The sequence below is a fragment of the Mugil cephalus genome, chromosome 21 (assembly GCF_022458985.1).
Source record: "Mugil cephalus isolate CIBA_MC_2020 chromosome 21, CIBA_Mcephalus_1.1, whole genome shotgun sequence".
Lineage (NCBI taxonomy): Eukaryota > Metazoa > Chordata > Actinopteri > Mugiliformes > Mugilidae > Mugil > Mugil cephalus.
The window spans coordinates 15,142,433-15,213,794 of NC_061790.1; the positions used below are offsets into that span (position 1 = coordinate 15,142,433).

The 71,362-nt window shown below is 41.6% G+C and overlaps 3 protein-coding genes and 1 long non-coding RNA gene across 9 annotated transcripts; 2 read left to right on the top strand and 2 right to left on the bottom strand.

Moving 5' to 3' along the window:
- Positions 1–522: 522 nt before the first annotated feature.
- On the bottom strand, positions 523–11,535 carry selenoi (selenoprotein I). The gene is made up of 10 exons (XM_047574193.1): positions 11,357–11,535; positions 9,215–9,283; positions 8,585–8,693; positions 7,900–7,974; positions 5,806–6,068; positions 5,332–5,440; positions 5,205–5,253; positions 4,932–5,112; positions 4,624–4,803; positions 523–3,863 (listed from the first exon to the last, which is right to left on the bottom strand). The coding sequence occupies exons 1-10, from the start codon at positions 11,411–11,413 to the stop codon at positions 3,756–3,758; spliced, it is 1,200 nt and encodes a 399-aa protein (XP_047430149.1). The 5' UTR covers positions 11,414–11,535; the 3' UTR covers positions 523–3,755.
- Positions 11,536–11,669: 134 nt separating this feature from the next.
- LOC124999188 lies at positions 11,670–13,161 on the top strand. Of its 2 annotated transcripts, XR_007111168.1 has the most exons (4): positions 11,670–11,687; positions 11,826–11,948; positions 12,672–12,807; positions 13,149–13,161. It is a non-coding gene; the product is annotated as an uncharacterized LOC124999188 (long non-coding RNA). The 2 variants fall into 2 exon arrangements; XR_007111167.1 differs by lacking the exon at positions 11,670–11,687 and having other exon boundaries at positions 11,808–11,948.
- Positions 13,162–13,614: 453 nt separating this feature from the next.
- Positions 13,615–27,024, bottom strand: agbl5 (AGBL carboxypeptidase 5). 3 transcript variants are annotated; one of them, XM_047573984.1, is made up of 17 exons: positions 26,908–27,024; positions 25,437–25,710; positions 25,009–25,180; positions 24,701–24,867; positions 24,392–24,569; positions 24,071–24,249; positions 22,845–23,403; positions 22,510–22,679; positions 22,151–22,286; positions 21,802–22,019; positions 21,455–21,684; positions 20,711–20,887; positions 16,682–16,824; positions 16,491–16,543; positions 15,800–15,993; positions 14,677–14,807; positions 13,615–14,566 (listed from the first exon to the last, which is right to left on the bottom strand). In XM_047573984.1, the coding sequence occupies exons 2-17, from the start codon at positions 25,649–25,651 to the stop codon at positions 14,489–14,491; spliced, it is 3,000 nt and encodes a 999-aa protein (XP_047429940.1). In that variant the 5' UTR covers positions 25,652–25,710; positions 26,908–27,024; the 3' UTR covers positions 13,615–14,488. The 3 variants fall into 3 exon arrangements, with proteins under 3 accessions (XP_047429940.1, XP_047429941.1, XP_047429942.1); XM_047573985.1 differs by lacking the exon at positions 20,711–20,887; XM_047573986.1 differs by lacking the exons at positions 13,615–14,566; positions 14,677–14,807; positions 15,800–15,993; positions 16,491–16,543 and having other exon boundaries at positions 16,780–16,824; positions 20,533–20,887.
- A 2,750-nt stretch (positions 27,025–29,774) lies between these two features.
- LOC124999178 (poly(A) polymerase beta-like) lies at positions 29,775–39,929 on the top strand. 3 transcript variants are annotated; one of them, XR_007111164.1, is made up of 19 exons: positions 29,775–30,066; positions 30,368–30,529; positions 30,659–30,725; positions 30,830–30,911; positions 31,061–31,170; positions 31,259–31,312; positions 31,395–31,506; positions 31,621–31,710; positions 32,513–32,651; positions 32,750–32,822; positions 32,930–33,050; positions 33,288–33,372; positions 35,032–35,085; positions 35,259–35,378; positions 35,470–35,594; positions 35,696–35,916; positions 36,240–36,539; positions 36,656–36,883; positions 39,813–39,929. XR_007111164.1 is itself a non-coding variant. In XM_047573974.1 (19 exons), exons 1-19 carry the CDS (start codon positions 29,867–29,869, stop codon positions 39,823–39,825), a joined length of 2,211 nt encoding a protein of 736 aa, XP_047429930.1. In that variant the 5' UTR covers positions 29,775–29,866; the 3' UTR covers positions 39,826–39,929. The 3 variants fall into 3 exon arrangements, 1 of the variants encoding a protein (XP_047429930.1); XR_007111165.1 differs by having other exon boundaries at positions 30,371–30,529; XM_047573974.1 differs by having other exon boundaries at positions 36,656–36,738.
- Positions 39,930–71,362: the final 31,433 nt, after the last annotated feature.

Consider the following 71,362-nt stretch of genomic DNA (forward strand, 5'->3'; position numbering starts at 1 on the left):
AGTATAGCTCACTACATCACCCGCATAGAGGTCAGTTCCTGATATAATACTGTATATCGTACATATTAAAATGTGTTTTATGTGAACCAGCTTGTGATCCAACTTGCAAAACCCCTTCTAGAGGCTATCAGGGACATTTTTACCAGGAGCAAGGTAGCCAGCTACAAGGAGGTTAGTTGGTTTGCCAAGGTTACTCTGGTATGAAATAGAAGAACTACTGACTACTTTATTGTACTACTACTCATTGATCCTGAGTAGTTATTTTCTCCAAGACATAAGAGACAAGGAGTAAGGACTACAGGGTTTTACAACCCTGTGCAGAACTGTAAGAAACCAGAGCACAGGTGATATTGACAGGGAAGAAAAAAAAAATGTAAGTGTAATTGTGCTGTAATTGTTTACCAGTTGAAGTGTATCAGAAGGTCCGATGCTGCCCTCTGGTGGCCCCAAGGAGACAAACGGCAGGCTTTAATACACACTCTTCAATGAAGTTCACGCTTCTGGCAACACACTGCAAAACTGTTAAAGAAAACGGACTTTTATTTATTTCTGGGAAGTCCTTTCTTTCAATGGTTAAGTACAACATCACAAGTAGCCACGTCGAAGCCCTGGAGCGTTTGCCAGGGCAGTATTACATACAACAGCTTAGTCCATTGATCCAGATGGGGGTGGGGGGGCTTTTAAGACTGTTATCCTCTGAAAGTGATGAGTGAAGCTGACGAACACGGGACGAAGAATGTCCAGAAAATGAGCATTAAAATATAAAGAAATCCATCTTCAAGCTGAATCACGGTTTGTGAATGGCACAATGTTTCTCTGCCAGCGCTCTTTGACATGAACTCCGTTGTTGCGTTTAGTTTGTAGTGTTTGTCATTTCCCAAAGGAAAAAAAAAACCCACAAAACATGACAAAGCATAGACGAATGAGCCAGTAAAGCAGAAATAAAATTTAAAATACCCACCAAAAAAACAAAAACAACAACAACAAAAAAGAAAACAACTACATTAACGGACTGCTAATATAGACAGCTTTGTAGTTTTCACTGCTGTTTGGAATCGCATCCCAGTCAGGATTTACCAACCAGACAATGACCACATTTGTAGTTTTAAAAAACAACATAAAAATGAGGAAATAACATATTTACACAAATATTCATACATATATAAGCAGACATGTACACGTGGAGCTGTACATAACCTTGACAGTGCATAAACACACCACAGTTCACCGTTACGGTGGCGAAATCTCAGTCACAGTTGTTGCCATGTCAATACAATCTACCGTCTCGAAAAGTCACAAATCGTGGGGCATCATTATTAAAGGGAAAAAAAAAAAGCCTCATGAAATCAACTACTATAATGTGCTAATGACTGCATTCAAGACTTCCCTACGTCCAGGCTGGAGGTACTGCAAACCACACCGGGCCCTTCAGCTGGGAATCGTGGCAGTTACAGATCGTTTTGTTCCTCCCAGAAATACAGGGACATTACAGTTATAATCTAAATGTTCAGTGCTGCATAAAATCTGCTATGTACAAAACTTCAGGTAACAAACAAACAAAAACTTAAGCAAAGTCAAAATGCAAGTAGGTTGTTCGTGCCCAGTCGACTGATTGTTCCCTGTGTACCCTTTATTAACAATGATCTAGTGTATTTGAGATGATTATCACTGACTAGACACTTGTGTTTACCTGGATAACAGGCAGACATCATAACTCCCAGATTAATTTGCCATTCCAAAGACAGGCACAGTGTGTTTTAGCATTGTTCCTTCATTTTCACAGAGACCTGTTTGTGTACAGCAGACCGGGTCAACCTATCAGACATAACTGAGGCATTTAATACATACCAGAACCCTGTCCCATCACAATCTAGACGATTTTTCCCAGGGTTGGTTTCAGTGTGGAGAAAAAAAAAAAAAAAAAAAAAGTCAAATAGAGGTGTCAAACAAGACATCCCATAGTTGTGACAATCTCTGGAATACGAGCCCCCACATAACTGTTTGAATTCTAACAACAAGGATCAAGTTAGGCTCCAAATAAGTCCCCTCCTCCAAACAGTCCATGTTGTTTAGTTACTGACTTGTGAAATAAGAGGTTACACAGTACACCGCTGGTAAATAAGGCCCAAGTCACCTTGTTTGGCCTTGCTTTGAATACCAGGTTGATGAAAAGTCAAGTACAGCAGCCGTTACTGAATGTTCTTCACTGAGGAGAAGTTTGAATCACACACAGGAAGAGTGTTTAACCGACTGGAAAAAATAAAATAAAAATCAACAAGACAAGTCATACAACAAGACAGTATAAAGAGTGTGATTATATCTGTTGGAGCAGGAGAGTGTGATGCCAGGCAGTGTTGTAGCGTTTGTGGTGTCCCGTGCGACGGCTTGTTCCCTCAGAGTGAGTCCGCTCCGCTAACGGCTTTTGGAGTCACTCTTCATTCAAGCCCTGCGCAACTTTACCATACATCATTGCCATGGCAGCAGACAGACAAACCAAACCAAACAAACCCAAAACAAATACGTCTGTATAAAAAGAAATCTACAGTAAAAAAAAAAGAAAAGAAAAAAAGAACGAATCAGCATGAAGACACGACACCTCAGAGGGAAAAAAGAACCGAGAGGCAAGTGCTCACACAGAGGTTAAAGTGGAAGGTTAGCCCAGGTCACCCTGGTCAATTCTTGCCCTGGTTAGTCAACGTTCAGCTCTGTTCATGGCAACGTCCCAACAGATCATTAGAGGGAGATTTATACAATGTTTTACAGGAGAAAATTCTTTCTTAAAGTTTCATTTCAGTTTAGAATAAAAAGTCCCAAACCCCTTAACATATATAGTGTATTAGTGCGTGTGTTTATACATATATATATGTATGTATAGGCACACACAAACACAAACACACATAGCTATTAACATTTATCACGTTGCCGACTACAAAATCAAAATGCTGGACACAGATGTGTGAGCCACATGTGGCCAGAGTTCTCGAGGTTTGGTCAAGTTTGCCATGATACCACTTGACGCGGTCTTGTTAATATAGAAAAACTGAAATGGTGATTCCCCAAGGCATATTATACATTCATAATACTATGTGAGTATATCTGTGTGAGTTTGTGTCTGTGTTAATACACCTGACACCAATTAGAAATTATCTGCATTAAAGCAAAACTCTGTTCGGGGGTGTGTGTGTGTCTGTGTGTGTGTGCAACCGTAAGTGTGTACGTCTATCTTTGTGAGGACCAAAGTGAATTTTTGACTTTAGGGACATTCTGGCCTGTCATCATTTTGGCTTATGACCATACAGGCAGTTTGGGGATTAAAATTTGGTTTTAGGGATTACTTAAATGTTAGGCTAAGGAATAAGGGAACCATTTAGTAAATGAAGTCCTCACAAATATATAAGTACAAACGTTTGTTTTTAAATAGCTTGTCTGGGCTCCCGTTCTCATGACTGAAGCACATTTCCGTAGGAAACAATTGCACCTCATTGGCTCAAACAAACTAGCCAATCACCAATGACGGAAGCCAGAGCCCCTGCACCAACCCCATCATTGAGACCAGTATGGTGGCAGGTTGGGAAATGTGTGTGTATGTGTGTGTGTGTGTGTGACAGAGTGTGAATGTTGCATGTTTGTTGGGAGAAGATGGAAATGAGGGCCATAGTCCATTCCACTTGCAGAGTCCTCATGGATGGAGAAGAGGGGATGCGGTTTCCGTGGTGATGAAAGTGAAGTGTCGTTAAGTCGCACAGGGGAGAGGCCTAAACCTCAGCCCCTTTCAAGCCGATTCGCTCCTCCTCATGTCAGTCGGTGTTGGGCTTCTTGAGGGAGAAGGCGAAGATATTGAAGTGGTTGCTGAGTTGTTGTACCTAACAATGAAAAGGCAAAAATATATTAAACCTCAAAATATCATTTTCATTTCTGCAAAAGAGCATTTACTGGGGTGTGACCAAAATTTATGTTTACTTTGCCTTGATCACTATGCTTTTTGTCTGTTTAGTGTGGTGTGATTTGCTTCTTTTTGCTGCCAGATCTCCCTGGTAGCAGACACACCATCTCTCAACAGGGCATTCCTTCCAATATTAAAGATAAATAAACAAAACTCCTTGTTGCTTGAGTGTATCACCATGATTCTATCTATGACTCCGAATACATAGTCCCACAGGGTTCAATTCTTGGACCATTGCTATTCAACCTGTACATGCTTCTTTCATGTTAGACCTGACATGTCATGGCTAATCACAGTTAAGCACTCAGATTTACTTTGTTCTCTCACTGAGTGACGATGGCCTAGTAGACAGTATTTCTCAGTCAAGGTAAATAAATGAAACTGCATCCTCCTCTGGCGGTCTTTACTGCACATTTCATTTCCTTAAAATGTGCAACTTATGACAAAACTGTAATAACGCCATCCTTTTATTTCAGATTCAGTGGATTTTGCCAAATAACACATCATATCATCACACTTTCATTGCCTTCATGAGCTGCGTGTGACTGCAAGGACATGAATGCTGATACAGCTGATATCCGTCTGCACTGTCATTTTGACTTTCCTGCCTGCATAAGGTCACCTAATAGATTCAAAAGTTTGTATGAAAGGAAAACCACAATGTTTGTGTGTGTTCTTACCACTGATACGCCGTAATGTATGTGTGCTAGTATGACGGCAGCTGTCCAGAAATAAAGCAGCAGAGTCTCATTGGTGACGACCCCCGTCAATACCGACAGTACCACCGCCGTCATGGGCAGCAATAACCAGGTCAGTGCCTGGCAACGTGTGTTACTCATCTGACACACAATTAGCTTACACTGAAAGACAAAAATGTGCAAAAACAAACAAAAAAAAAAAAAAGATTAAACATGCTACTCTACAACACAGTGCAGAAACTGAATGTTAGACGGGAGTCGAAAAGTGCAGAAGAGAAAGAGAGACTCACCGTGACATTGGCGAAGGCTGTCCCCACCATGAGGTAGAAGATCCTGGGCTGGAGCTCAAGGATGTTTGAGGGAGAGAAGACAACCCACGTGGTGGACAAGATAAAGAGGAGGGCGGGGGAAAGGAAAGGCAGGAATGCTTCGTACAAGCTACTGTGCTTGAGAGTATTACTCCGGTGAGCCCTGAAAACCAGACCCAGAAGGTGACAAGTTCAGAAGACTGGGATAAAAACAATTAACACATGACATAAAATGCTGATGCAAGCTACACTTACTTGAAGACATTGTAGAGGCTCATAGGCAAGGTCACAGTGAAGGAGCAGGCTGGAATTTAGCAAATAATAATGTTAGTAGCTGCTTCTCCAAATGAACTAAAGTATTTAGAGTGACCAAACAACTCACCTATGATCATAAAAGTGAAAAGGTCTCTATAGAGAAAGCGCCACAGGACTGGCTGGTACCAGGTTTCCACACCCACCACAGCAGTGACCAAGTAAACAAGGGAGATTGTCTGGAGATGGGGAATAAAACATTACGTAGTTAGAAGGTTAGTATCTTAAGATTGCAACCATTCATCCATATCTTATCTTATAACCAGAGACAGCAGGTCAGCACAGCTTTTTATTTCTCCACATTTTGATAGGCAGCAAGTGGCTGTAGCAAAGATTTGTGTTAAATGTGTTTATAAGCTCTTACCATTAGCAGTTAAAATAAGCTATATAATAAGCCAATGTTTAAAACATACATTACACCACTGGAAATAACTACCTCTACACAGCATTACAGAGAACAACGATATTCCTTTGTATCCATGTCTTCTGTAAGATCAACTGGCCTGAAAAAAAGTGGCAAGAGGTGAGTTGTGCGTGCTCTTACCACTTGGCTGATGTCGTATCCCCAGGGCAGAAACAAGATGCCAGTGTTATATTTCTCCCAATGAGACAGGATGAAGGAGAACAGCACCACCCACAATATGTAATAGAGTGTGCCCACACTCACGCCGCTCTCCCCACGGCCAAATATAGAATATACGGAGGCCACAAAGAAGATGCAGGCCCAGCTGTCCAGGCCGTGGTCAAAAAGCTCCCCTAGTGGTGTGGAGGAGTTGGTGCGCCGTGCCTGTTTACCGTCAACACCGTCTGGGCAAAACACAGACACAGACACGGATCATTAGACACAGTGCATGTTTAAAAATACTTTTTAACATGTCTCACAACTCCACTGAGCTGAAGTTGGTGCCCACACTCACATAACTATTCAAAGTCAGTAACTTTCCTTCTTCCCACCACTGATCTGAACTATGCGCTTTTTATCCTCACATGGAAGTATTCTGGAAGCACATCCCGACAAGAAGCATGAGCACATTGTTCCATTTTAATGACTCACAAGGTACATGTCCACACAAGAGCACACAGTGAAACTGACAGTATATTAAATCTGCATTTTCGGACTGTAGTGAAGATTAACAGCCCATGGCTAAATATGAGGTGATGTGACTAAGTGGCTCATAAAATGTAGTTCCTGTGTGTGGAAGGTGAAGTTCGTAATTGTGACGTTATTCTACACACGGCTGTGTACCAAGTGATGAGCAGCTTTGCTCAGGGGCTTGTGCAAACATTTCACCTTAACATTACACCCTATTGTGCAAGTATGACTCTGTTGACAAGACTAATCCTACTTGAGACACTCAGGTGGATAGTGTTGAGGGTGTGGCACAATCAAAGATGGAACTTATAGGTTACACACACCCTCAGATATATCAGGCGATCAAATGGTAAATATTAAACTGACTGCGTACAGTGTGTCAAAAGTCAACTGAAGGCGTTTCAGAATGTCACAGTGATCAACAGCCCATATTAATAGATAAATACAGAAGCAAATAAATACCAACATTTATTTTTAAAAAGGTGCTCAGATCAACCTAAACAGTTTGACCTGCAACCTCCATGAAGGCTGATCAGATGACACAAGAATGGCATGACAACTTCCCGACGCACACAAAAAATGGCCTCAAGCTCCAGATACGTGGTCTGCTTTGTGATGTCCTGGACGCTGGACCAGAGCAGCAGGAAGCAGGAACCATGGACTGGCTCCTTGCAGGCTGTGTACACTGGCATCAGCAGCCAAGCATCATCACAGATGAACATCTACCTATGAGAGCAGGTCATCCATCAAAGTGGACATTTTTTTTTTTTTTGCTTGCTTTTTGACAGGACAACAAAAGCTGCAATTCTGCCTTGGCCCAAGCGGATAAAGAGTGATGTTTCTGCATGGTGGGTCATACTATGGACGAAAAGACGACTTTTTTCTGTTCTTTCTATCAGCCAACAGGGATTTAATGGAGTAGCTAAATAAGACTGTTGTAATTACTCTTCTAGCCTACTGGAATTTATTGTTGTGGCATCAGTATCATTTTTAAATGTAGCTTTCTGTGCATATTTACTTTTTAGTTTATGTTACTGCACTAGTTCCCTTCCGTTATACTTATTCTACACTTACACTTGCTTACACATACTCTCTCTCTTACCAGGCCTAGCTTAAAACTATTTTCTATCAGATATCTAGGTTTAGTATTCCTGAGAAATTATTAACAAACAATCATCTTTCAGTCCTTATGTAAGTGAGTGAAACCTGCTTGAATAGTATTAGACTTGTTCTTAAAAATCGCCTTCATACACATTCAACAAAGACCGGCTTCAAACATATGATGACAGCCGAGACAGATCTCTGCAGTACACACCTTCAACTCAGATTTAAGCCAACAAACAATCCAACTTAAGCGGGAAGAATTTAAAAGCAGGTTGTCTCATTCAAAAACTGAAGAATACATCCTTCTGTACAGTTAATATCCAAGAAAAGTATCAACGATCAAATGGGAACTTTTAGAGGAAAGGAATCATGCTTCCCCCACTGCCCTTCAACAAGTCAGAGAACAAACAACAGACAGGGGTCACTGAGGTTAGAACTCACCGAGTGTATAGGCTAAGAAGTTGAAGATCCCTGCAGCTACCCAGACCCAACTAGGCACGTGATCATGTCCTGCAGCTGTGACAAAAATAAATAGCACAACATAAGGACACGGTGGAAAACTGAAAGGCATACATTAAGCAAACAGGCTTCCTACTTGATTTAATTCATATGAATCCAATATAAAATGGAAAAGGAATCAACTAATAATAATATTTTAGGTGAACCATTAACATGCGTGTTCAGTCTTGCAAGGACTCTTGTGGGGTTAGTCTGACTGGCCTTGATAGGGACTGCAGAGCTTACAGCTGCTTTAATGTACTTCATGTACCAGTGTGTAACTAACTATCTGGTTAGATGAGACAACAGACATGATAGAGAACAGTATCTTAACACAGGTGTGGACAGTCAATATTTGTTTATATTCCAAAAGATCATGTGGTTAGTGTACATGTTAACAGTGAGACTGTGTGCTGGTGTGTGCGCAAAGGACATAATGGGTAGTGATTAGCCTGCGCAACCATGGAAACATATCAGATTTCAGCAAGTGATGGACTTTGTCTTTCATAAATAAAGTTACACGTGTCTGGTTCCTTCAACCTTTTCTAAAGCACAATGGTGAACACAACCAGCCTATAACATGTTTTAGCACAAGATAAACACAGGATGGATGATGAGAAAGACCTACCAGAGGCAGAGAAGTCAAAGTCAAAGAAGGCCAACATAACAAAGTTCAACACGAGGAACATAAAGCCTGTAAATGTAATGAGGTTTGGAGCCAACCATGTTGGTAGAAACTGTAGACAGAGGGAAAACAGACAGTGAATAATAATTCATTAACATGTCACTCATCCATTACACAGACTATCCTCATTCAGGTTTGAACAAGACAAATTTAAGACTTTTCTAGACATTTTAAGACCCTTACAGGTTCAATTTAAGACCTACATGAAGAGTAAAAAATACGGACAATCAGAGACCTAGAATTACTTTACAGAAACATTCAGGGTAATGTCAGGAAGACACTAACTTGAAAAACAAGCCTTGATACAGATAAGTAGATAAATATATCAGTGGCTATTGCATAAGAGAGGAACTGTCTGTCCATTTTACCAGGGATATGAATGCGTTCAAAACAATAACATTTGTCTAAAGTTGATAACAGACTAGTGCAGTCAGAGACTGAGGTGGTCTGACAGAGATAGAGAAAGTAGTGGTGGTGTGTATGGACGTCTGGTTACTGTATCACAGCAGACGGCTGGAAACCTCATTAATGATGTAGCGCGCACAGACACAGAGCTGAAAAGGTCTTTCTCACCTTCACCACAGAGTTCCAGAAAGGATGCATGACATACACAGACAGGGGATTCGAGTCCACTGCGCTGTACTGCAAAAAGACACAGAATTTCACCTGTGAGGATGTAATTACACCACACACACATTTGATTCATTTCATCGCACTGCAAGTAAACCAATCCCATATGGCCTAATATGCAGCACATTGACTGGATAATATGGAGTTCCTTGTCAACACACAGATCACACAGATCAAAACAAACCTGATTCCAGTGTCCAAGTCTGTAACTTCACCCAGGTATGATGGACATGTATGCCCGATCCAGCATAATGTACTATGCTATCACTACTATCACTATGGTCTTCAAACTATTCTAGAAGATTTTCCTATGAAGAGTACATGCTGCCACTAAGATGTGGCAGTTATAGATTTTCTTTTATTCTTTCTCTTAGTTCAACAGGAAAAGGGTCAAGGTTTTCATTTTCTAGTGACTACGAAAGGCTCGGCTATTGATTTTTAACTGTACTGTTCTCAGAGTTCAATTTAACCAGTGCAGTGTTTACTCTGGATATAATGTAGCAGGCTAACCAAGGCGCCACATTAATACGACATAGCACTCTTTCAAATACTTAATTTAGAATTCTCACTTTGGATGATGGTCATTGTATTTTGTAATAAATAAATAACATAGGATGTTCCCCAAATAAAGAAGAATAACAAAGCAATGTGACTAATCATCACTACATTATGCAAAAATACACTAGAATTTACATCATCTTCCTGCACAAACAGGAACTGAGACAAACACACACTTGACCACCAAATAGGGGTGGCAGCAGAGCAAAGTGTGACAAAAAAATGTGACAATGACAACAAGCCACTCTGTAGAGCAGTCTTCACGCTGCGTTCTACTGTTAAGTGCACTTTAGTCCACATTCTGAGAAACCAACCACTGTGTCACAGGGAGCAACAATCCTTTCCTTCACTGTCATTTGTCCTTCAGACACCAATGCTAAAGGCACAGTGGCTTAGACACAGAGGGTGTCACTTAATAGGCAATTGTTGGGAAATAGGTCTCTCACGATAAACAGAGCAGGGGAGTCGTTTCATGCAATAATGAAAGTGGAAGTTTTTAAACACGTAGCCTGAAATGTCTTCGCTTGAGATTATTAAAGTTATAGGACGTTACTAAAAGTTAAATTCTGGCCTCTTGTGGAAACTGATTATCACACTGATGCTCATCTTCAAGGGAATTAGCTGAACACTGACAGATTCCAATGACATGCAGATTATGTAAATCTGTTTTAAAGCCTTTAACAACACATCTTCATGGTGGCTGGAAGGCCTTTGACAGTGATTACACATGACACTCCCATTTTTTTTTTTTTTTTGTTGGCGTTTCCCATCGCTGCACTGGTTCAAACTGAGTGGTCCCCTCCTCAGTTATTCATTACAGCAGCTCCTCGGCTGCCTTTCTTTCTGTATTTGCGAGATCAAGAAATAAGAACACAAATATCGAACTGGTTATTCGTATAAACTAAAAACATGATACGGGGGATCTGAAATGTGTGAAAATAATGGGCAAAGCACCATTATTTCAAAGCAAACGCTGGCAAATAAAGAGTGATGAGCTAGCTCATGTGCGCCATCGTAAAGCACCGCATAATAAATAATGACACTTCCGACGAGACCTTTCAAAACAATAGTATTCAACATTATATATATGTATGAATCTATATAGTTTAAATAGAACCATTCGTTTCGTGTGTTATAAATAACAAGTCCGTAGGGCTTGTTGTTACCGACGAGTTACTGAAGTAGCTCCAATGTTGTTTTTCTTCAGACAATGACCATGACTCGCGCTCGGGCCAAACAATTGTTGGTTCCTACAACTCAATGTTTAAACGCAACAGCATAAACAATAAATAAGAAGTAGTAACGTTACTAATGTTTAGAGCGTACAGTGGTAATGAGTGACTGATTTTATTTTAAGAAAAAAGATGGTCAACATCCGTTAAGACTGTAGCTAAGTCTGGTTCCCTTCACACATTCTGACTACCAGGGAAGCACCCTGCAGATCGTGACAGCTAGCTGACACACACACACACACTGTGGGTTCAGAGGCTAGCTGCTAGCACGGTATTACGCTCTTTTAATCATTACCTTATACTTGTCGAAACCCGCAAGCTGCTCCTGAGTGACATACTCGTAAAGAGCCATGGTGGTGCGGCCTGGCTCAGCGACGAGATAAACGAATATCCCTTTCCTTTGAAAATGCAAATCCCCAACGTTAGCTGCCGAGTCGAAGCACCATCTAGCTTAGCCACCGCGTTCACGCCGGGTGAGGTGATGTCGAACCACTGAGGCCACGCCTACTCCCGCAGAGTGAAACTCCCTCAGATAACTTCAACCAGGGCTCACTACCGCCACTCAGGCCTGGAGGACAGCCCATAGACACATCTTTAAATTATGTTTGTTTAAGCCACCTTATCGGGTATGGTGTCATCTGTGAAAATAGCTATAACGGCTACTGTCAAATACTTAACAGTCCCGTATAGTGATTAAGAGTAATAATGATTTAATAGCAATGATAATTGATGACCGTGGTGGGATCTATCGTCTCTATCTCTAGAATGGTCTCTGTAACTTGACGTGGCTTTCCGCTTCAACCGGAACCAGCGTTCTTTTTCCTGTTCGTTGATGAGAGCTGGAGTACCACTCGAACCGACACTAAAAGCCCAATTTAAAGAAACATGTAAGTATAAGCAGTAGTTGAAACGTATTGAAATGTGGTTAATGTTGTGATTTTAAGGGTTGTGATTGTTTTTAGGGGAATCATATGTGCGTTTCTTAAAGTGTCGGGTTTAACTGGCTAGCTATGCTAGGCTAACGTTGCACAGATTGGTGGTCTTAAATGAAAAATTGAAATAAAAAAATAACCGTCTGGTGGTGTATATTGTTACTATTACTATAAGTATTTCCTACTAAAATATTAAAATGGCACATCTGCCGGCGTGTTAATGTGGTCAGAAGGTCGGTTTTGTCTGCATATTGGTTAGGTGCGTCAGCATAGCTTCAACTGCACAGAAAATTTCATAAACTATTTCATAAATTATTTGTGGAATGCTTTTTAACACCTCGTATGTAGCTTTTGAAATCAAATGGCATTCAGACACGTGTATCACTATAGATACAAAGCTTGAAATAGTTATTTTATTTAGTGTACAATGTATTTTTGAGATTGTATGCATGTTTAAGGCTTACTGTCGTGGCATACCTGACTAAAGCATGTAAGATAGATAGATAGATAGATAGATAGATAGATAGATAGATAGATAGATAGAAAATGGACAAAGGTCTTGCAACATAACGTAATGATTAAGTCCAAAACAAACAAATCCGTGCTCCCATCATCCATTGACTAATCTTCTCATTTCCCCCACTTGTCCTGTTATATCTACTTCTTCTACCTCTTCAGAATGGTGACAGACGTGCAGCTGGCCATATTTGCCAACATGCTTGGCGTGTCGTTGTTCCTGCTGGTTGTATTGTACCACTATGTGGCTGTCAATAACCCCAAGAAGCAGGATTAGTATGCGAGTATGACTGGCGGGGTGAGTGCATTTTTCAGTTAACTTCAGCCACTATCTTATCGTTTTCTTTGTCAGTCATGCTCCATTGTACCCTCTGGCAAATCAGGTTTGACTCAATGCTACAGTGCTACATTACTGAAGCATATTAATGGGAGGAAGCAGCAGGTGAATTATTTTGATGGAGTGAAGAGTTAAAGGACTTTGAGTTGATACATCATCACTGAGCATGAGAAGAAAATGTGTGGAAAAACTGTATTTAAATGTGTAGTGACATCCCACTTACATATTTTTCATCTATGCAAACAGCATAGACCCGTCTAACCTGTGAACCCACTTTAAGAACTTTTTTCGTCTCCACACAGGTGAGATGGGAGTGTAAGCCATCAACTGGAAACAACATTCCCCCCATCAAGTCCCCTTTCCAGAAGATGAATTTCTGTTTGCACAATGTTTTTTCTAATAAAAATGTTTGACTTCCATGGACACTGATGTTTCAGTGAATTTCTTCAACTGTTCAAATGCATTCGAAAACACCCAAACATAAAACCCTAGCTTATGGAACTGGACACTGTAAAAGCGTTGTATCTTATGCTGCTGTGTCACCCTTTCTTTATTGGGCAGTAAAATGTGCATGTTCTGTGGTTAAATAAATGTCTTAAGTCAAAGTAAGTTTTACAGGTCTTCAGTGCCTTAGTGGGTGTAAATTCCTTCTTTAATTTCAGCGTCTACTTCCAGAAGCCCCTCATGGCCAACTACAGAGGAGCATCTTTATAACCTGATGTTGCTGTTCATTCTTTTTAAAGGTTGTAGGCAGACAGGTGTGTAACCTTTTTTTTTTGTCATTTTTATGAACCTATGTTTAATACCTACTCTGAGTTGGACCTTCTGCACACAATCCTAAAACCACAAAGGTGATCACTAAGTAGTATGAGAGCTCTGCAACAGCCTACAACTGGGATTATTTAGCAACATAATTTTCATACAGCATAAAGCATCACTTTTCTGTTTAATCTGAGCTGTATTTCTTCTCTGGTAATGATCAGTGTCACAAAAACAAAGAGAAAGTCCTCTGGGATGAAAACATTTTTATAAAGCATTATATGCAAAGCACACAGAATCTGGAATAATAGCACACGTAACTCAAACATTTTTTTTTTGAGGTTATAAAGGTGATGTGCTCATCAACAACAATAAAAAAAAAACAGCCCTTTGCTGTAATATTACAAGTGGCTGACTGAAAATATTTACAGTACATAAAAGGATTGGTCAGAGTGTGGAACATATATGTGTTAGGAGGGGACAGCAGAAAGAAGGGAGTAAAAACAATTCACAAAGAGAAATGTAGCTGAAATGTTAAAGGATATTTCAAGTATAGGTTCTTGCTCAACTGGAAAATTTCAAGGGGGTTTATTTTGTGCTACTCCTCCACTCCACTGTTGTAGCATCATGGAGCAAGGCACTTAACCCTGAGCTGTTTCTGGAAAAAATAAGTTACTCAGTGTTTGTAAAGACAAGCTCTTCATTCTGAATGTTGAACAGCGTGGCTGAAACAACATACCTGTCCACGAACAATAAAATTGTTCTATTGCACATTATCAAGCCCCATATAATCCTTCTGTAACTACAAAGTCTACTACTTTATTTTAGGATAATTTTGAATTCACTTCACACAAAGTTAAAATAGTAGCCTTCTTTGCAGTTCCTAGGCTTCTCCACACAGGGTCACTGTATCACACATATTTACAGCCTCAGGTGCAGGTACCACTGGAGTCTCCTCCACCTTCAAGAAGAACATTAAAGCCTGGTCAAGCTTCAGTCATGCCAATCTTTCATGTCGAGAATTCATTTCCATCTGAATATGCATTAATGGGATCTCATATCTGTTTTCACCTGTTGTGTTCCCTCTGTTTCTGCTGCAGATTCTAAGATAGCATTTCCTGTGTGGTGGAAACTCTTGTCCATGCTCTTGATCATTAGAGCTTTAGAGGCCAGCTGTATGGCACCGTCTTTCTCTGATACACCTGTAGAGTGAAGTAAAACAGTGATGTTATGAATATGTGAGGTTCACATTCTGGGAAAAGAAACGTCACGCAGACTTTAATAATGGTAGGGCTCATTTCTGGGAATTAATAGTAAAGTTGAGTGAGCACTGTGTAGCCATGAGGACTAGTAGTTAAGACCTAAATATATGCACAGTGTATTCATGAAATGTCACAGCCAGGGGTGAGAATAAAGAAAAAAAACAAAAAAACAACAACAACCTTAGGTTTAAGTGTCAGGATGTTAACATTTGCTAATTAGATGATAAAGTTCAGGGACCTCCAAAGCAAGTACAGGTGGGACATACACCAAACTACGTCAACAGCTATCAAGTGACTTACTTCTAACTGTCCACCTACACTCTACGCCTGAAGGACAAGGGACACTCTGGACATCGACATTTTAGCCAGAGAAGATGGATGAACAAAGGATGGGTTAATTGGACTGAGATATAGTTTGCCATGTGTTTACAACACAGCCCTAATGCCTGTCCCCAAAAGGAAAGGGAACACAATCAAAAGAGGTTGCCCCAATTAAAAGTGAGAATGTGGTTGTTACAGACACGACTCAGGTGAGTCTCAGGTCAGCACCAAAAACATATAACCCCACTTTCCCACCGCTCAGTTAGAACTGAAAAAGCTACAAATATGAGAGGTGGAACATCAAGTTCTCAAGTTTGTTTCAGCTTAGATTTTTTTAGATTTTGCTTAAACTAAAAAGTCCATACCTTAAGTGGGGATCACTTGTACAACTTGGGCAATCCACCCAAGAGTTTTTAGATATTTCAACCAACATATTCAGCTACAGTACTTTTTGCCATAATGGTTCATACATTATGGGGCATCAAAGCTGTAGTCATGTGTGGTCATAAGTTGCATGTTGCACAAATCTCCCTTTATACTATGTACCAGCTAACCTTTTATTAGTGACCGGTCAGGCCAAAAAGGCCATAACAACATGTGGGTGTACATGCCTGACAGTGACTGCCGTTTGTGGAGACTGGGTCTGAGCAGCTTCCAGACCTTCATGGTGGCTGACACCTCTTTATCTGCAGGTGGAGCTGGGTTAGTGCTGGTGGGAGATGTTTTACTGTTGTGTGTGGGAGGAGTGTCTGTTGACTCCGCCCTCCGGATGGGGATGCGGCTCATATGAGGCTGCAGCTCACACCTGGGAAAGCGTCAGAGAGGTTAATATTTTCATCACAGTAAAAGAAAAAAATAAATAATAATAATAAACAGACACACAGAGGATTGGCTGTGTTGAGGGGAGGGGTCTCTGTGGATCAGGCTTGTTCCAGTGCATCCCACAGGTACTTGATCAGTTGGGCATCTAGTGAATTTGGAGGACAGTTCAACACGTGCTGTTCTTCATGTTTTTTTGTTTTGTTTTTTTAATTGTTCCTAAAGTGTTTTTTTGTGTGTGTCTGCGTCAGGCTACATCCTGCTGGGGCTGCTGCCGTCAAGGCGGGTGGTATGTCCAACATCCACACGAATGCCAGGTCCAAACGTTACCAGTACAACATTGAATTGTCACAGTGCACATGTTTTATCTAAATTTTCCTTTTTCCCCCCTTTTGTTCAGTAACTTTGTTGATTAATTCCATTTTTGAGATGCCAACCCTTAGCATGAGAACACTCCAGATACACAGGTAAGACTGGACTTACTTGCTACATTTCATGGAGGTAAGGATGTGCTCAGGTCCAGAGTCTTTAGTAGTCTGTGACAGATGGAGACATTACAGCGAGACATCATAAAGCAAGTGTACCAAGTGTATACTGCATCTGCTGAAAGCCAGGAAAATAGTTAATTCAAGAAATGAGGAGAAATTGCTCTGTTAATGACCCAGCAAGCTAACCTCTCTAACGGCCTCTGTGGGGCGATGAGTGATTGAAAGAGTCCGACACCCTCTCCCTCCACGCCCAGGACGCGTGGGAAAAGGCAATCTGGACCAGCCTGCAGAACTGGTGCCACCAGCCTGTAAGTCTGGACAGCTGAGGCCTGTCGACCAGATGCAAATACAGGGAATAGAGAGAGGAAAGGACGAAGGGTGGGTGGAAGAAGGAATATTAGGGATGGAAAAAATTCTAAAACTTTAAATGTAACCCATGTACTGTTGGCTGAAAGGTTATACGTCAGTGGTGAGAAGAACTCGTCCCAAGCCGCACGAGTCAACCAGTAATTTAACAAACTCTTAACCAATCTGTTAGATTAGAAGCTATAAAAAAAATTGATTCACGCGTAGTTCAAGGAGAGCAGAGGACCCACACACAGTACTTGCTTCACAAAGGGATAGTTTTTATTCCAGAGGTTAACAGAAAGGTAAAAGACAGAAGCACATACAAGAAAGGTGATAATAACTGTAAAGACATTACAGTGACAAACACATGACTGTAGTCTGGCATAGAAGGTTAGCACCACACTGAAGGAAACTGCACAATTCTCATAAGGGGTATAAAGCCGAAACACCTAGTGAGAATGTGACTATGCATACAGTGTTTCCACCTAAAGCAGATTATGATAGATAGATGAATAATCTCTAAGACTGAAACAACTGGGACACAGGACATCAAAGTTCACAGTGAGACAGCTGAATACTAGAGTACAGCATACTCTCCATTTTGCAGAACGTTGATATAAAATGAGAGCTCATAATACATCCACGTACGCCCACTGTGCTGAGCTCAGTAGGCAGAAGCTACATGCAAATCATCATGGTGATTTTAAAGAGCATGAAGATTTCACTCACAGTAACTTCATATGCTGCGATTTCCCACTTTTCTCAACTTGTCCATTTACGTGAGAAGGGATGTTTCTGCTAGCCTAGCAAAGACAGACTCAGTTCTTAGCAGAATATGAGTCTGTTAAGACGTCATTTGGATTTCATTATGGGGCTTGTTTCAGGTGACAAAGAAGAGAATAAATACCTCTGAACACAAACGGAAAGCCCTACAGCCAATCAGAGCTACCGTGGTGCACACAGATTCGACTTGACACTGGGGGTCGGGGAAGTTTGGGCGTACTTCCAAGCTATGGTTCTGCACAGATTAGCAAGATCTGTACTTTTTTTTTTTTTTTTACAAAAGAAAGAAACATGCCCTTTCAAGTTTTTATGTTTTGTTTAAACATACAGTGTTTCTGATAAAGTTTCCCATTTCCAGTGCAAGTTTCTCCAGATCAACAGCACATGAGAAGGCAAGATGGACACGCTACGAGATCACAACATGACCAGAGGCATGAAAACCTACTGATTACGACAAAGCAAGGCACACTATAACTACAATGTGTCACAGCACTGGTTCAGACGGTAGCTACAGCGAGGCAAGGTCAGATTTTCTCAGAGCTATTTGGATCCAATTAATGAGCTAATTTATTTGCTTTTCATGAACCGTTACCAGGTCAAAGATAATCTACCTCTGCATCTAACAGGGCCGGTCCTACAACGCAGGCCGTCATCAAGTACTTGGATGAAAGCACACAAAACTGAATTACAGACAATAGTACAATAATTCCACAACCTATCACTGAGGTTTATATATAAACCAAGACAACATGGTTATTTCTCATGTCGGCTAATCACGAAACCTACTGTACTAGCTTTCACCAGTCTACTACATATCTGCCAATTGCACAAGAATAAACATCTGTCCGCCTTAATAAATAATGATCAACGTGTTCTTCACCAGGTTCATGAAACATGTAATAAAATAAGATAAAAAACTACACTTTATTTTCACCAAAACCAATATGGAATCTTATTAGAAATGTATAAACAATTAGACATTAGTTTGACTAAGTCAAACGGTTGGAACATTGAGCCGTACAAACTGTATTTTTATCATATTGCTCGTTGGCCAACAGCTCCATAAAGAAACCCTTGATGCAACTCTAAGATTCCACCGCTCATGAGGATTCAATGATCCACACGAGGTGTCTGGCAGTAGGCTACTCTGTGAACATAATAACGTCCCGACCAAAGCTGGTCTGACACTGGAATGGTACAGTTTTCATAGCTATTACAGGATGAATCACTGATGCACATACAAAGATGAAAACAACTTTAAATGTGGTCTAGTCAGTCTAACTCTGAATCGTCTTCGAAGAACTATGATGGAACGGTGCGATCAGTCTGCAACTTGCAATGTTTTACATTGAAATAGCAGCGTGAAATAGACACACAATATAAAGGAACAAAAGATGGTGCTTTGAGTGATTTTACAGAAACGGACTAATTCTGCAAAACCCTCTTTCTCATATATAAAAATAAAACCAATAAATAATTCAAAATGAAAAGTGCAATACTGCAAAGGAATCTAATTTCTACACCAATAATAAAACTATAAGAACAAAAAGAAAATTTAAAAATGTATAATTCTGGCTACTTTCAAAAGGTCAGCACAGTAATATGGTGAGGTGTCTTAGCTTATTACTTGAATACAGAGTGAAAAAGAAGCTTGCTCTGGATGTAATCCATATTATAATATATCCAACATTCATACGTACTGTTAACACTTAGTATATATTCTGCAAGTACTAGGGAACAGTACAGGTTAGATAAATTAGCAATCCCTCTTCACTAGACATATTGACACACTAACCACTCTTCTTAAGTGAAGAATTTTCACAAGAACTACACGAGAGGACAGTGTGATAACCAGTACTTCAAAGTTGGTGGTAAAACCAACATGTTTCAGTCATAGTTACAATTTGAGAAACATTTGCATTCTCTATTGTACTAATGAACTTAGGGCATATTTTGGTTACTTTGAAGTAGGGTTGAGGCGAGGTTACAAGCAAAATGTATTTTATCCAGCTAAATCAGGGTCAATCTAAAGAAATTTTACAGCGCTCACTTTAAAGCCACCGTGGCATCATTTTTTCTCGAACAACAGGAGAGCCTACCGCTGCCGTGATATGTGAGTTTGTGCTATTGTGTGATTTACACACATCAGTTTGGATCACAGTTAATGTATTAAAACACCAAAGCTACACAGCATTAGAACAGCAACTCCTGCGTTCTAAATTTACACATTTTTTTAATGGAGTCTGGTGGCTTGGATGAAAACATACTAGATAGTGGACCTTGTTTCATTTTGTTGCTGATCCTGTTCATTTATTGGCTTTTTGATAGTACTGTAGGAGGCTGACTACAGATATGTATATACAACCCCACTTGAAAGAAATCAACCTATACCTTTAGAGGTAAAGAAAGCCATTTAATCCAATACACGTTTGCCAAATTCAATGAATACCAAACCATTCTGTGTGTGATGAAAAAAAAAGTTGTACACAACCATGTTTCTGTAATTGGGGAAATAAAGTGAAAATAATAACAATAAAGTAAAACTTTTCAAGCCAACCAGCAACAGGGATCATCCACGCTTATGCATAGGAAAGAGGGACAGGGGCCAGTGTGAGTGAGAGGAATGCAACAGAAGAAAAAGGCTTCAGTCTTTCTTGGGAATGGCTTCCTCAGCCTTAAATGTGCTAATACTGTAGGTACACGTGATAACACAAAGTAGAACAGAAATGTTTGAGGGAAAGTAAGGACTAGCACCAATGATGTTTGAGTCGCCCACGCACGCACACATACATCTTGACCTACATGGACTGCCAGGCAGTTGCAAGACAGCGTAACTCAACATAACTTTTGAGGATAGCTTGAATTATTTCAGGACTTACTCTATCTACTCTCTCACACACACATACCCAAGGTCTCACAGCTTAGGTTAGATTCAGTCCGGGGTGGGCCCAGTTGGGGTGTTGGTGGCTGGTGGCAGGCTCTGAAGGAGCAGGGGACTCAGTTTGGAGAGCAGACCAGGGCGGGGCAGAGCCTGCAGGGAGGGAAGCAGGGTGGAGAGGCTGGGGGGCTGGAGGGAGTACAGACCTGTCATACTGACGGAGGCTGGGAGTGGACAGGAGCCGGCTGCACACACAGAGGAAGACGAGGAGGAAGAGGAGGAGGGGGGTGATTGTGGGGGACGGGTGGATGTGTGGCTGTTGCTGGGAGACCGTAGGATGGAGCGGTGGTGAGGGGGGCGTCTCTTCTCCTGAGGCTTAGTGTCTACAGAGAGGGAGACACACACGCACACCGGCTCAGAGACGTGAGGGAGTGTGTGCTCACACAAACATAGAGTGGTGATGGATCTCCTCTTCAACGAGTTAAAAATGAGACAGTTGGTGGGAGAAGTTAAAAAATGGATCTGAATGTTTTAAGATTTTTTTAACCCAAGCAATAACTGGGTCTAGGTGCTCTAGAAGAAAACTAAAAAGTCATGAGTTTCTTTAGGAAACCATGATGGTGAGGTGACAAAAGACATGCACAGCCAGCAGCAGCAGCAGGTGGGGATGAGGTCATGCAGGAGTCATGCTGGGATCTTGCAAAAATCTAACTAATACCAAGTCTGAGACCTGCTTTAATCTAACCATCGCAGTAAACCTGAAGCTTACTGTCACACAGACAATGCCACATCCACCAGCCATGAGCCTTTCTTAGCTCCAACAGCAGAAAGAGAGAGAACACAAGACATAATATGTTATGCTGAAAGAGAAAGATCAGAGGGCCACCCAGGCAGAGGCGATAGAACAGGCCAGCCAGCAAAACAGGCAGATGGTTTAGAGATCAACTTACCCCTGACTGGTCCCAGTGTCTTGTTGCCTCCACGCCCGCTGCTGTGCGTGCCGTTGTGCGTGCTGTTGTGCGTGCTGTTGTGCTGTATGTGAGTCCGCGGTGGTGGGCAGCCGAAGGTAAAGCTCGGGGAGCTATGCATCTTTGGAGAGGGTGTCTGGCTGCTGCTGTAGCTGTGGCTGTTGCAGCGAACGCGGCTGAGGGTGTTCTCTGATGCTGATCCTGACAGACAGCTGTTCCACAAATCAAAGACAAAGACAGAATCCCATGTACCAACAGTTATCCGTTTTAAAGTTATTGACGATAAGTGAGCTCTCTTGGGTTTAATAAATAGGTGTGTTTGAACTCACTTGTTGAAGCTCTTTGGTGGTGACACCTTGCTGCCATTGTGGTGTATTCTTGGGGTTGGGTGAGCATTGATGTGTGTGTTCAGACCTTTGGTGTTGCGCACATGCTTGAGGATCCAGGCTCGGAGATTTGCCAGGCAGGTGTGCTCAGACAGCACCAGTCGTGGCCAGGGGTTACACTCCGCCATATCCAGGGCGGCGATAGCCACAGCACGTCCCACCTGGTGCAAAACATCACTTTACTTAAACTAAACTGAGACCTTCGAAGGTCTTGCAGTTGTCAAGTGTCAAAGAAATATGAAATATAAAAAGCTTGTGCAACAAATTATAGTTTTGAATTGCATCTTCATACCTGCTCAAATATTTCTGGAGTGTATTTTGGAGGGAATGATGGAGGTGGAGGGGGGGTTGCCCGTCCGTTGTCATGGCAGGCAGGCGGAATAGTGTTCATGGATTTTCCTGTGTTATAGTTGCACTCCAATGTGTAACTGGTTAGTACCCAATAGAAACATGACAAAAAAACACATTTATTGACATTCCAGGTAATAAAAAGAGAGAGAAATAATAGTTAAAACACAAAATTCTTGTTTTTGCAAATTCATTTGTAATGGATCCACATGAAGTTGGACTTCAGGGCCATTATACAACTGAGTAAAATCACTTTGAATCCCACTTTTGATCCTGACAAAAACTGATTTGATGATGTCTGACCTGTGAAGCAGCCCTATTGCCTTGTGAACGGCGACCCGACCGCTGCCCTCTTTGGACTGGCCATCTCTCTTGTCTCGCGCATACATGTTTTTTTCCGAGAAGTTACAGCCCAAGAAATCAAAGTGGGCAGAGTTCACGGCTATCAGCCTTGGATACAGCATGTTCTCCACCTTTAAAGAGACAAAGACCGTTTTAATGACACAGCCCAAAAAAAAAAAATTGTGCTGTACTGATGCAAAAACCAATGAATTGAACAAACTTATTTGTATCATATTTTCCAAAACCAGCACAGAAAGGAGACAATTAAAATGCAATATTAATAGCTAATATTTCACCTGCTGGCTCTCATCAGTAAGGCTATTTCCATACATGAAGCATCCACGTTTTGAGGCATGTCCATGTAAGTCCACATAATATGCAACGCCCCCCTCATGGGGTGGCACTAATTCTTGTTCCTCCACCTCTGGTACAGCTACCTCTTCTGTAACAGGAGCAACAGGAGCAACAGGAGCTACAGGAGCTACCGACTCTGGTGAGCTCGATGAAATATTCTGGTCTCCTTTCCCAATCTCTGTGGTGGCCCAGGAGTTTTCCTCCATCGCCATGGGAACATCCGGTTGCGCAGGATCTGCATCTTTCTCTGCATTTCGTTGGTTCAAGCTGACTTCAAGGGCAGAGAGGGGAGGAGTTTGATGCTGATTTGGGGCTTTAATGTTGAAAGGTGTAGTATGTGAGTGTGGAGGGCCGGTGTGGTGAGTGCTGGACTGTGTATTGTACAATCGGTTGTGTGTGTGATGGTAGAGCAACAGCGCTTTGGCTGCATAAATGGAAGGGTGCAGTTCAGGGCTGGGGTTCAAGTATTGTCGGTTCAGGTTCACACCCCTGGAATCGGTTCTTCAAAAAAAAAAAAGAGAAAGATGACAACATTAAAAACCTTTACCTTTTATCATGTCGACTACAACTGCAACAGATGCACAGATGGTGCACTTAGTACAATGAAAGTAAGTAAGTATCATTATTGTTCATTTATACCCCTTATACATCATTATCCTACACACAGCAACACATGCTTAATCTGCCTAGGCTAAAAGGGCCAAAACGTGTCATCTGACCTGACTCTTACAATCTCCTTGTGGCCATTATGTTGAACTTAAGTCATGAAACTGCAGTCAGCTTTCTGTAGTAACTTATTTTCCTAAGGTTTCTACAATAGGCTTGTACAACTTGATCTCACCTCAGCTTGATATTGCCTGAAAAGTTATCCTTAGTTTATTGAAATTATTATTGGCTATCTATACAGCTGCATGGGTTTCTTATATGCTTTTAAATGTATAATATGAAAGACTTCAGAAAGCTAAAATGTAACAATACTAGATGGAACATAATTCCACCTAAATTTCCCAATGAAGTCCTGAGTTCAATTCTACAATATTTACAATGTAGCATGTCATATCCTGCCTTATCACTACATACTGCATATGTGTCTCCTGTGACTCAGGCATAAAGCAGCCAGCCATGCTCACAGCCATGCTTATTTTGAGGATCGGGAGATTTTTTTTACCTGTAGTGTCCGCGGACAACCCCATCTGGGTTGAGCATGGGAATGAGCTTGAACACAAACATGTTTCGCAGCACATGTGCACGTGGGTCATCTTTTCTTAGAATGAAGTTGAGGAAACCGTTAAACACAAAAGATGAGGGGGTTTCTCCAGGATGCACTCTACTGCTTAGGAAAAACACCTGTGAAAACAAGCAGAGTCACAAGTGGCAAGGGTTAGCATCACACTTTTGCCCATTATTAAGCGACTCCGCCACAGATGGAGCCTTATACACTGTCATTACAGGGGAATGACTGTCTGTTTATATATGACTGAGGGATTACCCTTTTGCAGGGGAAGCGATGTGGTCTTGGAGTGGTTGTGTCAGGAAAAAGCTTAGGCAGACGGGCTTCTCTTTCATCCTGCATCCCGTTGCAGTTGGTCACAGTGAGCAGGTCCACCCTATTTCCATCTAGTGAGTGGCACAGCAACTCCCTATGGTAATACACAGTGCCTGGTGCACTAGTAGGAGAAGTAAGTAAAAGAGATTGGTAGAAAAGAATAATGCTGCCAAATACAGTGTTCTGACTAACAAAAAATTCAAACTGTGGGTTTGTTTGGGTGAGGCATTTATGTATCTTTAAACATTTTACCTGCTCGGATTAAGTTGAGCAGCATTGGGATGGTTCTCATCTAACTGCTGCAGCATGTCCTGGCACTCACTGTAAGAGAATGGGTAGCAAAAGGAGAAGTAGGTGGTTGCTCCCCGCACTTCCAACATCCGGTGAGTGAATGAAAGGATGAACTGGTTATCCACAATCTGGAAAGCAGCAGATGACCGGAAGAGGAAACACATTATTAGAGAGATAATAATAGCCTGACTGAAAGTACTCTGCCTCATCGCCCCCTGACGTCTGTATCCTCTCCTTGACAGACTAAGTGCATGTGCATCTGTATCTACCTCAGATGTGGGTCTGTCCCGAATCCTCTCCCATCGGTTTTTGCCAGGTAAAGTGCGTACAAGCGGAGCCATGCCCTGGCTGTAAAGCTTCCTCTGGTTGTTCATGTTCATCACATTGATTTTCAGCAATTTTCCAGGTGCTGCTCCCCGCACACTGAAGTAAAACCATGATCTAAAACCAAAAACATGACAGGGGAGACAGTGAGGATGCAGCAAACAATCACATATTCTAAAAAAAAAAAAAAAAAGCATTTTTCATGACACATGTATTTCCCATATTTCTGTAAGTCATGGTGCTCCCTTTCTTAGCCAGCACATCTTGAAAATTATTTTTTTTCCTGATTCTATAATGATTTTTTAAAAGTACCTGCTACAAAAGGAGATTTCCTTTCTCTCTGTCTTTTATTTAACTTTTTTATTTTTTTTACCTGTTTCCATTCTCATGCGCCGTGCCCGCGCAGTCTGGCTGTGTCCATACATTGAACTCATAGTCAGGGGTAAGGTTTGACCCTGAGGGGGAACTTCCACTAGAAGCTGTATCAGAGGGAGGGCTGGAGTTGCCTTTGTCCACCTTTTCCACACGTGCCAGGTTCCCCGAGTCAAACTTGGAGCTAAACACAATATTACCAAAGCGAGCCTCCATGGCTCTTGACTCTGGCCTCTCTCAGTTTTCTGACCTCAGGCTGTTTGGGAAGTTCCAACCTGTCATGGAATCAGGAAAAACAACACCTTAGTACTCTGAAAAGTAAATGTGTGTCTATGGACGTGCATCTCATAAACAGGTATTTTTAAGCTGCAAGAAAAACTATCTTCAGTCATACTATTTATAAGTCATCTGGAAATTAGGGTACACACTCATTTGCCAATTTATTAGGGACATTAGTGAAAACCAATGCATTGTACTATGAGTAACTTGAGTATCTGTGAGTGTCTTCTCTTACATCTCTTGATCGCTCCAATGTTTAGTTTACATGGAAATGGTATCAGAAAGGTGTCAATTCAACTGTATGCTCGTTTTGAATGATGCCATTAGTGGTACTGTTAAACTGGACTGAATTAAAAAGAAAAGTGTCTAAAAATAGAAAACACTGACTAAAATGGGGTTGTTAAAATAAAAGAATAATGCGTCAGTACAGCACAATGCAGTTCAATAGCAGCACGAATGAAAGCATTGGTCAATCCCTCGGTTATTTTAAATAAATGCTGAATACCATAACCTTAACGAAGCACGGTTTAGAGCAGGACTGTTACATTAGAATGTATTTGGTTATCATTAATGTACCTAATGAAGTGGCAAATCCTTGCCTGTAGACTGCCCATGACAATGCAAATCAACACATAACAGCGACACCCCCTGGGCCGTAAAAGAAACTACAACCATGGCCACAACCAACAACATACATTTTCTATACTTGACAACCCAATGTTAGCTTGGTCCGTGTACACCGTTATCACTGCTGCATGACTGCCAGGTTATCATTTAGAGTCAAAAATGGCCTTGTTTCTAGATTTAGACCAGTAACACAATAACAACCCCAGCTGACCGGAAAAAACGAGCCCAGAGTGAAAGGGGGAGTGAAAGGGGAGTGAACTAATGGCAACACTCGCTATAATAAATGCGTTTCGTTTCACATTACTTAAGCTAAATTAGACTGCGCTGGCTATTATTTACTAATTCGCCAGTCTGCGTGGTCAATGCCACACTGTAAATGTTACACACAGCTAATGACGCTAGCTTACGTCTCTAAGCTACTGAGGCCAACTTAGCAACCGAACGAGCAGTCGTTGCTCGAAACGGACAGACTTTTTGACGAATGCACGGTTTTTTGGCCTTTAAATCACCGCTACATGCAATATACTGCAACGCCTTTGCGAAAAAATAGGTATTAAAAGTCTTACGGGGCTATTTTCGAGAGATGTCCATTTTGTTTTCATCGTCCTTCTCAACCCTCAATTCATCAGTGCTGCGTTCAGGTTTCTCTGGAGAAATGACGCTGCCTGGAAATTTCTATGTCGCTATGTTAAAGTAACAAGAGACAGGATGTTTACTTCAGACCTGGCGACAATTGTGCTATTGAAAAAAAAGCTGTAAAACTAATAATGTGTTTTAGTCTCATTTCCTACAGTTGGCCGCCAAAGATAGTGAAAAAGTAAATTGTAAATGCATAATAGCGCCGTAATTAAGTGACCAAATTAGTCGTTAGAAGCGACTCAAGTAGATTTGAGCGTATTTATGTGGCTATGCAAAATACATCAACCCGATAGCAACTGCAATAAAACAAGAACTAAAACAACTTATTGTAGAAAACGTAGAATAGGAAAAATATAAAGCAGATTGGAAAACTCTAACCCCAAGGTAAAGACACGATGAAAATGAGACCTACTTTCTGACACCGAAGTAAGCAACATCTCTGTCTCCAGTAGTTGACTACGATTATGACAGCAGCAACATGATGCCTAAACAGAAAACACTGAAAAGTCTGACCTACACGGAAGTCCTGCATCCTCATCAAAACCCACAGTCAAAGATCACTTCCTCTGGGCACTGTTCACGAAAACCATTAACAATTTTGAAAATCAGTACTTTCGGTGCTTGCAAAGATGATTAAAATTAGTGCATGTCTCATCAATTTCAAAACCACACAAGTGCGTCATCTCTTTGACACTTTATTTAAAGAAATAACAGTGTTGTTCTATTGAAATTACATTTTTATTTTTTTATTATTATTTTTATATATATATATAAAAGAACAAACTGAAACAACAGCGATTGGGCTTGTTTGGTGTTTTGTAGACATTTCACTACTCGTTTAAGGATCTTCTTCTTCAAAATAAAACTAGATGTTAAACTCAAGCAAACACTCTTAAAACCCACTAGCTAAAAGTATATAAGATAGTTAAAATATATATTTTAAATAAAATATACACAATAAAATAAAATGAATAATGAAATAATAATAATTAAATGTATAAAATACAATAGAAAAAAAATAGAAGATTTGTACAAATCTACAAGAAATGAACTACAAGTAAATACAACAATAAGGCATAACGCCTTCATGAATGGACATGGGCCTTTTGAGGGTGTCCTGTGGTGTCTGGCAAAAGGATGTTGTTAGTGGGACCTTTAGGTCCTAAGGGTTGAGGGGAGGGGCTGGATCAGACTTGTTCCAGTGCATTCCACGAATGTTTGATCAGTTGGGATCTTGTGAATTTGGAGGCCAGGTCAACACCTTGCTGTTTTTCATGTTTTTTAAGTTGTTCCTAAAACGTTTTGTGTGTTTCTGTGTCAGGCTGCATCCTGCTGGGGATGACTGCTGCCATCAAGGAGTGTCATTGCTGTGGGGTGGAGGTGCTTGGTCTGGTCTAGGTGGGTGCTACATGTCTAAGTAACATCCACATGAATGCCAGGCGCAAAAGTTTCCCAGCAGAACATTGTATTGTCACAAGATGGTCAATGTTATTTTATTCTCCTGCCAGTGGTTTTGGATGGCACAGTGGTTCTGTGGTTAGCACTGATGGCTCCCAGCTTTCCAGGTTTGAATCCAGCTTGGGCCTTTCTGGGTGGAGTTTGCATGTTCTCGCTACGTCTGCATGAGTTTTCTCCGGGTACTCCAGTTTCCTCCCACCTCCAAAGACATGGTCATTAGTGGGAGTCTGAGTGCAAATGGTTGTTTTTCTTTTAGCCTCTCATCCAATGACAGTTGTGAGAGGCTCCAGCAACCCTAGTGAGGATAAGCAGTAGTAGAAGATGAGAAGATGAGATGACATGTCAGTGTTTGTGACTGATCAATGTGTACACTATACACAGAGGAAGAATGACTGATAATGTGCAATAAAATGAATGGAAAAGCATTGACATGAATAAGATTGTTACAGAGAGGTATGTTTTTGTACAGCTGGACTGAGTATGGTATGAATTTATGTTCACTGTGGGAGCAGAGCTGGATGAGTCTGTTGGAGAATGGACTCCAGTGCCCCTCTATAGTCCTGTCCATTGTGGAGGAGGGTTTGTCCAGTGTCCTCCAGTGTCCCTCAATGACACAAACGTCTCCAACTTACTGACAGTAGCGTGGCCTGGTTCTCCCTGTGTCTACATGGGTTTTCTCCCAACCCCAAAGACATGCTGATTAGACTAATTGACCATTGACCCTAAATTGACTCTAGGTGTGAGTGTGAATGGTTGTTTGTCTCTGTGTTAGCCCTGCGATAGACTGGCGACCCATCCAGGGTTTACCCCGCCTCTCGCCCGATAACAACTGGGACAGACTCCAGCAACCCCTGCGACCCTAGTGACGATAAGAAGTAGTGAGACAGTGAGATGAGATGAGATGACTGTATTTCCCCTGAGCTCTACAAAGCATTTCATCTCATCTCATCTCATTTCATCTCAGTCAACTAAAAAAAAAAAAAAAAAAAAAAAAAACATTTATGATTGTGGTCATACTGACAGTGTCTCACCTAAGGTACTGAAACACTGGTGCAACTGCTTCCTACTTTGTCTTGTAGAGGTGCAGTGATCCACATGTTTTCATAAAATAACCTCCTCAGTTTGTCAGATCGTTCTAAATCAATTTAATTTGGAATACAAGTTTATTACTAGCAGAAATATTTCACCCTATGGGACCCAGATATGTTGAGCCAGGTTTATTAGTGTCTGTGAGTGGATTTCTGTTTGTATTAACTGCCTCAGTGGCAAATGAGTTAATAAAGCCATTTTTATGAGAAAACTATTCTGTTGGGTAATAATTTTGGTAAAGGAAACGGCGATAATAGGAAATTAAATATTGTGAATTATTTATTTATGCTGTTAAACTGAGGACTGAGCCCTTGGAACTCTGCACCAGGGCCCACTGTGATGTCACCGTTGTCGCCGGGATTCGAACTGACGTTACAACGAGGGCGCCCGTTCCAAATTCGGACAGTTCTCATCTTTCCCCGCAAAGTGTGTGAACTGAACTCCTTTCGTTGTGTTTTACTCAGAGAAAACGAGACATTTCGCGAGAAAACAAAGATGTCAACGTCCAAGCAAACGTGGCTTACGGCAACGGCTACTGGGTGCGTACTTTGGTCGCGTTGTGGCAGCTTTTAGCTTAGCTTAATATACCTTATGTAAGCTAATATATAAGCTAATTCACCAGTACGGGACATGTGAAAATCCTTGTTTAATCTGTTTATTTGTGGCATTGTTTATGTTTTTTATTTGTCTTTTGTTTTTCATCCTGCCTTATGATGGCAGGACATGTCAGTAGTGCATTTAAATACGATTTTATATAATAATAATAATAATAATTATTATTATTATTATTATTATTAGTATTATTATTATTATTTGTATTTTTATTTTCTGGCCAATCAGCAGCCAGGAATTAACATCTTCAGACTTTCCCAAGTGCTATGGGATCACCGGTCCCATCAGCGAAGATTTACCGGAGGAGGATGACTTGATCCAAACCAGAAGACTCATCGAAACCATGAAGTCTTACGATGTGTTTGAGACTGATTTGGACCTTCAGCAAAGGTATGATGCATCTACCCCTCTAATTATGTTTAACACTCCCTTTGGTTATTGTGCTAGACTACAAATCAAAGAGACCACAAAGCATCATTTGCTTCAGAGAAGTTAGAAAATGTCTTTGTGTATTTGCAGAGAGAAGGTCATGAAGAGACTGGAGTCCCTCTATAAGGAGTGGCTGCAAGAAAAGTGCGAAGAAATGGTAAGAAATCGTTGATTATCTTTTGTATAATACTGTTCATATGATACCAAAAAGTGAAGCTGAATAGACAGCACATTTTTATGACTACGCTTTTTGATTTTTAGAATGTACCCGAAGTGGTGAAAGACAAGGTTGGAGGCAAGATCTTCGCATTTGGCTCCTATCATCTGGGAGCACACTCTAAAGGTAATTCCTGGCCTTGCCTCCATGCACTTTATCATTGTTGTCACTTTTTATGTTCATCAGCTATTACTCATAGTCTTCTGTGGTAAATATAGAGCAGTAATAGCAGCAGTTGTTGATTTTCCTTTCATACCTGTGTGGTGTTTCCACAGGTGCTGATATCGACGCTCTCTGCGTCGGCCCAGGATTTCTCGAGAGGAAAGACTTCTTCACTTCCTTCTGTGAGAAGCTGAAAGCTCAGAACGAGGTCAAAGGCATTCACGTGAGTCATATAAGTGATTCAGTTAATATGAGATGAAGTGTAGTTTTCCCCTTGTAGTGCAAGAGACTCACTATATTGTTATCCTTAGGCCATTGAAGAGGCGATAGTTCCTGTCATCAAACTGTCCTATGATGGGATAGAGGTAAAAATAAATGTCTGCAGTATGATGCCCTAAGTTTTGTTTGCATATGTCTAATATTTTTTTGTCTCTCCTTGCTTTCTAGATTGACTTGGTCTTCGCCAAGATTCCACAAAGAAGCGTTCCTGAGAATCTAGACCTTCTGGATAACAACGTGGTGAAGAACATAGATGAGCGCTGCATAAGGAGTCTCAATGGTAAGCATCAAACAAAAAATTGCAGATCTAAAATCCTGCAGTATTCCTATCTACTTGGTTCGTCTTTGTTTCTGTACTCACTTTTTTATCAGTGTTTTTTTTTTTTTTCTGTAGGCTTCAGAGTTACAGAGGAGATCCTCAGACTTGTGCCGAACGTTTTCACCTTCAGGCAGACTTTGAGAGCCATCAAGCTATGGGCTAACCGTGAGTTGAGCACACCGGCCTAGTTAAGAAGACTGTCAGACTGTGAATGAGTGGGAGGAATGTTGCTGCCTTTTGTTGACCTTCATTCAAAACATCTCAAGTGATTCTGTGTCCTTGCTTTACTTATGTGCTTTTCTTTCTGCAATTTTATTTCAGTTTCAGTGCAAGAACATTCTCTCAAAACTCCACGTAGTGTAATTTTAGACACAGTATTTATTTTACCAGGGCTCAGGTTTTTCCAGTGGCTCATGTTCACATCAGCACACAACCACAGCTTAGTTGCTATGCGCCATGTGCAACGTATATGCTTAGTTACCTGTGTAGTTAGTTTAAATAATAGAAAGTACATTTGCTTAAGAACTGTACCTTAGTACTTCTACCATTTATACTTCAGCCCTACACTCCATTATATTTCAGATGCATCATAATTTCTACTCTACTACATTTACTGTATCTTGTCTCCAATTGATTATCTTACATTGCTTTTTACTTAAATAAAGAATGTGGCTATTTATTGCACCACTGGTTAGCAAGTCACATGTGTAGATCTGCAACAGTGCTATCCAATGACCATGCAAAATATGACTTTACAATGACAAATTTGACTAAAGCGTTTCTTGGATGTGTGTTTAGGTCTCCATTTTGACATATGTAGACCAAATCCCCAAAGTTAAAATTGTAAAACCATTAGGAAGCAGTAGTAATGTGACATAAAACAGAGTTATCCAATATTTGAAACCTCTCACTTGGCAGCAGGTTACAGTAATGTCTTTTTTATTTCTATCCCGTTGTTTTTCTTCAGGCCGTAACATTTACTCCAACATGCTGGGCTTCCTGGGCGGCGTATCTTGGGCTATAATGGTTGCCAGAATTTGTCAGGCGTACCCGCACGCTACAGCCTCCACACTTGTGGCCAAGTTCTTCAAGATCTACTCCATGTGGTGAGTCGTCCCTGAACAGAAGGTTTCCTTGTTAAAATGAAAGTAGAAATGTGAATGCTCTGGAAATCTGGTAAAAAAAATCTTGTGTTCCGTGTCAGGATCTGGCCGACGCCGATTCACTTGCAGAAAGTAGAAAACTGCTACTCCAACCCCCGCTTCTGGGATCCAGCGGTAAGGCTTAAGCAGGATTCCCATCAGGATTGTAGCCTAAAAAAACATAGTAGCATGTTGCAGTCAGAAGCAGAATATGAGTCTTAAAAAATAATCTTCTCTTCCAGGTCAATCCAAGTGACCGCTGCCACCTGATGCCCATCATCACGCCAGCATACCCACGCCAGAACACCTCAGTCAACGTGTCTCGCTCCACCTTAGCTGTCATGAAGGAGGAGATCCAGCGGGGTATGTAGAATAGTCTCTTCTTACCTGATAACCAACAAAAGCTGATAGTTCAGTTAAAAAAAGAAAAAAAAAAAGAAAAAGCCGATTCCCCAGTGGCCACATAAAGACACTGAAACTTCAATCAGTATTCTGTAACTGGAATAAGTTTTAGGTCATGTTACATTCATACATACAATTTCACTGATTCTATTCCACTGTTGCACTTACTTTAACAAGTTTTCCCTTCCTCATTCACAGGCCTTACTGTTTATGAGGAAATCCAGCAGAAAAAAGAACAGTGGTCCAAACTCTTTGAGACCCCAGACTTTTCTGAGAAATACGAGTATGTATTAGGTGAAAATCAGCATTACCCTTCATGGATTACGCTTGAATACACACAGTTTTTGCACACTGTGAATAACTGTTTAAATGTACTTATGTACTTTTTATGCTTGTCAAAAGTACCTTGTAGCTTTGTATGTTATGTGGTCATAACGAAAATAACAAATTAATTTATAAAACTGCAGCTAAAATATTCTTCATTGGCCTTTTGCATCCAGTTGAGACCAAATGATTTAGTCTCCTTGATAAATTTATGGCAGTATGTGCTCTTTTGAAGCTTTATTCTGATGTACGTTGCTGTCATTGATTTAACGCACACTGAGAAAAGAAAAGTGGATCTTTTTTTTTCTGTTGCTGTGAAGGATTTAAATGTCAGCTTAACTTCTATTTGTTTCCAAGTGTTGTTATGCACTGAAGTCTGTACAAATCAGTCATGCGTTGGTCTGTGTATGGATTTGCAGATTCTTTTATCAATATGAATGATATTTCCAAACTCTTAATATGTTGCTTTAGATCTTACAGCTTTCATGGCTGAATGCTGGAGGTTTTAACAGCTTTGCAGACCAGGTTTAGCTGGTTTACTTTAATAATTCATATTGTGGACTGAAACTTGCTTAACCCTTTGTGGAACCACATATGGTAACTTCGGCACACCTTTTAAATTGCGTCTCTGTGCCTCTCAGTGAGGTTTAGAAACGTGTGGTTTTTACCCAATCAGAGAACATCAAGGAAACATTCTCAGGTCAAATTAGGGTCACATGCGGTCTGCAAAGCCCACCTCTGCATGAAAGCTGAGTGTAACCGCTTTATTAGGTACCACGAAGAAGACATGTCCTAATGTGATAATGTTGACGAGTGACTGTATCAGCACTTATGTCCTAATGGTCTAAATACATGTTAACTTCTGTTTACCGCTTAAGGGCAAGTGACCATATATGGTATATTCATTCATCTTGATTTTCTTCATGAAAATTAAAACATTTGAAAATTTCACAATTTTTTTTTCACGTAAAACAGTCCTCCGACGTCCTACAAACTGGGGTTGAAATTTAGAATTTCCAAGTATTTCAACGTGTGCCCTGTAAAGATTTAAGTGTTCAAAGAAGTTTCTCATGTTTTCATTCCTTTGTAGGCTGATGAATGTTGAATTATCTTTTGCATATCTGTATCATATTTTTTTTGTTTATTTTTTTTACTATGTCATGGTCATTTTTCTCTGAACTCTTGAGGAGTCAGGACTTCTGGCCATTGTTGCTCCACTTGTCGTGTTGTTCTGTTTGAATAAATCTGCCATGTGACCTGATTTATCTTTATTATTATTATTAATAAATCAGTTTTGTTCTTGGATTGCAAAGTTAAACTGTAGTTTGAAAGTCAGAACAGGGAGTATTTATGCTATGGATAATGACGTAGTCAGTCCTTTAACTGATTAATTTTGGAGGTTATCACATAGTGATAGTATAAGATTACACGTCCTGAATATCTATACTATGTTGTTATTACGTAGAATACCTTGAGTGTCATTCCCCTTAATGCTGGTACTATGGTGTGCTATAGCCTGACTAGTTTTAAATATCGATCAGAAAGTCACTCAACGGAAAATATGATAACATTACAGCATATGTACAAAGATGCATTGTTTTCGTCTTATGTTTCAAAGGCATTTCGTTGTGCTGAGAGCGTCTTGTGCTGCAGAGAGCCAGCATCGGCAATGGTGAGCACACGTTGCAAGGCAAAACTGCAACACATATCTCTGTAGATAATTTCACGAGAGCACTTCTTAACGTATCCCGTGCTTCTCTTTGAGTGAGAAAACTGGTTTAATATTTCATGTCCAGCTACTGCAGCGTTATCCTCTTTCTGAATTATTTTCTGTTATATGCTCAGGATAAGCCTGGTGGAGTCAAAAATCAGACTCCTGGTGGGAACTCTGGAGAAAAATGAACGCATTTCTCTGGTGCATGTCAACACAGTGCCCCTTCCTGGATCCAGGCTGCCTGACGATAAGTAAGGATATGTGTTTTATTTTTATTTTGGCAGTTATATGTTACTTTTGTCCACTCACCGTCCTGTTTTTGTTTTTTTTCATCTGCTTCAGAGGTGGAAAGAGCACAACGTGGCTGATAGGACTTGTCTTCAAAATGAATACACCTTATAAAAAGTCTAACTCATACCAGATGAAACAAAGCCTCTTCTCCAGCCTCAAGTCCTTCACTAAAAATAGTATTTTTTTTTTCTTTTTAAATTTAGTAAAAAAACAAACAAAAAAAGAAAAACGTGATGTTTAAAATTATGAAGCACATCTTTATTTGGTGCTGTTTCAGTCTACAGCATGGCGAAGAGCTGCAAGGTATATGAAGAGGGGATGAACATAACGGCTGTATACACGAGGAAGAAACCAGAACAGAGGGCCGGACCGAGCCGTCCAAGCTATGGAACGCGGCCACATAGTCGCACGCCACCTTTCCGTGCAGGAAACAAAGGCAGAAAAAGAAAAGCCACACCTGCACCAGGCTTGCCCTCCAAGATACTGAAAGCTGACAAGGTTTGCGGTTTATAACAAATAGTTTTCAGTGTGAAAAGGAACTGACACAAAAAACTAAAGTGCTACAATAAAGCTTTTTCTTGTGGACGACGCACTGAACTACTTCAGAAACCTCTCTGTGTTAAGTCTTGAAATTATTTTCTCATTTCTCATCCAGGAAATAATCTGGTTCATGTGTGTGTTCAACTAAAGCATAATGCTTTTAAACTTTTAATTATTAAACATTATAATCTTGATGCTATTACCATTTTCCCATCTAACTTTTCCCAAATTTATAAATACTAATTTGACATGAATATTACTTTTTCTCCTCCTTCCTCCAGCGAACAACGTCTGTGACAAACGTCCCCTTTGCTCAAGCTGCGTTCACTCCCGGCAGACCTGCTTCACACGCCGTGATCCCAAAGGGTACAAAGAGACCTTACTCTGCCTGTTCTCAAGCTTCAGCTAAGAAGTTCAAAGCTGCTGAGGAACCGGCACAAGAGACAAGACCTACCTGCTCTGACGAACCCTCTACAAGTGTCTCGCCCGGCAAGGCAACGCCTCCCAGTTGTAGTCCAAACGGCGCCACGGGTCCCGTTTCTCCTGAGCTTGAGACACCGGCCACATCCAGATGTGACCTGGTATGTTTAATTTTGCTCAAAGGTCTTGCATCACACTAATACATATCTTCTCAGTTTGTACATAGGTAATATTTTGTGTTGATCAACTTTATTTGTTCCTTGCCTCTCAAAACAAGCCTGTTGCTGAGCTGTCTGACTTGCCTTCCCCAACAACCAAGGCTGTTTCATTCGTGAAGCACAGAATCAAACTGAAGCTCAGGTACAGCATACACTTATGAACAGAAATCTCTTCCTGGTTCACTCTGGCTCTTCTTTTACCTTGTCAAGACCTCCATACGACTGGCAACCTCGCATGAGTTGACATTCATGGAAGGCCTGTAGCAAGGTTGACTGGTAAAGCTGCGGTGAGTTACATCTTTTCACCACAAGAGGGCAATGAAGACTTTCTGCTCAATTATAATGAAACCATCGGCACCCAGATACTCTGTTCGAAGCCCAGTCACTGGGTGACAGCGGAAACTGCTGCACATTAGAGTCATGGGAGTATCTGTACATTCAGAAATCGCTTTAAATGTCCTTTGGCTTGTAAGAAGGACATAAGGGTTTTAAGAAATTCTTGCCTTTTTTGCTTTGATACTCTAATTTGGCGACCACACATTAGTTTTGACGTTCTGACTGATACTACTTTTCTGTTTATGAGGATGATCTGTCATGATGTGTTTATTTGCTTATTTATTTATTTTGGTTCTGTTGTTTTTGATGATTTTGCTGGAAGCGCTGCGCCCAGAAGATAATGTTTTGTCAGTTGACCTCTGTGAGCACTTTGCGGAGCGATGCTTTTAAGTCGTCTGTTGTCTTTGATTAACTGTAATTAATGACAGGGAGAAACAAACATCAGTCATTATTGGATGGTAATTGTTTTTTTTAGGATGAAGAAGATTATAGCAACTATGCTTAAGATTTGACTTCGACAAAAAAAAAAAAAAGCAAAAACAAATCACACTGGAGCTACACAGTGATGAACTTTGAAGTGACTACAACCTAGTTTTGCACCATAATAATAATAATGTAAATTATATATTCAGATGAAAGTATAACAGAATAAGTTTGATATTTCCATGTAGATGTGGTTTCATAAATGACACATTTTTGACATTCAGTAATCCCACAGTAATGTACAGTTGTATGCAGGATTCTGATAATTACGCAAAATCTGCATGAGATTTCTTTAATGCACCTGAGCCATCAGAATCTTCTCATCGGCTTGATCATGTAAAAGGGGCTCTGAGTGCTTGAGGGAGAACAAGAATTAGATTGCAAGGCTGACCAATTTATGGCCTTTTAAGTGTATAAAGAACAGCACTTTGTCATGTACAATTAAAACGAAAGCTTAAAAGGGAGTCTTGTGTGAGGGAATAAGACATTTAGTCCTGATGGATATTTGAACATTAATTATTTGATTCGCCGTCGCGCATGTAAAATTCCAGAACCGAACTGCAAAAGCGCTGAGATTTGGTTTAGCAAAACAACACGAGCCGGCTTTTACTCCCTTTATTGTGTTTTGTTGATATGCAGTATGTATCATTAGGGGGAGATTTGTGCCAGGCGAGACACGCGGATACTCAGCCATAGGGAGCAGCCTCATAACATGGCCTAGTTAAAGGTTTTCTGTTGTTTGCGTCCCAATCCGGTCAAAATTTCCCAAGATACAGCTTGTAAGAGTGTGTATGTTGTTGCTAAGGAACAGTTTTTCCTGTGCCCCCAGTAGGTGGTCTCTTTATGAATATCATTACATATCCCCATTCAGGGGAGGCGAGACATCTTTATCCCTTACAGACCATGTTTGTGACTATTTTTACCCCTAAATTTGGGAGGGATGTTTATGCTCACTGTTTAGAGACTCGCTAATAGATTCAGTTGTGATCCAAAGTAACTGCTGATATAGAGAAGATAGAGAGGCATTAGAAAACTTTTTAACTGTTCTACAAGAGGCTAAATGACCAAATCAATAACAAGCCTGTTTTTTTTTTAACAGTAAGAGCTTGCTTACATTTGTCTCTAATTAATCATGGGCAACATTAGGACTTCATCCAGAGGTGTATCCACAGGAGGTCCAGTCTAGGGTACGGGTCTACCCTATAGTGGTGGCCTCTTTTACTCCTGCTGCGTGCACTCTGTGTGGGGCAGAGGCTCAGGGCATGGCCCCCTGTCTTCCTGCTGGGCCTCCATCTGCTGTGGAGGTGGTTAGGTCCCCGGATTGATGGCGATACAATGAGTTTATGACATGTGTCGCAGTGAGTGACAGAGGGTCCCGTCCCAACTGGGCCTCCTGACGACCACGAACCTCACATTTGTAGTCGGCACAATGCCAAGGCTAATGGGAGGAGTGATCCTCCTGCTGTGGAATGGGACTTGTAGTTTACAGCTGGCTGGTAATTCAGGACACAGAGCAAATCTCACTGGCTTCTGTCTTTGCGGAGGACTGGCACCAGCATGCTGTCAAGCCTTACAGCGCGCATCAGAACCCGAAAACAATAATCCGTGGTAAAAGCAGGTATCCTTAGAAACAAGCCTTCAAACTCCTGATTTGTACATGAGTGTTGATAGCTGCTCAGCTGCCTGTGAGTCGATCGCCTTCTTCAGAGAGACTTTATGAAGCCTTCTAAACTGGTCTCTGAAGTTCCCCAGTTGACCCAGCAGTACTCCTTTCACACATCTGTCAGCACGCTGTTTCTTTCCACTTTGGTGGGTCCAAGTTAAAAAGAAATCGCTTCCTTCATCTCCCACTCCTCTCCTCCTTGCCCAAAACAGGATGATAAAAGCCAGAGTTTCACATCTGAGAAACTGCAACAATGCTACTGTACCTTCAAAGGGGAAAGATGCCACATTGCGAGATGACAGGGTATTGATATGAAAGTGTTGTCTCCTTCCTGGGTGAGATCAGAAGAGGCCTGGTAGATGTGTACTGTTATGTTGCTGTGAGTGATCTGACCAGTGTGGTGGAAGAGAAGTGTCATTCTCCGGGATGTGCGCCCGTGTCAGTTTTTCCTTGTAGGAATTCAGTATTTGGCAAAGGCGTCCAACTGCTAGGGTTTATTTTTTCCAGCTAACTTTGTTGATGCCTGTTTTTTTTTTTTTTGGCACAGTGAATAACTTTTAAGTTTCTGTAAATAATTACATAAAAATAATTACATAGTTAATATCACCAATGAAGACTCGCTATCTGGTATCACACATTTTTGTTTTTAGTTCGTAACTATATAAGCCTGAAAACAACTCTTAGTTTGTTAATCCTGCTAGTAGCTGATTAACTGAGCTCTGCTTCTCTTACAGCAAGAACAACTGACTGAGCGCGCCCTGACTGGTTGATGAGCCTGAACAGGCAAAGGAGAAAACTTCCATCACCAGTTATATTTCCATTTCTGCTTATTGTGTGCATTAAAAAAAAAATAAATAAAAATTTGTGTCATGATTGGTAGTTTGCCTGCAGTACAGGCTCTGGCTGCCTCCCTGGATTTGACTAAGTCAGAGTCTTTCAAATAACTAGCACCTATTGCATAGCAGTGGCTCCAAGGTAAATGTCCCTGAACACTGACTGCCTAGTCTGCAAAGCCTTCAGAAGGATGTGAGAAATGTGGCTAGGGCCACGTCTAAAAGCGGGGAAAAAGAGCAAATGGAAAATAAATTTGAGTTGTAATCACAGTTTAGTGAAATATATTTGCAAAACGTAACCTGTGGTGATACTGGAGAAACGCGTTTATTCTTGAGACTGGAAAATCAAGACACTTACACTCACAATGATGGATTAATTATGTGTGGTTGCGTTTTTTTGCTACTCAGTCTCTGTCAGGTGGACACGTTAACCTTAGAGCACCGCTTGCATAGGTGTCTGGACTAATTGAGCTAGTCACAGTCCAACATAGCAAACAAAATAGCCTAGATCAGGGATGCTAAATCAGCATATAGTTGAAAATGTCTATTATGGTGACATATTGTTGTTCACAGCGCTTTAGTTTGATGTTCAGATGTAGATGTTCACAAAGGTGACTTTTTGATCGACAGGTGTCAATCAGCTGCCATGGTTTGTCATTTACTTCCTGATGAAAGTTCTTGTAAATGTTAAACGTACACTCAAACACACAAAACACCGATGCACACAACAAGTATTGCTTTATTCAGTCTCACCCTTTTCCTGTAGACATTTAATAACCTACTTGTAATTCTGTGCTATGCTCTAGTTAAGAATAACTTTTAACCACCACAATCCTTTCAAAATAATTACGCATTTGTAAAAGGAAAAATATGTTAAAGGTCAATACTCACATACACACACACACACACACACATATATATAGTAAAGTCTTTTTAATGCAGCAGGCTCATTTATTTCCTGCTCGCTGTTGCAGCAGTCAGATAAATTTGCCGCAGAGTTAAAACCAATCCTAGCCAAGTTAGCAGCCAGGCAAATGAGCCAGTATCTGGAGCTGAAATCAGGCATTCTGATGTGAACGCAGAAAGAGTTAAGCTCAGAGTGGAGCACTGAAATGATCCCAATTTAAAAGCAACCTAAAGGATGTAATTGAGGCCTACGGACACCATAAGCACAACATGAAGGAGCACCTGTTCCTGGATGGCACCCTGCCACTGCTCTCTGTCTGCCTGCTGTGGAGGCTAGCTACCCACTGATGAGGAATTAGAAAGTCATTAAGGAACACAAATAGCAGGATGGCACAGTCGCAACCAACTCCAGACGAAATTTGTGTCTTCATTTATATACTCATGGGAGAGGGAAAAAAAGAACCTTTTTTTTTTTTGCGTTCCCTATTGATTATATTTACATTTCAGATTCAGGTTTTTCTCTTAAGCGTAGGCTTTTCTTTCATTAAATCTCACCTTTAAGAGCTCAAGCGCTATAATATAAAAAGTTAGATGTAAATTTAATAATTGCTTTGTTTGTTCATTGAAACATTGTTTCAGATATTTTGGTTAGAACAGATTACAGTACTGACAATTTCTTACAGTAATCTCCATTGATTTTGAAAACTCACTGCAAAAAGAACTAATTGAAAACTTTAATTTGTCACAACGCAGCGATGCTTATGCCATTAAGTGCCTTCACGATTTTAAATGAAACTTAGACACCCAATGTGGATAAGAAAAAGACAGGCTGACTTGGCTAAGCAGCACAAATAGCCTAGAAGAAGAGTCGGGGGAACGCAAAAGTGATAGCTGGTCATCCTGTGGGGAACTCGAATGTCTGAATTCAATTTCACGGCCATCAATAATCGCTGTTTATGTAACTACACTGTAAAAAAAAAAAAAAGGTGGACTGTCCAGCCAAAAAAAGTAACTGACATTGCTATCCTTAGAGTATAACTCCTAGAAATAATACTTCCTGTTCTTTAATATGAACTATTTTAGCTGAATATTAATAGGACATGCCTCGCTTGGGTCGTGTGGAAAATGTATTACAGTTTCCCTGGTGCCATCTGTCTGGTGCTCACTGGTCACACTCCCCACTGCACAAGTGCTTGTGGTACCTAATTAAAGGCTTCAAATGAAGTTGCAAATGAAGTTTTTCCCGTTGTCTCTGCAGCTGGAAAGGCTGGCAGCGCTGCCTAGAGGAGTTCAGCCGGAGGGCAACGGGGCCAGAGTTTTCTGGTGACAGGTTAGGAATAAGCGACTTTAATGTGTCTCTAAGTTTTGACAGGAGCTGCAAGGGTCTAGGTTGAAGAGTGGGTGGAGTAGTCTCTGAACTGTTAAAATGTGGCTTTATTCAATTATGAAAACGATTTAAACCGCCGACAGTCACAGTGAGATTTGCACCTTTAACTGTGATATCAACCTCACCCACGAACACAAGCTGTCTGCCCACACTGGAACTCACAACCGGAGTTGGTCCGCTGACGCCGAATTAGTGATTGAGTTCATGGACTCCAGAATGTTTTAGATTTCCCATCCAAATGACTTTTTATTTGTCTGTAGGCTTTACAGCTGTGAATCATAAAAGGTCTACAAATTCCAGTAAAGTCACCATTGGGGTTGTCAAAATGGCCTTGCAGTTGTTCAATTATTCACCATCCATGGAGCAGCTCCAGGACTGGTCTCAGATTGACACCACTGCTGGAATATTGTGTCTCTGCTGTTCAGTAAAAAGGAGCAACATCATAGTTATAAAGGAAACTGAGCTAGGTAGTATTACTGATGCATGCCACTGCATGTGTCATGGGCATTGATGCCAAGTGGGGTTTTCATTTTATATTAAACAAATTTTATTTAAAGATGCATTAATCTTTTTTTTTTTTTTTTTTTTGTTATAACAACACATTTGTACCATAGGGTATTCAAAGTGCATTACAGTGTTTTTCATTCACCCCTTCAGTCACACAACCACGCAGCAGTATCGGTGGAGCAGCCATGCAAGGTGCTCGCCATTGCCACTGGGACTAACTTAGGGTTTAGTGTCTTGCCCAAGAACACTGTTTAGTTTAGTCTCACTGCTCTCATCAAGCTCGTTTAATACCACAGCCAGCTGCTGTTTTCAGTCAAGAGGCTCAGACAAAACCAGTGTAATCTGCCGAAAACATGCCAGGGACACGGCGGGAAGCGAATCTTATTGTGGGCTGCTACCTGCATACATTTGCAAGATGTAGATGCTTAATATTTAAGGACAGAGAAGGCATCCATGATCAGATTTAATGCTGACTGCTACTGTATGCAACTCTGGACAAAGTGGTGTGTTTGCATCAGAGCTTAGATTGGCTTAGAGACTTCTGCAAAAAGCTGGCTCTTTAGACCTCACCATTTAACCCAGACAATAGCTCAGTGATTCATATGGACCACATGTCCAGTAACTTCAGCAGACTGTGTCTGATCACTGTGTGATGAATGTCTGTTTCACTGAGGCCCTCAAATGCGTCAAGTGCATTAAAGCCCATTTCAGGCCGCACTGCTTGAGAGGTCAAGGCATATGGGAATCTGACAGATATCATGAACATGGCTATAACTCCTATCTTTTACACTTAAATTCGGGAGTCATAATGCATTGTACTCTGAGAGTTACCCCAAGGCTCACTTGCCGTGTGAGTCATTGACACACCAGTGACTCTGACTGCACAGTCAATTACCCATCTACCTTTCATGGGACAGGAGTGGAAGACAGGGAATGAGTTCATCCATGCATTCAACCTACAGCAGCTATGCCTCCACCGGAGGTGAAACACATATGCAGACGGGAGAGACAAGAGGATATTGGGTTAGTTTTTTTTTTTTCTATGTGGAGAATAAAGGTTAATAACAGTCCTTTCCTGTGTCATATTTGACATGACCAGTCATCGCAGTAATTACAATCATTACACTCCAAAGGATGTCTAGTTATCCCTCTTAAACACAGGCCGCACAAAGGAAATCAATTATTCAATCAGAGCTCTCCCATTCATCCCTGCCTGAGTTCACTTAATTTTGGGCCTGGGTGAATCTGCCGCAAATAAACCCCACGACCGGAGAAGAAAAGACGAACAGGCCCCTAATTTGTACCCTTTCAGGCGGTCAATCACTTTTCAAAGGAATGCAAGCTTATTCTGACAATCAGGCCGACGTGAATGGGAATGGGTTTCATCTGCTACTTTACATAAGTTATCTGGTGATAAAGAGGGCAGAAGAAGAGAGGGAGGGGTGAGCTTTCCGTCGACAAGTGCAGCCTGTGGCCCCCTCCGTTCACACTCTCAGCCCCCTCTCTCTTTTCTCTCATCCCCCTTTCACCTCATCTCTCACCCATCCTCCGCTCCTCATCTTGCCCGTGCCCACTAGGATTGGCAGCATGTAATTTAAGAGCATGGGCACAAAGACCAAATGCCAAGCCCATAATGGAAGCTGGATGTGTTCTGTTTTAAATGGGCTTCTCTGCTCAAGGCCCAGGGCCTGTAATTAAGATCACGGGGACAAAGGAGAGGAGACAGTCTCACAATGCAGTCGGGACCTGGTTGGAGACGAGGGAGTGAAAATATCAGCTCCTTGCACCCAAAAATGGAAAAGGCGTTTTTTTTTTAATGGACATTGGAGAGTTCGAGGAGGTGAATAAAGTTAAGGTTAAAGTTAAAACGGGCAAGGCATGCTTACAAACGCTGTACATTTGTAGTTTAAGGATCTGATGAATGTAACGGAGCTAGTGGTGTCCATTCATTAAAATGACAACTTGTGGTTGGAATTAGTCTCGGCTAACTTTCAAGGATCCACCACAGTACATGCATCTCTTTGATTGCTTATGGAGTATGTCACACTGCAAAGAGCAGCTTAACTTCAGAGAGAATTACTATTACCGAGCACTGACTCCATCAGCATTCCTGTAGGGGTATTTGATCAATCTGAATGATGAAAAGACTACGAGAGGCCTTCATATCCGGATAGAGAGCTGGTAGTCTCGTCCTCCACATCCATACTCCCTCCATCACTCTCTCCTGAGCGTTTTTTTTTTTTTTTTTTTTGTTCCCGAGGACACACTCTAGCTCCTGGTGCTCTGGGTAGTTGTGTGTTCAGACCTTTTTCCGTTTAATTAGATTTGTTAAAACAATTTTTGGAGTGCTTTATTCGGTAAAAGCTCTCAGGGGTTAATATCCGCAGAACACTTCTGTTCAGCTTCTTTTCACCAATGGAGCATAAATTATTTAAATTATTCAGAATTGTGCGACCTTTTATCTCACCCCCTTTGAAGGCAGCAAATTAAAAATGCAAATGGGCTAACTAATTAATATGCAAATGCATTCATTCCCAGTTAACAATTAGCAATTAAACCTGCAGTGTCTAGAAAGAGCACTGACAAAATTAGCAACTTATTTTTTCATTTGAAAAATAGTCAGTCCGAAAAAAAAATTGATTGACGAAATGACTTTTACTGACAACCACCTGCCTTGATATAAACAAAATTAATAGGATGTCATGTAGGAGACACAGAAATCTGAGTGGAGTCATGTCACAAACAACAGAAATGTGTGTCATTTTTTCATGGTTTCCTTTCCAAGACTTGCGTATTTCATAACTCAATCAAACGTTAATTGAAACATTGAAGTCTGCGAGGGATTCTGTGCATGTGTGTGTGTGTGTGTGTGTGTGTGTGTGTGTGTGTGTGTGTGAGGGGTTTCTTTAAGGCAGGGGAAATACACAGCCAGATGAAAAGTGAGGCAGACAGAGATACAGTGGGAGTCTGAGCTACCACATTGCGTAACACAAATTAATAGCAGGTCCTAGTTTTTATGGCTCTGGTCAGATATCCATAGCAGAAAAAGACCAGCAGGAAACCATAAAATACCAAGCGCTGTCAAACACTTTCCTATTTCCTTCAGCACGCTCAAACGCAATCTTACACTTCACACTATCTTCTATATTACACCTTATGATACCTAATGTTACAAACTCGACATCAATCATGCATGCCAAGCCCCGACTGTCTCTCCAGCGTCTGAATTTAACCACATCCAGATCCTTTGATGTGATAGCGGGAAGGTGCGTGGGCCGGGAGGCGTGAACTGCACCTCCTTGTAAAGGTTATCTGTGATACACAGACCCGGGGGCACCTGCCTCATGCAGAGCTCGCGCGCGTCGCCTCTATTCAGACGAGAACATACACAGTGATGTATGTGTGGAGATCACTGTCAGCTGCGGAGCTATGACAATAGAGGTCAGTCAGTCAGTCAATCAGGGATACAAGAAGCGGAGGAGAAAGAGAACAAGAAGAAGCCCCCCACACCCCCTCTTTTTCTTCTTTTTTTTTTATTAACATCCACAGCTTATATACTAATAATCACTGTCAGTGTTCAACTTGATCTCTTGTCAGCCTGCAACTTCAGCCAGAGGGCTCAGCAACACCATCATCACCTTTCGACAAATGCTCAGTGATTGCCAAGCCTTTAAACATGATTCTTGTGTTTCATTAACTTGCATTAAGTGCCCACGTCCCATGACGCCCGAATGCTATATTGCCAAAGAAGGTTCATATTTTATTTATTGCAGTTTAATATTGTTTTTGAATATTTGCCGTGCCTTTAGGCTTGGCTCCCAGTCACATTATGCTCTTTAATTTCTCTTTGGAATTCACTTTCTGTTGCTGGGAGTGACGTTTGATTAAAAACGTTTTCTTGCATAAAAATGTAAACCAACGTGAAGTTATTCTCCATATGGCAGCTGTTTGCAACAATATCTTCAGATTACGCTCACACTTCTTTTCATTTAATGCACTCTTTAATTGAATTGTTTATGTTGCACGATCCAGCCCTGAGCCATTTAACAGCGTCCCACCTTACTGACCATTTACGCCGATGGCACCCCGCAGCTCTAATTCGCTTGCCGGGTTCCATATACATACTGGTAATATACTAGCAACAGCATAATTACTGCACTCGACACAAGACACTCCACATGCATCTCTTTATCCGCTCATTCGTGGAATAAATAGAACTAAAACACAAGAAATGCAGCAAAGAGCCTTTCAAGCAAATAGGCTGGGGGTGGGGTAGATAATTAATTCTGAGATTAATGTACTGTAGCAGTGGTGTGTTATTAAAACGCTATTTTTAAATTACAGCTCAGAAAGCACCCCCTTGGGATTAAGAGTGTTAGCCACTGATCTCTGCTTAAGTTATGGATAGAAAAGGAAAGGGTGGTGGTGGCGGCGGCGTTGGTGGGGGTCTATTCTACATGCTCAGGTCTCTTCTTATGGCTCATGCTGTGGGGCTGACACCGAAAATCTTTTTGGTGCTTGTTCGCCTCAGTGGCTCGCTGAAAAGCCTTTAGTTCCTTTATCAATGCCGTTAGAACTCATGCTTTCCAATAAGTGTTTAAAGTGTTTGATAGGCGAGGGCTACTGCTGGCGCACAAGTGGCATTTGATTAATGGATCTTGCTGTGTCTATTCTAAAACACTTGTTTGCCATGCAAGGGAATGTTGGAAGGTTGTTGTAAGACAGATGACAGATATTGTGGTATTATGCCACTTAAAACACACACAACTCAATGCAGGACCTATCCAGCTTAAAAGATAATGCCAGATTAGCACATCTTGGGTCGTATTTTGACAGTTTTTTTTTTATCAGTCAATAGGTCATGAAAACATTCTATGAGCCTACATTAATTCAGACTCTAATGAAGGGTTTATACCTCTGCGGGACATCGGTGCTGCGACCTACGCATGTAGCCTATGTAGGTGCAAGCCATTTACACTCGTGCACTTGTCAATCTGGCTCTTTCTGTATAAAAACTGTGTCTTTTTTGCCAGTTGGGTTCATTTTTGGTTCAACTTCCTGCTTCGCTTTCCACATCCTGCTTCACTTTAAACAATGGCGACTAAATCTTTCCCCGAATTTTCACTGAAGATGAGTCATACAAATGTTTTTATCTCCAAAAGTCAGTTAACCTCGATGCGTTCCATCTTTATTGACCCACAACAATCAGTTTGAAAATTGTGGAGATGGAGAGGCAGCCAGAAATACTAAACCGGAAACATGCGACTTCCAAGCGGACCAATCGCATCGTTCTGTGGTGAAGTTAAAAACCGTGCAATAGGTTGTGTTCAGACCTGATACTAACATGCTTCCTGAATGTTCTGACTGCAAATGGCCAGTGAACAGGTGTAAACACACTCGAGATGCATTTGAGATTAGATCACTAATTTGGAGGTGGTCCAAGATGCTTGTGACCACATGCTCGTGAGCACACACGCTTCCTTGCCACACCGACGGACCACCTACTCAACCGATGTTCTCCGCATAAGCCGAGTTTTGCCTCGCACATTCACTAAAAAAAAAAAAAAAAACACCCCTGCTATGCTATTATGAATGATGAAGAGCCCCATTAGCGTTGCCTGTTCATTAATAATGAGAGCCTTTTAATATTTTGCCCTTGCGGTTCTTAACAAAACTAATAAATAAGTCCAAAGTAGAAACAAAACCGAATGAAATTAGTCCATATGAGTATGCTGCGTGTAATTCTGTCATAAAAACGTATCAGCATGTGGCTAATTAGTGATGTGTGCATGTTGACGTTGGCTAAGGAGCCATGTGAAGTCAGGTTACGTAATTTCTAAATAATGTGTCTTTATTTACCTTTGTTATATGAGATTTTTCTTTCACTGCTGCAGCAGCTCAAGACCGATACTACTCTGCATATGGTTTCTTCCAGGGTTCTAGTTTTAATATGAGCTCTGTGTCCGCAGTGGCGCATGTAGAGTTAGGGTTACTGTAAAACTGTGATTAGAACTTGTCTGAGAAGCATGTGTCGATAGACATAGCTCACGTGAACCAACATAACTGGCCACTTGTGATTCTATCACTCAAGAAGAATGTTAAAAGAAGGTCTGAGCAGGACCAAAGACATATTGCAAACAATCTAGATTTGCTTAATTATCAAACTAACTTTCTTTTGATTATACATCTAAAGTCCACTTACATGAAATGTAGTTGAAACAGCACTGGAAAACAATATGCTTCTACAGCTGCAGCAGACGTTTAGGTTAAGATAAGATCACTTGCATGATTATTTTAGGTACAGTGTACTATGGAGAAATGTTGCAACACTATCACTGATTTGGACTTGATCCACCTAACAAAATGTGTCATATCTGCTTTCTTTATGGCTCTGTTTTGGTCTCCATCAACTCCAAATGTAAATTGAACTGTATTCCCCTAGCAAATAGCTAACTTTTAGCTTGGCATAGCCAATCAGAGCCAGAGTTAATCTTCTGTCCATCACTGCATAAGACCCATCCAAATAATCTAACTGGCCTGGCAGATCTACAATCAGTTACTAAAAACATTTTGCGTGGTTAGCTAACTTTAGTTGTTTGCACAAGTTTTTTATATTATAAAGTTATCTAGACTTTGCATAGAGCTGTATGTGAGAAAGCAAATGTCTGAATCAGGTGAACTGGGATATTCAATGCCACCTTCTTATTATAAAGTCAATGCAACGTCCGATTGAACCCATGTGTGACTAGAGCAGGTGCTGTTGTGCAATTCCTTGCAGTTGCCATTTTGATGACATACAATTTGTACTAATTTGTTACATACAAACAGATGATGATAATGAACAAAACATTTTTAAACCAAGATGCCAACGAAAAGTTAACTCACACTCTTCTGTGCCACACACCAAAGTCATAAGACAAATTCAAGGACTGGTAGGAGAGTTGTTTATGGCCAAAAACATCTATGATTTCCATGGTATATGGTTATTATCATGTTCTTCCACCTTTACTCATTTTCTAGATGCTAGTTTTCCAGTAGCAAGAACACCAATATTCTGGTGTGTGATATATGTTTGAAAGGGCAGTTTTGTCTGTTTGGAGCTGAGCAGGTATCATACAGCTGGCTTTCCTCCTTTTTTTTTAAGCTGCTGTCTGCCTCTGCTGGGAGCCTGGTAGAGGAGAGTCATGAGAGTGAATCTTAACAATGAAGTTATATCTAAAGCAATTAGGTTTATTACACTGAACGTTTGCAAAGCTGGATAATACTTCCCTGTGGCTTCGTCACTTCACTAGTGGCAAAACTTTTCACATAGCACAAAGGCATTTAATCCATGGACTGCGTGTTTTAATGGTTTAACTCTGCGAACAAAATATTTACCATTGGAACAATAGCCAAAATTATAATTAGTGGTCACCAGGTGAGTGTACTGGTGAGTCACTGTTACAGAACCAGCCAAATATTAGAGTCATATCTCTTGTGTGATTACTGTTTTGTATTAAAGGGCTAACAGCACTTTAATGTCTAACAAATATGGGAATAAAAAGGCTGTGCGGTGGGGCCATCTGTGCAAGATGACCACAACACGAAAGACAGAATATCGGTGTCTGCATGTGTGTGTTTGTCAGGTCTCTTTCATTTGTGCGTGTGTGTGTAATGTTCTGTTTTTAACATTGGCAGTGAGTGCTTTGCACCTGTGGCTGCTGGCAGACCATCCGGTGTGTTGCAGCTCCGGAGGGACCTTGAAGCCCGTCGCAGTGGGAGAGAGGAGTCCGTCCTGCTAACCGTAATTAGCACAGGCCTGTTGATTCACCGATAATGAGAGGGAGTTCATTAGCACCACACTAATTGCTGCCTACTTCACCACCGCCACCACAACTGCAGCCATGCCAGCCCCAAAACCCCTTGCTCTCCAAAAAAGTTTGTCCGTCTATCACATTAGTAATGAGAAAAAGTGTAAAAATCACTAACTTTTCAGGACTTTGGAGTGGAAGCAGATGGAAGGGTGGCTTTAAATGAGTTAAGACTTATTTTTGTATGTGCGTGACAAAGAGGCAGAGTGCAAAAGCAGCAAGGGAAGGAATTGTTTCGGTTATGAAATTTCACTGTGATAAGCATTCTCCAGAAAGGCAGATGCGTGCAGGTAGGACAGTGCTGTCCAAGGACGTGATGATGATGATGGAGGTTCAAAAGCTAATTGCAAGAGCAACAAACAAACAACAACAATGAAAAAAGAAAAAAGAAAAAACGCACTGCTTGCTGATTCAGCTCAAACATGACCTCATCAGCACCTGCGTTATATAACAACTGTCACAGGCACATTTGTACTTAAGTCCAGTAAGGATTTTACTCCCAGACTGAAACTAGCACAGAAAAATATCACTTTTTTTTTTGCCAGGAATTGTGCGCACCATGAATAAATACATCAGAAAATCCAAAACAATAAGAAAATTAATGACTATGGTTGCAACCAACACCAATGTAATTCCAGCAAATAAATCAAAGTGAACGTCCTTCATACAATAACCTTAATTTTAATATAAATTACTTTAATACATTTAATGCACATGTATGTTATCTTGTTGAAGGGATTCTATCAGGAAAAAAAATGATTGTTGATCATTTAAATATAGGAAAAAAACTGAGCTACTGCACAGTCCTTTTGAAACATGCAAATGAAAATCTGTAGTGCACAGGAAGACAAACACATACTCAGCACTTACCACCTAGCTATTGTTCTCCTGTCTGGGAGTGCAGATCTGTGCTAATTGCTCCTCAAAGTTAAATGATGTCATTAAATTACGTTGGCCAGCATGAATGTTCCCTGAGTTAAGTCTGTGACCACAGATAATACCATGTGTCTGTATATGCGTTGATATACGTATGTTACGTACAAAAGTCTGCGCAATAAGAAAAGTCGCATACCTTTTGAATTCCCATGTAGCGTTTTTAATACAGCTGTAATCGTCATGTAAAGTGTAGTATCGAAGTATGATTACTGTCAAGAGTAACACTTGAGCTGTTGAGGCAGCTTTGTTTACTGTCATTTTTCACCCCCCTCCCAATTTGCTCGTGATATTGCCAGAAGCTCTACATGCTGAGCTAGAAAACATCTGTTTTGTCCCATAAAGAAGCCTCTTTTTATGCAATGAGGTAATCAAGACGATTTCCCACAAAAGCTGCTGGCACACAATGTAAGACACAGTGTCAAGGTTCTTGCTAATGGTCTGTAGTATCCTCCAGCTCTACCAAACATTTCTGCATCACGTCCTCGTCATTCACATCAGTTGTTTCAAATTCTCAACAAAAGAACTCTACAAGTCTACTGCACGCTCTGCCAATAGCACATCAGCAAATAGACAGATATAGCGACTAACAGTGGAACCCAACAGAGCATTTGGAGTTAAAGAGCCAGAGATTTCTGAAGTTGGAATAGAGAAGTAAAAAGCAATGGGTATTGGCCAAATGTTATGTTCCCTTGAACTGGGAAGCCAGAAATTCAAAGTTACTAGTAAGACAATTGGAATGGGCTCACCTCAACTCAAGGTTTCTGAGAACCTTGCCAACCAAAACTTTTGACTTTAACAAGGTGAAATCTTTACTACTGCACTGTTTTGCACTTTATTTGTTGGTGCCTTCAAATGGGGTGAACCCCAATGGAGATCCCATAGGAGCAACCATTTAGGTATATTGATATTCCTGGTATTATCATCTTTTCATTGTGCCGTCTCATTTTCTACATGCTACATGCTAAATTGTTAGCCTCATTTTACACTGCAAGTGCTACAACTCTGCCAAATGATTGGAAGCGTTGGAGAGGTCACTGCGTCAACAAAAAATGTTGAAATCAGTTCAAGCCTCATGTCGACACGCAGCAACAAGTCTCCTAAATCAGCCTGTCACTTCATATCGCCATCTTCCATTGAAAATATGTTGCAGCATGTCAATCTCTCACTGCTGGTGTGCATTAGAGGCTTCTGGACACCACCAGTTGCTGAGCACCGGTTTAAACTACTTTAACACCAAGCATTTTGTGTACACGACCTGTGTTCTTAACTTCACATGCCAAAAACACAAGGTCACAATTTCCATTTAAAGGTAGCATTTGTCCAATTAAACCTGTCACACATGCAGCAATACTGTCCAACGTCTGTCTGAGGACTATACTGGAAATTCTGTATAATGCATCATTACAAACTACTATTTCTAACATTGACATGGACAGAGAGAAAACCCTGCTGTATTCAACAAAGTTTTTTATCGGGGCATCCGTCTTGGTTTTCTGACTTGATGGAACTGGAACTCGGGGAACTCTGGTGTGATGTTATTCCCAGATCTGACTTCTGAAATAAATGAAACTCAGGGTTACATTCTTCCAGTGATTAGAAACATGAAACCAGACTTAATGCCACAATGTCTTCACTCAGCCTTAACCAGTATCAGCTTTACAGTGAAACAATAAAGTTTGTCAGTGATTTTGTTTTGTATGGCTTCTTCTGCTGGAAGCAAATAACGAATGTAGGTTTGAATTATGCAACCTTATATCTCAAAATTAAAGTTGGAATTATATATTTGTGTTAAAATGTTGCGGAGGGAAACATTCATCGTAATTATTGTGAAGCAGCTGAAGCAGTCTGCATCTTATGGTCCCCGGAGAACACTTCATGTTCAACCAGGGGAAATGGCGGAGATGGATGTAGGTATGGATGGAGGATGGAGGGATGTCAACCCAGTCCAAAAGTGCCATGGTAATATCCGTCAGTGTTGTGTATTTCTACATAACAAGTGTCCATCCACGAGGCAATCTCACCTCAAGAGAGTGATCTGTCTCTCTTCTCCCCTCGCTAAGAGGCTGAGGCTTTATCAGTGAGGCCATGATGAATTCTCAGCAGACACCCACTCTGTATGGGCCCTGAGTGAGCATGCATTTAAATGAACCCTCTCTTCCTCTGCCTCATACTACACAAGGATTTCTAAACTCTCTCTCTTGTCAAGCACTACATCAAACACAATAACAACAACAGTCCTCTCCCTCCTTCATCCCCTCCCCTCCATTTTCTACCTCCTCCTTTATGTCATTTTCCTCTCTGACATTTCTCTTTCTTGGTCCACATCACCAAAGACTTCTTTCATCTGCTATTCATGATGGACTGATCTACATTTTTTTTAAAGCTCCTTACGTCATATCCGAGTTTGTTGCTGCTCTCAATCAAACCACAAAGAGTCTGAAGCCATCACTCTTAACCACCTCGTTTCTTGTCTTTTTTACTTCTCCCAGGCTCTTGAACCAGAAGGTGAGAGGCAGCGTCCTGGTGATCAGAGCATCAAAGCTGCCAGTCAGCCCTGAGGCTGGTGGAATATTCTCGCAGAGAATTACACTGCAATGAGAGTCCTTCGTCCATGACCACCTCACGCAACATGTCAACGACTGGTTTAATTGCTATAGCCACATTTCAAACCAAAGAACTTTTAGCCCCTGAAATTTTCTTCAAGGAACTAAGAGGTTCCCTCAGGTTATCAGTTTCCACCACTGCTGACATACTGTATAAAAAAGCACACCATTTCGACTATGCAACATGCTCCACTCCAGTCCACTAGGGGGCAGTAATTCAGAAGACTATAAATTTACAATTGGTTTTAATTTGAACCGTCAATTACTCCATATCTCATGTAAAAGCAAATACAGAACTTTTTTTAGAATTACTAAACATTAAATGTTCTCATACAATTTTCATCTCAGGTTAGCCAAAGATACCAACATTTACATGCAGACATAAAAAATGATAATAATAATAATAATTGACAAAGTGCCAAACTACTGTTTGGGGGGATTTCCTGAAAAGCTTAACACTTGGTGCCACCCTTAAAATTAGGAACCAAAACAAAACCTGGTAATTCCTGATTGTATGATTAAAAGTTGTTAACATTGGCAAACTACCTCCTCCTCTTCCGAGAGAGAAAACTGACCATTCTCTCTATATAATTTACAACATAGTTGGTATTGTTAAATGATGTTGTCACCTTGGCCACGATGTATAAGCATCTCCGCTGACTGTGATTTGAGTGTAATTATAAGGGTTTTCTTTAAAGCTGGCAGCTCAGAAATAGATATTCCATGAATTTGGAGCAGGATGATGGCTAGTATCAATACCTTCCATGTCCACTGTTTCAGCATATAGCACCAACCTCCAGCCATCGAAACACAATAACTTCACACCACGTTTGGATTTTCCTCAATTAAGCCACTGAAGTCATTGTTTCACAGGAAATTGAGGAAAGTTCCAGAAAACGTGTGGTAATTATTCATAATCCCAACAATTTGAGCGCAGCTACCTCATTTGGCTCAGTAATTTTGGCTTTTCTGAAAATTTCTTGCATACATTTGCACATTAATGCAGCCCGTTGCATGCGGAGAGGCTGCGTTTTCCTGTGTGATGTCTCGCACAGTGGTGCAGCCCAGTCGGGAGGCAGGGCCAGCTGAGACACAAAGATTGGTTTTGTTCTGCTTTCGCCGCGGAGCGCTTTAACACATTCAGCGTTATTGCATCTTGTCGGTGGTGTTGTGACGGTAAACAAACAGCTTTGCGTGCGCATATGCATGCGCGTGCTTCCGTGGGCCGAAAAACTAATATTGAGTAAAACCCGAGCATTTCATCACGGACTGGGTCGCTCACTAATTGTTAAATTGCACATACCCGTAGAGTCACTTTTAGACATTTAATCAATGTTGGTCACTTTACTGCAGGAAAAAAACGAATCCTTACATAGTGTTCATACGTCTGTCACGTCCATATATTTTACCATAAGCTCGACATGTCCTAATCTCCTTGACTCTTTCACTCCACTCTCCCCCTTGCCACTCAGTCCACGTCTTTCATGTTTTCCGCATTTTCCAAACTAGTTGTTTTGCTGGCGGCGAGATATGGCCGGCAGTGTCTGTGGCCGGCTCTGTGTTGTGCTGTGACTGTCTCCCTGAGATTTGCATAAATAAGCTCCCAGTCCCAGCATGCCCACGCTGTTGCCCAGGTGCAAGGACATTTGCATATAGAGCTGTGATAGGGCTCCCCTGGGTCCCCTCGGCAACTGCTGAGCGGGTAGGGGGCCGGCAGCACCACAAATGAGTTCTGAATTGGAACCTCACTGTTGCCCTCCATTTTATGTGTGTGGAGGCATGGAGCAAGGCAGTGGATGACCAGAGAGAGAGAAAAGGAGGAGATAAAAAGGGGGAGTGAGAAAAAGATAGACACAGGGAGATGAGTAGCATATGGCAGAAGGCACAAACAGCAGCAACACAGACCGCTGGTTAGATATGAGTAACCCGTGCGTTTGATCCATAACTTGGTTTGTCGCTGAATTTTGACTCCAGGGTGGATCAGTCAGTTGTTTATCTGCATCATATAATGAATCCCATAATGCCTTTCAACGACTCTGCTGATATATCATCACATATTGCGTTGGACGTCAACCAAAGCAATATCAGCCCCAACGTTTCTTGACTTTCTCTGACTCCCATCATGCCGTTCCATTACCATGGAGTCTCGGTGGCCTTTTGAATCAGCAGAATATGGTTTGGGAGGCAGGGAGCTGAGCCCAGTCCTGATTAGTCACATGCCGTTCCTCTGACACTACTCTCTCCATCTGAGCACCATCGAGCCGTCTCTCATTCAAGAGACGAGTTCTGATGGGACGCCCGCCAAAGGAGTCTTATGGGATCTGCAAGGAGATCCTGCCAAATGAGAGATGCAAGGAATCGCACAAATATTATACACAAATTAATGTATTGACAATTTGTTTGATCATCCCGTTCTAAATATCTTCAGATGTTACATGTCTGTATACAGTCGTGTCTTTACTGTCGTCTCTAAGGCTGGTTTAATAGGTAGGTAATTGGGATAGCACTAAAACTGTCACTTCTTCTTCTTGTCATTGAAAATATCTCAGAAAGTTTTTGACTTTGGTTAGATGTTCATCCAATTTTCACCAGCCACTTTATGTAATAAATAGATATAATTAACATGGGAATGTCTGGGCAGGAGCGGGGCACGAGGAAAAAGAAAAAAAAAACTTGCAGATTATGTTCACCTTCTGAAAGGCTACGGCACCTGGTCATGACTTGTGAGAGAAAGAAATATCAACACCAAGTCAACATACTGCGCAGTGTCAACTGTCGCGAAGACATTTTGACCTCAATTACCAGAGGGTGTCTGTATAAACAAAGGAGCCAAAAATCGCAAGGCCAAACAATGAGGACAGCGAAAACCCTCGTTAACAGTTTCTTCATTCTGCGCTGTAAATGTTTTACATTTTAAAAAAATTGCTCCAGAGAGGATGAGGACGACCCCCGCTAATCTAACTGTCGCTGGGGTCACATGCAGAGTGAAATGCTACATCGTGCAGAGAAAGCACACAATAAATCACTACAGCATGAAAAAAGGCAAATAATATATATATATATATATATATATTAAAGTTATGTTTGCTTGAGCCCCAGAAAAAATGTAAAAAAAATAAAAAAGTAAAATACATACCTTTAGTTCTCAAGCAGGATATTAGAGACCAGTGCGACTGCAGTATTGACCTCAGTGCTCAAATATTCAATTTAATTAAGACTTCTGTGACAACATAACAAAAACTGAGGATTACTGGGATCAGAAGTGCAGACTGTCATGTATTCATCTACATAGATTTTACAAGGGTATCTAATAAAGCTGTGACTGCTTTATTTGAATATAGAGAATCTTGATGTATTAAGAATCAGTAAGGAAACAAGCAAGGAATTTCAAACATGATGTAGCATTTCCATATGTATCTTGACTTCAGCATCGTTCAGCTTCACTTCTTATAATGAAATCTACAGTCACGGTTAGATGGAAGGACTGTAGCCTGAAAAGGCAGTTCAGCAAATTTTTGTCATTTACTTCCCGGCATCTGTAAATGTACACAATAAATTAAGTGAAACAAAATCCCAAGTAATTATTTTATTGAAGCGCAAAAGTGAAATCTCACCGGGATTGTGTGTTCATGGTTTATCCTGCAAGCCAGCCTACTACTGCTGTCAAAATTTCAAGATATTGTTCCACTTCAAACCATGAACAAAAAGTCAGAACAAAATGTCTCATGTGAAATGATGAACTGTTTTAACGGTTGGGAAGCTGCTTATCTTTTTTAGGGACGTATTTAAGTTTTTGAAAAACAAAATAGAATAATGGATTTTTAATATAAGTTTACATATGCGTGGACATCTGCATGTACTCTGTACCATGTAAGTATATTTACAGTAAACTGCATTTTCAAAATTGGGACGCCCATTATAACGTTGTCAATAGCGCCCCTAGTGGCCAAATCTCTTACAGTGATACTACAGATGTGTCCATTTGAACTTAAGTCTTAAATTGAAACATAATCGCGGCCTGTTTTCCCACATAAACACCCTTGGTTCTGTAGCTGTATATTGGCTGAGCCAGAAGGGTTTTACATGAAACTGTCAACTGTGTATGATCAATCAATTTACTGTGCATGATTGATACAGTATGTTGTGTTGTGTTAAAGTGTTTCACGGTGCCAAACAGGCTGAAAATTGCCGGTCTAAAAGACACCAAATGCTCTGCCATTGATGTCTCTCTGCGGCTGGCATGACCTCCACTCCAAGTCTATTCAGGGCCTTTTGTTTGGTTCTTTGTTTGGCTGCAGGCTCTAATGGCAATCAAAAGGGACACGGTGGTCGTTCTCAGTCCTCAGCACTAATGACATTGGCACCGAGGCAGACAGACAGTGTTCATCCAATCCGCTGGCCTCCCAACACGGTCTCGTCGCTGTATACACCGAGCCTCTGCAGAGTCTCTTCGGAGAGCTCCCATTTAGCCATTCTCTGTGATTTCCCTCTCAGGAAACAACCAAATCATTTTCTCATAGACACGCTCATTAGCTGACAGCCCGTTCTCTGCCAGTTTCAACATTTGAATATTCCCGTGTGTACCTCGGCAAACATCGGAGGTCTCGTCGTTTCTAACCAAAGCCAGAGCCAACATGCCAGCAATGCACTCCAAGGAAAAAGATCTAGATGCCAAAGCAATAAGGCGAGGTGGAAAAAAATAATGGCTCAAATGTTATGATACTCAATGACATGATGAGAATATGTCAGGATGTAATTAGACATTTGGTTAGAATGAGTTGCATATTAAGTGAAACACCGGGATGCTCCCATGAAGATAACCTGAAAATATTATTAACAAAATTTAGCATAGTCACACAGACACTCGCACGCACACCGTCGGTTTCAGTGAGTTTAGAGTCTGAGACTGATTTTTATTTCCCTAATATGTTCTGCAGTAAATCTGCATTGTCTGCGGCTATTGAAAGACAGAGAAAGAGAGATCAATATAATAGGTTTGGCACCTGGCCAAAATCATCCCTGACAATGTGCGAGGCAGGCATTTGAAATCATCGGTGCATATCCGCCGTGTTTGGGGGATAAAAATAATTCCTCGCCTCTTTGCCAGGGAGCGAGAGGCACAATGCCCAGGTCTGAAGGGAAGGGTGCCACATGGGTCTGCAAATTGGCTCAGGCGATCAGACACGGGCATCTCATTTTGTAGAGGAGAAGAAGAAGAAGGGGTGGGGCGGTGGGTAGGAAGAAGAAGGAGGAGGAGGAGGAGGAGGAGGAGGAGAGGGAGATGAAGATGGGAGGCGTGTGTGTGTGCGTGTGTGTTGTGGTGGTGGTGGTGGTAGGGGGTGGGAGGGGAGGGAAGGTGGGTGGTTGGTTGAGGAGGAGGGGGGGTAAACAATTCCAATGATTTCCCCAACCTGGCACAGTCCAGGATGTGGATGGCTGCACTGGAGAGGAACTGCAACGGGTTTATTTGGCTCTCTGTTTGTTTCTTTATTGGGGGGAAGCGACGGAGAGAGTGAGAGCAGAAAGAACGAGGAGGGAAGAGGAGGAGGAGGAGGAGGAGGAGGAGGAGGAGGGCGCCTATTTCTTGTCAGAGCAGTCAGACGAGGGAGGATGTTCAGCGCAAATTATTTCATTCAGATGTGCTGAAGATCATTCCTTTACATTTGCAAACATACGCCGTTGAAGTTGCCAGTCCGGAGCATAAATTGCATTTATGAATACCTGAATGATGGGGAAGTAATTTCCTTTGCGGAGGCTGACTGATAACATTAACCTCTGGTGTGATGTCAATTTTAATGTCAACCATTTTAACTTGGGCCAATTATTGCACAGTTGTGAAAAGAACGGCACATCGAAACGCTCAATGGCAGCAAATTGCGCATACTGTTCAGGAACACCTTCACATGCATCTACACATATGTGTACGCACAGGTAGGTATCTTGCATCGGGATGTGCGTTTTTTTTTTTTTTTTTTTTCGCCTCATGTGCATGCACTGACACATGCTCGGCTAACCGGATACGCCTGAACCCAAGCGTGCGCTCACGCACGTGCACGTGCACGTGCACGCCAACACCCACGTGCTTTACCACGCAGGTACCTTTGGCACCCTACGGACTAGGCTGCTCCCGAAGAAGTCTCAGTGGGAGTGCTAGATTAAAAATGACAATCACTCGGGGTGCACGGCAAACACCACAGGAAACGCAGGTGCCTTTGTTAAGAGACACCCAGCGCTCTAAAGGGCCTAATTATCTGCTGTTATTTTGGCAGTTATCAGGCAGAGAATAACTCCCCTGCTCAGACGCAGACTCACACAGCGAAAAATTACTCACTCGCTCACAGTGAGGTATTATATTGCACCACTGACAAGGTATGAATATTATATGCTGTGCTGGAATTTCACTCGAATTTTCACAATAGAGTGTTGTGGTTTCCTGTTTTGTACGGAAAGGAAATTATTAGTACCATTAAAAAGCCCCAAATGTAATGACTCTGAATTGCGCGCAGCACACTTTCCAAAACAACTGCCAGGTGGAAGATATGAAAAATCTGGCAAAAACTTTGAAGGGAGGCGCAAAGTAACACCGGGTTCACAGCAATTTCGTCACGGTTCATAAAAATCGAAATGCAGAAACAGAGGAAGGTATGAAAGACGGCTTCCCCCCCTGCTCTCAAGGGCTAGGTGGCACTGTTGGGCATGCTTTCAGACGCGCGCATACATATCCTGCCCTCAGCTCATGAGCAGATAATTGGACAGTTTTATGGAGGATATGAACTCTGAAGGGGAACTTAAGCCATCTAATCATTGGCATTCAGCGTATGCTATTCATATGCATAAATACAAATAAAACACATTCTCTGTCTGCACAAAGGGAGCCCTCGCTGAAAAGGAAGTCGCACTACAAAACACCCATATTTCTCTGAAATTGAACCAAAGATTATAGGAAGTAAATGACTTCAGGTAGATATTTTTTTTTTCTCTCCAAAGCACGTCTGAGCTGGAGATTAATCAATATAATATGTGACCCATAAAGACATTATTTTTTGGGGGGACTTGAACAATAGAAGTGCAACAATGCTTTTCTCTGATGGCACTGTGTGTGTGTGTGTGTGTGTGCGCGCGCAAGGGTTTCTGATGTGTGTTTTCATGCAGAGGCACAGAATTTGTATAAGAGGCGAGTCTCGTGGAGCATTTACGAACTTAAGTGTTTGTGTCCCTGATATGATTAAATCAAAATGTTTTGGGATCTCAAATGTATTTTCAGTTCGGTTTCATGTATTTCAAGCACTAGCACTGGGCAACACTTGAATCCAGAACAAGGTGCATCAATTGCAACACAGCATAAATAAAGTGTTTTTTATATATATATATATATATAAAGCCTTCAAACCCATTAAACATTTCCTCTCTCTCTCTCTTTTTTTCTTTTTTTAAATCTGGTGTTTATGTGTTTACAGCATCATTTAGGCTTCTTTCACCTTTCCGTTGAGACTTCCTGCCCGTTTCCCCGCATGCTCTTGCCACTAATGTAACCAGCCCCATATAATATGCAGATAATGGCGCATCAGTGTGTCTTCTCCGTGTCGCCCTCGCCGCATTACAGTGGATCACACGACGCGGCCTTGCCCTGCAGGAATACAAGCCCCTTGTAATTGAAATGAATAAGAGAGGGAGGAACATGCCTACAGAGAGCCCAAACTTCTCGCTCTCTCGTCAGTATATTCAGTGGGGATCCAGCCTTTAGCTGGCACCGCCAGCCTCAGCAGCCCCGTCATGGGGGCTGAGACTTGTCTGTGTGGCTGATCGGAAGTGGCACGGTCGAGGAGAGGAGCTCTCAGCGTGGGGTGCAGGAATGGGGACAGTCCCCTACGGTCTCCTGCTCCCTCTTCCCCCCCTTTCTGTCTCTCTCTCGTGTGCAAATTCACATCCATCTCTTATGATCTTTCGGTCTTCTTCTTTTCCCTCGCTATGATCTCCCTCTTCCTGTTTCCCTCCCACTCTCTCGCTCCCTCTATCTGTTTCCTTCTATCTTTGTTTCTCCGGCTCCCTCCTTCCCCACGGCCCATCATTCCTTCATCTTAATCCCTCTTCCTTCTCGAGTTTCCTACTTCGTATTTCCTTTCTTTTTTTGTTTTTTAAGACATTCATAAGGAAAGGAAAAAGTAGCCCCAGTGTGGGTATTGCAGCACCTGTTAAACTTACTGCGCTTTGTCGAAAGAGTAATTCACATCTTTTATCCCTTGTGCTTGTTTTGGACACATGCACGCACTTTTTTAGGCAACTTTTTTTCCACCCCTCATCTTTTCTTGCTGAAGTTTTAATATTTCACGGTGATTTTTTTCTTTTTTTTTCTTTTCCGTTTCGCACTAGATGTGCTCTTAAGTCATTTGCTTGAGGTTTCTGCAAAAGCGAAATAGATGCACGTTCGGTGGCTCGTGCACCCATGGCACACTCTTGCTCCCCGCCTCCTCCCCGCACCCGCCTCTTTCCTCTTTACTCTTCACCCATCTGTGGGGGCAATTATGTGCCCCCCTCTCATCCCGGCGCAGCCACACACACTCAGCAAAACCACATTCATCCCTCAGTGCACCTGCATCCCTCATGTTTCTAACAGTCCCACAATGCCCTCCGTCTACCGGCCTACAACACCCCACGGTTCCTCTGAGAGCAGATCATTGTCATCTTTCTCTTTTCTTTTTCTATCCGCTCCCCTCTTTGGTGACATACACATTATTTATTTTATGACTAAGGACTCAATTTAAATCCCCTCTCTCCATCAGTCACATGCCACGCAATTGCTTTCTCCTTATCTACTGGAGTGTCCTTTTTACAACACATCAGGGCGCCATAACACGCCAATAAATTCTACTGCTTCTGTGTTCTTACCTACCGAAACTTGCGGTTTAAATTCATCCGGATGGGGGAAAGAGGCTATGAAAAAAAATATTACAGTTTGCTCCTCCGTATGTCAGTGCGATAGCTGTAAACAAGTAGCTCCTCCTCAACTTTCATGCCTTTTTTTTTTTTTTTTTTCCACGCTTTGTAAGTTTTTTAAAGGTTCCTCTAGGAGAGGAATAAACAAGCTGATTATTATTATTTTCCTTGTTATTCGGGAGCTTACTTGTGCAGCTCTGCCGGCGCAGAGGACAAGCGCGTACACGTGTCGGGGTGACATTGCTGACCATGTCCAGCGGCCCAATTACCTCTCTCCAAATATGGCGTACAAAAGCCGGGCCGGTGTTATCTGTACACATGGTGTCTGTTACTCCCCAATTATTCCTGCATAAGCAGATTGTGTGGAACATCAAACTGGGGATGTGATGGCTCGTGTGCGGGCTGCCTCCAGCAGAGTGCTCTTTCTTTCCTATCATTTGATCTCGTATTGTAATCCCAGGTGCTTTGAATAATTTATAGGATACAGCTTCTCGTTAAACAATAATTTATATGTGTCTATGAGAATTGATTCCAGAGGAATGCACATCTAAATAATGAGAGAAACTGCTGCATTTCATCTATAAGAAGAAGCAGGGAGATAATAATAGCAAAACAAAAGCACTTCAAGAACAACAACAGCACCAGCCGCAACAACAACAATACTAATAGTAATGGGCAAATAATAATAATAATTTATTATAATAACTTGAGAGGATTTTTATTTGTTACTGCCTCAAATGAAATTACCTAACTAATATTAGTTATGGGGAAACATAAAGGTCTATATTCAGAAATGCAAACATTTCTCATGACATTAGGCGTCCACATTTGGACTTTGCGGCCCACCTTGTCACTTCGTCCCTCTTTCCCTCCCGAGCCAATATCCTGCATTTTCCTGCTCACATCCACTTATCAATTCGCAGGAGAGGACCACACTCATGCATGATAAATTTATTGTTAATGCAAAAGGCTTGTACCGCCCAGTGCCGGCGCCCTAAGAGAAATGATGCAACTGATTCCTTCTCAGGCGGAACAATCAAAATGTTCATCAGAGGAGAAGATGCAGAAGGGTGGGGATGTTCTGCGCGGATGAACTGGAGGTCGCACAGTTCAGATTTTTTTTTTTTTTTTTGGGGGGGGGGGGGGGGGGGGGGGGTGAAAACCCTTAAGTAAAGCGTGAAATTTAGAAGAAATAAGTTCTCGAAGGGCATCTGCTTCACGGCTTATATGCTTGGACATCTCAGTCCACATACGGAATTATGCTTTAAACAGAGGTGTTTAAGTTGCTCAAAACTGTCGCCCGATACTCCGTTCTCGCACATTCTGAGAATTTGATAGTGACTGAAATCTGACGCACACACACACATGTACACACACAAAAACACTTCCTGTGCAGTTTACATTATGGCTTAAATAGCAGTGTGCCATGCATAACAATGAATAAGAAAATGTGGTGTTGGTTAAGGTGCAAAACTGTGAAGAAAGTTTTATTGGGACCTTTGTAAAAGGAGGAAGTTTGCTCGCTTTTTACAGGAAGTGCTGGGGACCAATTATCCAGAAGTGTGACGCTGTCAGAAGTCTCCAGGTTTTGTCAAGTCTTCTGACACCCTGCCAGTGTTGTTCTCTGGGAAATGGAACTGTTGAGAGATTTTTTTTTTTCCCCAAACGGGATAGAAAGAAAAAAAAAATCACTGCATTTGTGAGTAGCCTAAGGGCCTGGGTTTAACTTCTCCTGGTCGATACATTTTTAATTATCTTTTTTTTTCTTCCCAGAATATGCGATCAGCATTGTGTGTTTGTTTGCAACTAACCCCCCTACCCTTGTGCATTTTTTTTTCGCAGAAATTTTACAGTGTCTTGAATCGGAGTATCTGACATTAAAACGTGTAAACGTCCCTCATTAGTGACAAGATTCGAGATGTCATCGCTATCACATGGAAATCAGAAAAATAAGATGATAAAACGTAGATTAGCATTTTAGAACTGCCTGCATCTAGTGCATCATTCTGCTTCAAAGAAGAAAAAGATAAATGATGATGCCATTAAAAGTGAACTAATTAAGGAATGCTTCTTTTAAAAACTCATTAACTGCACCCTCATTTACATAATGATGCATATTAATTAAGTTTTAATGAATCTGAGCTTCCATCAAGTCTCCTCTCCTTGGCAGTGGAGCCATCTCTACAAATGAATAAACACTTCTCTTAAGTATATTTCTCCCTGCAAATGGGAAATGGGTTTTAAACAATAGCAACAAACAAACAAAAGCCTTCAATCTCTGCTCAATAGAAATGCACATAATTCAAGGTCAAACTCCAGCAGCAAAAAATAAATAAATAAATAAAGAATAAAATAAAATAAAAATCTACATAAACTCCTGCTGCTGGTTAAAGCAAAAATAGCTATTAACTGTAATTCTTTCCAGGGGAACATATTTATCAGGAGAGGCATTTTTCTGCAGCGGCTTCTTGAGTTTTGCGAGAAAATTAGTAACTCCACACTGTGTCTTTATGTAGGGGGAAGAATATAGTGACAGGCTATGGGTTGCTTCTAATGAGATGCATTTTAAATTAGAGCGCACCTCTCACATTGCCAGCTGGTGCCTGCTCAGGTGCTTCTGTGTTGTGAATGACGGAATGCGCGCGCGCACACACACACACACACACACTCAAGCTCACGCGCAACACGCACACACGATCATCATCACCATCATCATCCTCTGTCCCTACCATAACACATAAACCCTCCAACAAAAAGAGATTTTCCTCTCAGTGGTGGTGGTCTGTGAGTGACTTGAGTTAATCCAGGCTTTTGCAACACTTTAATTATTGCATTCCTCTGAGTGGAATAGAAATCATTACAGTGCGGAGAGACAAGTTTTCTTAACTAAATGGAATGAGTGTAAGTTTTCCTTAGAGTGGGCATCTTTTGTTTAAAAAAAAAGTTAAAAAAAAAAGGGGGGGAGGATTTAAGATGAGTTAAGCTCTAGGTTTGTTTGCGAGACAGTCGGTGTGGTTCTCAGAAACAGAAACTTAGCATAGCTAAGTGGAGGAGAAGCAATCACTCCGCAAGTTTCGGTTCTGTCTTTTGTGAATTATTGTGTTTGAAAATGAGTAAATTCAATCAGATTTCTTGGCAGGAATAACAACTGCTGTAAAAAAAAAAAAAAAAAAAAAAAAAAGAGAAAGAAAGAAAAAAAAGGAAAAAAGGCACAAGTGTGGCGTCTGTGTTCCAGATGAACACTGTCTCGTTGGTGTGTTTGTTTGCGTGCCCTCGCGTCTCCCCCAGCTGGCGTGTGGCAAGCAGGTAAGCGGGGAGGAAGGGCTGGCGGGCGGGCAATCGCAGGCGCGCTCCGAGGCAGACGAGCTCGGCGGGGTTAAAGGTCACAGCGATCAGATGATTGGAACTACAGAGGGAAAGGGTGTAGCCATGTAGGGAAAATGGGGGAAGCAGATGCCCGTTAATTAGGGGAAATGTGACGGACAAGATTTGATCAGCGAGGGGTACGGCTGCCTCCTGCAGCACGGCAGCTGTTGCGAGGGGGGATGCTGGTGGGGCTGGTGTGCGTGTGTGTGTGAGTTCCCGTCCCCACAGGGCACCGCCACACTTCACAGACATGCCAGGAGGAACCGTCCGCAGGCCAATACAGTGCCCTACGGAGAGAGACTATTTACAGCACAATAGAATTCAACTCATTAAACTCTCAGATGAAGTTGTATTTGTCAGTGTTGACTCTTAGTAGGAAACTTGATTTGTTTCTATAAAATTGCCACATCCCCAGCTTTGCTCTTTTGTAAGTTTTAAAGGGGAAACATTTTCGGTGTACATGCAGCTAGCAGGCAGAAGAAAATATCGACTAGGATCAATTTCAGTCGCATTTTCAATCTGCGTCTCATTAGGTGTGTAAGAGCGGGGTTCAAACTTTATTGGCTGTGTAGAAAACCGAAAAGACCGGCTTTTATGTTGTTTCCAAACTTCCCCGCACCCAATTTTAAGATATTTTCTTGCCATCAGAAATCCTGGGCCACTCTGTGAGCAGCAGATATCACAGATTTATCATGTCACGCAATTACACACCAGAGAGCAGTATGTTATTCAGCCCACCAGTTTTTCGGAATTTGGAGTAGGTTTTAGTCATACCTTGACGAAAAAAAAAAAAAAAAAAACTTTCTTAATATAATTTACGCACCTATATCATTCTTGCAAATCTTTACCTTTCAGTTCTGAGTCAGACTTTGATAACCGCTGACCTAGACATTTGTCGGCAGCCCTCCGTTGACGGCCTCTTTGTCATTCTGTTTCTCAAAACATGAATATCCCACGCTATCTGTCACTTTTGTCCTTTTGCTTTTGAACACAGTTGAGTTTCAGCGAGCTGAGTTAACTTCTCCACCGATGACTCTCTGTCTGTCTGTCTGTCTTTCCGTCTCTATGCCTTACTTGTCAGTGCCTGTTTCGTCTAACGCGGCTCCCATCCACGGTGGTGTCAGGTGTTCATGCTATCTGCCCCTGTTCTATTGTTTTTTCGTCTCACGCATGTAATTAGCGTGCCGCGAGACAGACTGACGTGACGTTCGTTGACGCTGACAGATATTAGTAGTGCACACACACTCAAGTAGAGCATGATTCTTGAAACCCTCGCCGGAGTTATAGCACGGGAAAGTTTATAAATAGTTCAGTTGTTCAGGCGTGGCTTCAGTTCATAGTTCGCGGTCTAAAATAACTTGATGTTGCTTTAAAACCAAAAGAAGAACTTTGTTTCAGACTCTAAAACTATTAGATTTCCTAGCCATTGGGGTAATCACATACTCAATTCATTATCAATTAAAATAAAGTGTTGCTTTTTAAGAAAAAACAACAACAATCATTAACTGTTAGCAAAAATGTGCATCAGTTATGAGAGGTTAATGTACCACAAATGACAGATAACATCACATGTGCACATTTATAAAAGTCACAGTAAAACTTTGAAAATGTTACACACTCCTAAAAGTTCATTCCAAATTGCCAGAAGAAAAAAAAGAAAAAGAAAGAGAAAAAAATAGTGATATGTCCGACATTATTCCAATGCGTATACTGCTCTGATTTTTATTCTCTTGTGTGTGTGTGTGTGTGTGTGTGTGTGTGTGTGTGTGTGTGTGTGTGTGTGTGTGTGCTCTAAGTAATGAAAAGTATCACTATGGTTATTTAAGTTTCAAAAAAAGTCATCATTTGCTTCAGTGGCTTTGATACACTTCAGATGCTTTATGTTAAATTTATCATTTCATCGTTACAAGCAGCAGAAAGTGTACAAAAAAAAATAGCGTTGCCGAGAAGATTCCCCTCCCTCCTCCCCCTTCTACACCCACACCACCACCACCACCTATTAAAACTTATCTTTCTTTAATCAATTGTTAAATGTCATAGACAATCATCATTTAACACTGCCTTCCTGTGTGATTCTTTTTAATCTGGCTGTAAATAGGGCAGCCCTGTCTATCACTTCGGTTCCTGCCGTACACCAGAGACTTAAGGTGTTTCAACAATAGCTCATGAAAAAAAAAAGAAAACAGGAAAAAAAAAACAAAGAAGCACTTTTTTTTTCCTCCCTCCTCATCTCAAATCCCCGCAGAGAACACCAAAGGTATGAAAAGTGAAGAAAGGAGGAAATAAATCCAGGCGATGATGAATAATTTGAATGTAGAAATGAAGCTGTTTCAGGAGTGAGTGAGATACCGCACAAGGAGCAGCCATGGGGAGCGTACAATTAGGTCACCCAAAATAAAACGCTATCCTCCAGAAAGTCTTTCTTGGAGTTGTCAAATTCAATATATTTCACTGCCAACAGAATTCTTGATTTGGCTGTGAAGTGAGAGGGCGAAAGAAAGACAGTGAAGGCCTATTTGAGAGAGACAGCTCAGGACTGCATACATTTCATAATTTATGTTAAAAAAAAAAAATAGGAAATAAAAAAAAAAACTAGAGGAGGGACTTTTCAGTTAGAGTCAGGCTATCCTCTTAGGAGGGACAACAACCACAGCCATATTGTCAAGCATGTGCCTGAGAAGCGTGACGTGTCTCAGCAATAATATCTGGTGTTTTTTGGATTTTATGAAAGCACACAGACACATTGTTTGCTCTCGGTGCCTTTATATTAGATTTAATGACACTCAGAAAGAGGCCCAGCCATTGAGCGCACGTGTGGCCGCCACAGCGCCTCATGTTCTGGGAGCGTGGCAACAAAACTTTGGGGCGGTGGAAAGTTTACAAAGCATCAATGCGGTGACAAAAGTCAACAAACAGCCCCAGCCAGCCAGCATCTCTCTCTCTCTCTATCTCTCTCTCTCTTTCTCTCTCATGCTCTCTCCATCTCTCTCTCTATCCCCACGACACCCAACAGGAAGGCGAGGCTCCTCCGGAGAGCACGATACAGCGCGTCTCCAGGTGACAGATATGTCACACCACCTAAAACCCTGTGGCACAATTATACCTCTGTCGCTCTGAAGGGAGAGGGGAGGGGAGGGTGGGTGGGTGGGGGCCGGGAGGGGGGGGGGGGGGGGGGGGGGGGGGGGGGGGGGGGGGGGAGGAGGGGGGGAGAGGGCGGGTGCGCAGCGAGAGTGAGTGAGTGAGAGGAGAAGTGGAGGATGTGCGGGGTTGGTGGTGCTGGTGGATGCTTTACTCCTGGCTTATTCAAAGAGACAGCCCAAGGGATGCCTCTCGCTCTTCTAACAAAGCACTTCTTTTTTTTTTTTTCCTTTTTTTTTTTTTTTTCCTTGAGTATTGCTGGGTGTGCTCCAGTCAAATCCTCTGGGCCCCAGTCTTCCCCCTCAGCCATTTGAGGATGCCTCAAAAACTTTTTCTTGCAGACATTGGGCCTGTTTCAGCGCTGATGTTTCAAATGAATATTACAATGCCACTGCGGCCAAGCAGAGGGGTGACTTGGGGAGTGAGGATAGATGGCGGTTTAATGTCAGACTCGCAGCTGAGGGATTGTCACTTAATTCCACACGGGGTGAACTGCAGCGGCTACGGCGGCGGCCCCTGCTTCGGCTGCTTTTAAAATGATTTCATAAAACGGCTGTGATCCTTGATGAGTTTTTTTTTTTTTTTTTTTTTTTTTTAGGGCTGAAACTTAGCGCATGTTTTTAGTCCTCTAATAATAAAATCTCACATTTCTATTCACAGGCACACGCATGCACAGTTTGTATTAGCTCCTTCTGACATGTGATGACTTGGGAGTGCCTAATACGGGCCCACGGCTTTAACAATGCATGAGTGAGGGAAAGAGAGAGGGGACGTGCTCGCACTCCAACTAGGTCAAACTGTCTAAGGAACAAAACAGAACAGACCTCAAGTTTGCGGAAATCATTACAGGAAAACAAACTTGTCACCAGCTTGACACCCTTGACTGTTTTGCTTTCCGAAGCACACAACGATAATAATAATAAAAAAAAAAGAGAGAAAAAAAAAGAAATCTCCATTGCAAATTAGCCTCTATGGTTGTGAAGTTTTCCCCCGTTTGAAATGCATATCAAAAAGCCAGCCAAAGCCACAACTTACCTTGTCGTTGACATCGGGGGACAGAAGAAGAAAAAGCGCTTTTCTCTTCGAGAGCTGGTTTCGATTGTATACACAAGCCCCACAAAGGAAGATAAACCAGAGGCATACATTCATAAAATATACATTTGCTTCTTTGTCTTTCGTTAAGATCTTCAACAAATAGTGCTGATGCAAGAAGGACAAAAAGAGAGAAGGTTATGGGGGTGTTTGGAGGAATGGAGTTGCAGCAGCGTGAGTTAACCCCTGCATCTTCTTTGTGAATTCCCGCTAATCATGAAAAGAGGGGGACTCATTTATACTTAAACCACTTTCGAGGGCATTTTCTGCCGCACTTTTTCTCAGGTTCAAGGAAGCAGACGACTTCAGTCCCTGCTAACTCGCTTGAAAAGTGCTCTGCTGCCACGCGCCGCGGTGACAGACGCCCGCGTCAACGTGCAACACTTAGCTCGCCATTATCTTATAATACATGTTGATTACTGATATCACCCATTTCCTGGTAGTTTATTAACACCTGTCAGCTGAATTGCTCCGTCAGTTTGAGCATTGCGCTCACTACCCAGGAAGCCATTTCAGGAAGCTGCTCCTCACCCTTGCCCGTCCACGCCTGCAAAGCGTGGCCACGCAGCCGCCGCCACGGTGTTTGTGAGCTTGTATGTATATGCGTGCGTATGATTGCCGGTACAGGAGAGAGCAGCGGGAGTGACAGCGCCCCTCCCCAAGGTCACGTCCAAGGAGAGTCGAGCCAATTACTATGCAGATCAGAGCTGATGGCGTTTAAGGGGATTGCTC

What these genes read in the sequence shown, in the direction of transcription:
- agbl5 (XM_047573984.1), bottom strand. Translation starts at nt 25,651, where the DNA reads ATGGAGGCTCGCTTTGGTAATATTGTGTTTAGCTCCAAGTTTGACTCG. An exon ending in GCGCATGAGAATGGAAACAG is followed by an intron (nt 25,181 to 25,436) that starts GTAAAAAAAATA and finishes TTTTGGTTTTAG; the next exon opens with ATCATGGTTTTACTTCAGTG. An exon ending in TTACTGATGAGAGCCAGCAG is followed by an intron (nt 22,680 to 22,844) that starts GTGAAATATTAG and finishes GTCTCTTTAAAG; the next exon opens with GTGGAGAACATGCTGTATCC.
- LOC124999178 (XM_047573974.1), top strand. Translation starts at nt 29,867, where the DNA reads ATGTCACCGTTGTCGCCGGGATTCGAACTGACGTTACAACGAGGGCGC. An exon ending in AAGAAAAGTGCGAAGAAATG is followed by an intron (nt 30,726 to 30,829) that starts GTAAGAAATCGT and finishes TTTGATTTTTAG; the next exon opens with AATGTACCCGAAGTGGTGAA. An exon ending in TGTCCTATGATGGGATAGAG is followed by an intron (nt 31,313 to 31,394) that starts GTAAAAATAAAT and finishes CTTGCTTTCTAG; the next exon opens with ATTGACTTGGTCTTCGCCAA.